Source organism: Mauremys reevesii, linkage group 8 (assembly GCF_016161935.1).
Source record: "Mauremys reevesii isolate NIE-2019 linkage group 8, ASM1616193v1, whole genome shotgun sequence".
Lineage (NCBI taxonomy): Eukaryota > Metazoa > Chordata > Testudines > Geoemydidae > Mauremys > Mauremys reevesii.
The window spans coordinates 5,923,268-5,986,568 of NC_052630.1; the positions used below are offsets into that span (position 1 = coordinate 5,923,268).

General features: G+C 50.4%; 1 protein-coding gene across 2 annotated transcripts; it reads left to right on the forward strand.

The window, feature by feature from the left end:
• The first annotated feature begins 12,804 nt into the window (after positions 1–12,804).
• On the forward strand, positions 12,805–38,969 carry SPARC (secreted protein acidic and cysteine rich). Of its 2 annotated transcripts, none has more exons than XM_039485729.1 (10): positions 12,805–12,959; positions 26,110–26,179; positions 28,227–28,274; positions 30,333–30,417; positions 30,551–30,672; positions 30,967–31,087; positions 34,154–34,287; positions 34,700–34,848; positions 35,913–36,061; positions 38,192–38,969. In XM_039485729.1, exons 2-10 carry the CDS (start codon positions 26,123–26,125, stop codon positions 38,218–38,220), a joined length of 894 nt encoding a protein of 297 aa, XP_039341663.1. In that variant the 5' UTR covers positions 12,805–12,959; positions 26,110–26,122; the 3' UTR covers positions 38,221–38,969. The 2 variants fall into 2 exon arrangements, with proteins under 2 accessions (XP_039341663.1, XP_039341662.1); XM_039485728.1 differs by having other exon boundaries at positions 12,806–12,959; positions 28,224–28,274.
• Positions 38,970–63,301: the final 24,332 nt, after the last annotated feature.

Genomic DNA, 63,301 nt, shown 5'->3' on the forward strand with positions numbered 1-63,301 from the left:
AGAGCTCGGAGAGTCAGCACTTGTATTCAAAGCATTAAGAGCTGCCAGACTGAATTGCACTGTGAGGGCAGCCTTCCCTGCAGGGCCAGGAAGAGAGCTCACAATGGGGAGTCTTTGTCCTGTGACTTGTGATCTGGACCCAGGCCACAACAGTTTGGATTTAGTTCCAAACTTCCCCAAAGCTCTAGGCTCTTTGGATGCAGGTGGGTTTTCTGATCCACTCTAATCTGAGCTCTTTCCACACTGGACTGGCAAATGGTGATGGGTAAAGATATGGTGACAGTCACTCCTGGTGAGGAAAGGGAAGCCACTGCTGGTAATTCACCAGGCTCCTGGGACCTGTACTAATCACTCACTCCAGCTTCACCTCATATGCTGCTTTCCCAGCTGATCAATGGATGCAAAATGTTTGCCGAGCTCATACTGGATTTTCTCCCCCACACACTTTATTTAAACAGCTGCATTTGTCCAGCTGTGATCAGTTCAGGGAGGGTCTAGGCAGGGGGCATAAGTCATGGGTTATAGTAGGGTGATCAGACAGTAAATGTGAAAAATCGAGACGGGGTGGGGGTAATAGGAGCCTAAATAAGAAAAAGACCCAAAAATCAGAACTGTCCTTATAAAATCGGGACATCTGGTCACCCTAGTTATAGTGATGCTTCAAGAAGAGACAACGCCAGTGGCAAAGGCCTAATTTCAGCATATAATTTGGTTAATTTTAGCAATCTTAAAAGTGAAGGATCACAGAGTTAGTTAAAGCCAGGCACGGGATGGACAGTCCTGGTGCAAACTTCCACTCACACAGCTTTGCTAGTGCCTCTCAGTCTGAATCCTGCAGCACCCCTGCTATTTCAGTTCTGGCCACACAAACACATTCAGCTTTGCTGATGCACCTCTGTCCTGAGGCATGTGACATCCCCTCTTCTGTCTGTCCCAAGCATCTCATGAACAGAGCACCAGTCTTGCCAAATCGTGCCACACTCTGGTGGTTACCAATATGAGCAAACAACTGTTGTTGGAGGGGATAGTCTGAGACCAGCCCAAACTCATTCCACTGCAGTAGCGAAGCACTGGTGCATTAACCCAGCACTCAATTGGGATGGGGATAGCTCAGATGGGTTGAGCACTGGCTTGCTAAACCCAGCATTGTGAGTTCAATCCTCAAGGGGGCCATTTAGGGATTGGGGCAAAAATCTATCTGGGGATTGGTCCTGCTTTGAGCAGGGGGTTGGGCTAGATGACCTCCTGAGGTCCCTTCCAACTCTGATACTCTATGATTCAACAGGTTCCTTTCTGCATCATCAAGGACTTAAAAAACAATGTCACTGTCTCCATGGTAAAGGATCTGAAGTATTTTATGTTTGTTAATATATTCTGTTGGGTTATTAATTTTTAACCAGGCTAAGTTTCCATGCTTCCTGATTTCTTTAGCCTTCCTATCAAAAAAAATCCTATCAAATTAAATCCACTCAGATTAAGCAAGTAATCTCTTGGTTGATTATTCCATGCATGGAATGAAATATTTATGCATAGTCATAAATATCTGGGTGGCCGAAGACAAGGCAGGTGAGGTAATGTCAAGCTTGTCGCTCTCACCGACAGAAATTGGTCCAGTAAAAGATATTATATCTCACCTTGTCTTTCTAATATTCTGGGCCGACACCACTGCAACCACACTGCATACAACAATGGATTGCCAAAGGCATAAGAACTCTTATGTACATCAAATTCTTCGCCCTTTTCTCTCTCCACTATAAAATCAACGTTAATCACCAGCCTAGGCAGAGGATTTTATAATGGCTCATACAGTATTGAGAAGAGTCTGAGAGAGCTTGGAGATACGTGCGACAGGGACGCTGGGGCTTTCCTGCTTGCTCTATCCTGAGAGATACTGAGCCGTCGCAATTGGATAGCAGCAATGAAGAAGCAACAGCTCTCTGCATCAACCTTATTGCTTTATGCCTGAGAGAAAACACTCAGCCAGGGGCTGATGGCTTTCCAAAGATGCCTGGCTCCTTTTTAACCATTCCCCGGGATCAGCTTGTGCTGTGTTTACACATACAGTCTCTTTCTTCTAAACAGGGATGTGGGGCCCCACCACATATGCTGAGCTCGTTTAACCAAAATCAATCGCTATCCACTTGTGGAGCCCTTTGAGTTTGGAAGCAGGATGTTTTGCTCTGTACATCTCAGGTTGAAGGCATTTTTCAGCACTTTTAAGTGTCCAGAGATGTTGGTGTGACAGCCCTAAAGATGGAAATTCTGCTTAGCCACAGAGAGGGTTAAGCACAGACTTATTAACACAAGCAACACAAATGCCACTCACATAATGCACAAATATAAACACACGCTCTGCCAACGTGCCTGTGGTATGTCTGTTGTAAAAACACACACACACGTCCGAATCTGCAGAGCCAGTGTCTGGGGACAAGCCAACATTACTGCTCATGTACAGTTACCCTTACACGCACACTAATAGCAGCTTGACTGTGAGTGATGCCAGTGGGGACGTGGCCTCCAGAGAGCCCTTAAACTGTATCTCCCAACTTACACAACCACATCTGCAGAACCACGCCCCTTGGGCAGGAGATGGACATGTCCTGTCCCCAGCTGCAGGGCAGCCATTTTGTACAGCTGGCAATAACACAGGAAGGAGGGAGGGTGGGGAAGAATTCACACAGGAGACACCCAGTGCAGTCCAGTCACTAAACTACTTACAGGCTGAGGCAAGAGGGGGGAGCATTTAACAAGCGTTCACTGAAGCTGAGTGTTATTAAAAGGACAATAAAATCCCATCTACCAGCCGCCACAAGGGAATTACTACATTTTCCAGGCTTCTGTTTCATTTTCATGTAAAATCACTTGCCCAACACCCCCCAAACAGCCTCCCCTAGTCTCATTTGTCATCGGCAATGTGCAGGCCTGAACACAGTTTTTGTCACTGTTCTGGTTCAAAGCAGCAAACTTCTCCATTAGCACCTCAAGAAACCAGAACTTCCAAGCCTAGGCCAAGATTTCCAAAAGTCTTGAGTGATTTGGGGTTGCCTCTGGTTTTTTGGGAGGTGGGTGGGTGGGGTTTTGTTTGATTTTTTGGGGGGGAGGGGGACATACTGAGAGGCCTTAAATGGAGCCTGATCTTCAATAAGTGCAGAGCACCTGCCCTCTGCGAATCAGGCGCCTTTAAGGGCTCTCAAGTTGGCAGGCCCCAAAATGGAGGCACCCAAGCGCAACAGAAACTTTGGAAAATCTTGGCCTTTGGCTGTAAAGGTCACAGTGGAATCTTCAACATGGAGAGCTGAGTGAATCCAACGGAGGTCGGCATCATGGGCCCAACCAACATCCTTCGGCTGGAGGCCTCTGCTCTTTCACCAGCTCCATCCTAAGCAGCTACAGCCCTCCCTGCGGGACACTGCCCTCCACGCAGGAGAGCTCACACAGGCACTTTTGGCCCCATTCTTGTGACTAGCTGGACTCCTAAGGGGAAGCAACAAGAGGCCACAACACATGTGCGGTGGCTTCCATAGGGACCAGTCCTGCAAGGTGCTGATCAACCTCAACTTCCATTGACTTCAGTGGGAACTGAGAGCTCAGCACCTCCTGGGAGTAGCATCTTTCAGGAGCGGGTGCAGACTGTGCCTTCTTTCCTGGGCTCAGAGACCTGCCCTTCCCGATATAAAAATTGCAAGGCCCCAGAGCAGTTGACTTGATTGTTTCTCGGACACCTCGCCTCACCTCAACATTGCCTGCCTTTTTCCTCATCCGGCAGGACATCTCCTCTCATTGCAGGCGGCACCTGCCATTTCTCCCCAGTGAGGTTTGTTCACAGCATGCACCCGCTGTCCCTAGGACAAGCAGTTGCCTGTCAGGCACACGCCAGCCCAGCACAAGAACAAGGGACCCCATCACTCTGTAGCTTAAACTGTTCCTACTTGTTATTCCTGGTGCTTTGCCCTGCAGAGGCCGGGTGGCCAATGTTTGGATGTTATGACAAGGCACGGCCCCCGCCCAGGGGTGTACATCACCCCTCCCTTTTAGAAAGGCCAGGTCCTATTGATCCAGGCACAGCAGCTGTCATCATCCCTCTCTCCATCCAGACACCTCTCCTAGTCCAATACACGTCAAGGGCGTTCGACGGTGTTTCCTGTTTATCTCCTAGTCATAGCTTTCAAATGCTGGCCATACAGTACGTGCATCCACAGAGGAGCCTGGACGGGTTCTCAGGCCAGTCTGGGCCAGGTGACGGGGCTGCCCAGACATTGCCCTGTTTGTTGGGTCCCTCACGCTCAGCCTTCATCACCTCTTTTAAAGGCCAGCGGCTTGGAGGGGAGCGAGCGGTGCTAGCACAGCGTCTGATCAGGTTTTGCTCTGAGCAAGGGGTAGCGGCTGGTTGCACTGCCCTGGGAGCGTGCCAGGAAGCAGACGGTGATGCCCAGTTCCTGTCTCTGCTGGGATATGCCCTCCCCCAGCCCTATGCCTGGCCCAGCATATATCTGTTGGTTGGCACATCAGCGCAGCTGCACCAGACAGTACATGGGGAGGGGGGGAGGGTGAAAACAGAATCAAGACTTCACCCATTCCCTGCCTGAAACATAGTTGGGTGGGGGGCTGTAAAAATCCTCCCAGAGATTCGCCTCCCCCCACCCCACACAAGTGTCTGCAGTATGGCTAGGAGTCAGGGGGCAGCTCACAGCCCTGGTTGGGGCGCTCAGGGGGCAGCACCGTCTGGTCCATAGGCTGCACAGAAGAGTTTGGGGGTCTGAACTTCAGTTTATAGCACATTTGCCTACCAGGAACAGGACCTGCGCAAGGCCTACAGGCCTGACTGCCCGCTGGGTGACTCCAGTGAAATCAATGGAGTCATATCAGCAGACAGCGAGGTCTGTAACTGCCTGAAAAGGAAGGCTGATACCTCAGCCTCTACCCAATGGCCAGGAGGGGTTTATGGCTGGACGCTGGCTATATTTGAGACCCAGCTCTGGATGAAGCTGAGAGGAAGTTAGAGCTGAACACGTGGGCGCTGAGGGGGTCTTATACCAGCGTCGCTCTGAGATCTGCTGTTTTCCAGAGGACGTGGGTCCAACTTCCCCCCAAACCGCTGCTCCACCAAACTCCTGGCTGGGAGAGGAGGTGCAGTTGAAGGAGATGGTGGAGAAGGTGTGTGTGTGTTTGAGAGAGAGAGAGAAGAGACAGCCTTCTCCTTATTCAAACATGTCCACGTTTCATGTCTGTGACGAGAGGACAGGGGAAGTGAGAGATCTGCCCTGCTATGGGGTAGAATGCATAGCGAGGAATGTGGGCTGTGACTTTCCCCCCATGGAAAAAGTGAACTATCCCGCAGTAATGAGGAGCTGGGTCTGAGCAGCAGAAACAAGTCTCTCCAAAGATCATGATTCACCACACAGTCATGCACCGCTGGATTGATTCCTCCCTCCCATCTCCCAGGTCCCTGGCATGCTGCTGGAAATCTTTGGTGTTGCAGTAACATCTGCTCATCTTGCTGCATTGCTCTCTAACTAATCAGCAGCCCCACTCACTAGCCATGTTCTGATTAGAATTTAAAACCTAATGCAAGGGCAAGCCACCCCAAGGCTATTTGCAGAGCGGTGGGTTCCCTCAGGCTCTCACTGGACTGGGCTGAGCACTTGAAAATATCTTGCAGTGGTAGATGGATGGGCTAAATGGATTAATAGCTCTGTTCCACCTCTTAATTTAATTGCTGTGATTATGCTGCAGTGCCTAGAGTGGCAGTTCCCCTTGTACCTGCCATACTAGGATCCAGCTGACTGGCTAGTGGGTTCATCTGTTCCCATGATGACAGCACAGGCAATCCCGTGATGTGAGCATTGGGCAGTCGTGTGCTTTAATGCAAGTCCAGCCATTCTCCTTGCCCAGCCCACTAAGTTTCTTATAAATGAGGTGAAGGGGGAAACAACCCTGAGCCAGGAGCTAATGACACACTCTTGGTGTGCAAACATTCCCTGGGATAAGCAAGAGTCCTGTCTGTTCTGCATTTACTGTTTCTAGTCTCTTTCTTATAAACAGGGCTATGGGTCCTCACCAGACAAGCATAAACTATTCTGAGCAGTGATCATAGAATAGAATCTCAGGGTTGGAAGGGACCTCAGGAGGTCATCTAGTCCAACCCCCTGCTCAAAGGGGGACCAATCCCCAGTTAGATTTTTGCCCCACCTCCCTAAATGGACCCCTCAAAAATTAATCTCACAACCCCAGGGTTAGCAGACCAATGCTCAAACCACTGAGCTATCCTTCCCCCCTTGATTTACTCTGGGATGGTTGCATGGTGTATGCAAGACATTTAGTGTTCAGACTCTCATCAAGCAGAGGCTGATATAGCCAATGACATTCCTAAAGTGGCCCCTAAGTGTTGTATTTATTTATATATGCCCTGCTTTATATACCACCCACTCATGCGCTGCCGATTGAGACCGTCACTCCCTTTGCTCTGGAACTAAGTCGCTAGGGAAATTCTTCCAAAGCTGAAAGAAGGAGGCGCTCCTTGTACTGCAGGATTTGTGAATGGGAGAGTCCGTCCTTTTTATTCTCTGTCCCCTGGCCCTTCCCACAATTGCCTCATGCACAGGACTGCGAAGTATCACTGCTGCTCTGAAGAACTGCAATGGGGCTGTGATGGAGAGCCACACAGCTCCGAAGCACTGGGTCTTCTAATGGATAAGTGTGTCCCTTCTAGAGAGCAGCACATTTCTTTGGGAGGGGAGGCAGCCCCATAGGTGCTGGAACAATTTGTGCTGAAAGCCATTGAACAAAACTGTAAATCCTGTATATGATGGAAACCACTTCAAACCAGGGGGTGCTGCCACACTCCCAGCACCCCTAGTTCCAGCACTTGTGGGCAGCCCTCTAAGGGTACATGGTAAGGATCCGATTGTCAGCTGGGTGAATCGGCATAGCTTCATTGACCTTTATGGAGATAAACCAGTTTGCACTGGCAAACAATTTGCTCATGGGTTCCTCTGCATACAGGGGATCAATGGAAATTGTCTGGTAACAAGGCAAAAACATTTGTGGTCAAACCACAGACTGTTTTGCATGTTACATATGGTGATTTATTGTCATGGAGGGCTCCGAGCCAGTCCCTCAGACTGGAAGGATCACAGCCTGACGGAGATCTTTCGGAATAACATGAGCCTTGAAAAATCAAGGGCTGGCTGTATATTTCAGTCTGGTATCTGGATAGAAGAGGGATGGTAGGGAAAGTGAAGTCAGTAGCCAAGCCCTCTTTGATTGGATTGCTGGTGAAGCAGTAGTGAGTGGTGTTATCACACAGTCAGGACATAACCTCATCATCCATGTAAAGACAGAATTATGTTATGCCGTAGAGCTGGAGGTGTAATCGTGTGGTGGGTTACTGTCATGTCTGGAGGCCCGAGTTCAAATCCTGACTCATGTTAAGAGTGAAAATGAGTTTAAATGAGTCTTTCATCTTAGCCCTAGTGGCTATTTGGCCCAATCATGAATCTCTCACAATGATTGAGAGTCTCTGATCAGGAGACGCTGGGGCTTTGAGAGCAAGGAGTGATGCAAGGCAGGACCGAGGTGCATTCAGATAGCTGTGTAGGAACCCAGGAGAGGAATAGCAGGGGGTGCTGCAGGTTAAAAGTGAAATGCATTGACAGTGCTGTTTGCAGGGGCTCAAGTCTGGAGCAGCAGAGGGTATTACACAGCAGAATGAGTTGCGCTGTAGGAGGTCCAAAGATTGATATAATCCCTTCCTTTCTTCCTATACCATTGAAGAATGTGTCTCAGCTTTATCCATTTCTTCCATCTTGCTCTCCGAGCGTTTGATCACCTTCTCTTGAGATGCAACTTCTACCACATATAAGATCTAATCTTTCTTCAGTGAGCCCAGACACATCCTGCCAGCATCTAAAATATTATTTGGTGGCCTCAGGAAGCCTTACAATACCCACGAGAAGTTTCCGTAAGAACGTTTTGCTAGTTCTGAGTTGTCCACAAGTCTTCATAAAGCTGGTGAGGTTGGAGGGTTTAACCAGTTCTGCCAGCTTCTCACTTCCTGGGCAATGCAATCCCCCCCACCCAAGACAATAAAATAAATCCAGGGCTAGCAATGTGCCTATCAAGCATTATATCTGCCGGATATCCTGAACTCTGTTCCTGCAATTTACACAGACGATGGAGCTTCTTTCTTGCCTTAGACAACCCCGACCAGATGGAAAGGGGCATGTGTGCTACAACTCCGACTGCAAACATTGTGACATTATAACCATGAGCCCATGTCATGTTTTCTGATGTAATGCACAGTCAGGGCAAGTTGATTTTTGCTTTTGTGCATGATCAGCACTTAGCTGCCACGTATATGAAGAAATCCCTATTATAATTATCTCCCTGCCTCTGTCATTTGGTTCTCCTTAGAGGAGGTTTTAGCTTTAGGCCAGAGTAGAGAGCACTGAGCAGTTGCCACGTTGTCAGAACGAAGAGAGGGGTGGTTCCTTTCTTTCTTTTCTTTGGTAAATTTTTTTCCAGATGTTTTTTATCTTAACAGGACAAGTATGAACAGCTGCATGATTTCAGCGCTGGGCTCATTGAGAGGCATGACCAATCCACTGCAGAGAAGATTCAACTCTGCAGGGACAAAGATAATGAAGTGCAGGCTCAGAAAAAATTACTCCAAGTGCCAGCGTGAAATCTCCTCGTGGTATCTCACTCCCAGCTCCCCTTGCGAGTTGTCCACGTTAATAGCTGAGGCAAAAGACATTCAACACTCTGGGGGTAGGGGCAGCTCCAGGCACCAGCACGAAGCCGCGGGACCAGCGGACCCTCCGCAGGCAAGCCGCCGAAGGCAACCTGCCTGCCGTGCTTGGGGCAGCAAAATGCCTAGAGCCACCCCTGCTGGGGGGTGGGGTGGTTGGCCATGCTAGGTTGGCTCTCCTGGATTGTAGTAAATATCTGGACAATCCCCTCCTCAGAAACCCTAAAATGGTGGTCTGGTTTGCCCGGCCAGTGGTGCTGGCTGATGCTAACATCTTCATGTCAGCACAAAGGGCCAGATTTTGAAAGGTACTTAGGTGTCTAAAGATGCAGAGAGGTGCCTTGTAGGGATTTCAATGAGAATTAGCCTCCTTGGAGCTTTGAAAATCCCACTAGGCCTTTCTCTGCATCTTTAGGCACCTAAATACTTTTCAAAATCTGGCCCTACACTCCTAATATCCACCTCTTAAAGGGGAGCCCCTAGCTGAATCTCATCCCCATCTGATTGTCCCATTGTTTCAGATGAAGTCCTTTGGGGCCAGGGATCCCATTCTCAGGGATGAGTTCCAATATTAAACCTTCTGCCACACTGGAGTTCTAGCCTTTCTGATCACAGTTCTTGCCTTTCTGATTCTAGGATGCTATTGAAGCTTTGTTTTGACGCCATCCCCCGCCCTCCCCCGGCACGGTTAATGCTTATTCACCCGTCTGCGCCTTTCATTTGTTGCAAAGTGCTGCGAGACAGGATGTCTGAATCAAGCTAATGAAAGATCACAGAATCATGGGCACCATAGATAGAAAAGAACTATTAGAGTCCATGGAGTCATGGTGTCTATTCCATCCAAGTGTGGTCTATAGTCCTCTATTAGGTACTAAATTGATACTACGATTGACCAGGAAGATACATACCATCGTATGGTATTGTCCAAATCAGGTTTCTGGTACCCATTGTCTACTGTAAGCCTCTTAGTACCCATAGACCTGATGGGCTACCTCTACCAAGTCCAACCCTAGCTACTAGAGTGGATGATATGAGCCATAATGATTCTCAAAGGTCCCTTGAAGAGTAATTGTATCTTTCTCTGGCTGTGTGTGTTATCCATGAGCGAGGGAGAGCCATTCAGAGTCACGGCATGGAGGCTTGGTGTTACAAACATATAGAGCTTCACATTCCAGTTGGTATTATTGAGGGGTGTTAAATGAGCTGTACTATGTTGAAATGGGGCTCACTTGCTGCTGTGGCACTCCCAAAGAAATGTCCTCGTGGCTGGGGATCAGCTCTCATCTGGTCTAGTGGCCCCTTCTGTTGCTTGCTTGCCCTGCAGCCAGGGCCGGCTCTAGGTTTTTTGCTTACCCAAGCTCCGAGAGCGCAACTGCCCAAGCAAAGAAAAAAAAATAGCCAGAATGCTGCCCCTGAAATTGTGCCGCCACAAGCATGTGCTTGCTTTGCTGGTGCCTAGAGCCAGTCCTGCCTGCAGCCCCTCTGACCTCCAGGCCTCGGGGTGCTCTCGCCTCATGACCCAGCCCTCCCACCAGGTCACTACAGTTTTCCCCTTCTGGGGCATTGACATCTCGCTGGTCCATCTGTCTAGTTGCTGCTTTCACCAATCCTGTGCCACTTCCCCAATGGCTGGAAGCAGAACCTGGGCCCACTTGCTACTCTGGGTTCCAGCCTGGGGACTCTATAATCATCAGCCAAGGCCTGCACAGCCTCAACCCTCACTGTGGCTTCCCTGGGCTTCTTTCTACTCTGCCTTCACAGGCTTTCTTCCCCACAGCTCCTCTGGTTAAACCCTTCCTGCAGGGCTAGGATCCCAGGGCTTTTGTTCCTTCTGGATTTCCTCCTCTCTGTGCCCAGACAGTGACTGCAGCCTCTCCCCCGGCAGCATCTTTCTGCTGCAGACTTCCTCACTTCATAATCTCTTCCCAGCTTCTCTCCCAGCTGGGCTTCATCAGCCATTAATATAAATCCCTGGGCCTCCAGTCAGGTGCAACCATGAAGGTTAATCGGCCCCTTCTGAGCCCCAGGGCTCATGTAGAGTAAACACACCATCACATAGGACTCACCATCACAGGGAATGGATCTCTGTTCTGTTCATTCCCTCTGGGGCACATGGCATTGTCCACTGTTAGAAAACAGGATACTGGGCTATATGGACCTTTGGTCTGACCCAGTATGGCCGTTCTTATGTTCTTATGTACATATGTTCAGCCTGGACTTCTGGTCTAAAGCTCTCTGGAAGGCCTTTATAAGGTTATAGTTCTGTTAGAGACCAGTCCAATGCCACTCAGCTCAATTACCCTAATCAATGCAGACAGTGCCCCTTGCCCCTCACCTTCTCCCTATGATGTGACATAGCTGGCCAATAAGGCTGTGTTGTCCTGGGCTGTCATAAGCAATGCTGGATCAACGCATGGGGAAAGAGGAGTTGAACTAAGGAGTCTGTCCACACTGAGGAAAGTGCCAGTGGTCTGACATTGAGAGGGAGAAGCCCCTCTTTATACTGGACATGTCAATTTGCCCTTGCTTGTGAGTTACTGCTGGTCCTGAGTTATAAGCTGAAGGGTCAAAATACAGAATGGAGCCTGGAGATGCCATAGAATTTAACTGCCTGGTAATTTACAGGATACAAACCTGTGTGGTTTGTCCAGTAAACATGGGTTGAGCTGATCCAATGGGAGGTGTCCAAGGAAGATGTAGATGAAGTCAACATTGACATGTTAGGGGCTGCGGTTACATATTAAGTATTTATCTAGTGGTACAAAGTATATGAGATGTCCAGGGATTACCCTGCAGGAGCTCTGGGATTAAAGGTCTCACTCCTCCTTCCCCCCCATAGACTCTCGGTAGTAACGATAACAGCAGAGTTAATAAGAACGGCCACGCTGTGTCAGACCAATGGTCCACCTAGCCCAGTGCCCTGTCTCCCAACAGTGGCCGGTGCCAGATGCTTCAGGCAGAGTGAACAGAATGGGGCATTTATCAAGTGATCCATCCCCTGTTGTCCAGTCCCATCTTCTAGTAGTCAGAGATTTAGGGACACCCACACCCACCCTGGCCAACAGTCATTGATGGACCGATCCTCCATGAACTTATCTTATTCTTTTTTTGAACCCAGTTATACTTTTGGCCTTTGCAACATCCCCAGGCAACAAGTTCCACAGGTTCGCTGAGCTGTGTGAAGTAGTACTTCCTTCTGTTTGTTTTAAACCCGCTGCCTATTCATTTCATTGGGTGACCCCTGGTTCTTGTGTTATGTGAAGGGGTAAATAACACTCCCTTATTCACTTTCGCCACACCATTCATGTATAGACTTCTATCATTGCCCCTCTTAGTTGCCTCTTTTCCCAGTCTTTTTAATCTCTCCTCATATAGAAGCTATTCCATCTCCCTAATTGTTTTTGTCGTCCTTCTCTGTACTTTCCCAATTCGAATATATCATTTTTTGAGATGGGGTGACCAGCACTGCATGCAGCATTCAAGGTGTGGACGTACCATGGATTTATATAGTAGCATTATGATATTTTCTTATTACCTATCCCTTTCCTAGTGGTTCCTAACGTTCACTTTTCTGACTGCCACTGCATGTTGAGCAGCTGTTTTCAGAGAACTGGCCACAAGAACAGACAACATCGTCCAAGCACTCAGAAAGCCTCATGTTCTATCCCGTTAGGTATCCCAAAGGATGGACTAAGCCATCAAACTGATCCAAACTGGAATGTTTTTACTAACAGTTTTTAATATTTGTTTGGTGGCAGAACATAGGCGCTGCAAGGGGCATGAGGGCCCCACTGTCCTGTGCACTACACAAACCTAGGCATAGACACAGTGCCTGCCCCCAGAGAACTGGCAAACTCATTGCAACACTGCAGGCGATGGCTCAGCTGAAAATGGGCATCCCTGGGAATCCTCTAACAGCCCCATTTTCCTCTGATTGCTCTGGTCTTATGGTTTGAATTTAGGCTGTGGACTCAGAATACATTTTGGGAGGAAGCAGGGGAGAGGGAGAGTTAGGACAGCCCACCCGAGAGAAAGTGAAGCAGAGCAAGAGACAGAATTGGAAAACATAGAGGAGGAGGAGGAGAGAGGGAGACAGAAACCCTGCCCAGTGCACTGAACGGTTTCCTCTTGCCTGGTTCTAAACCGTTCAGATTCCTTCAGACCTTCAGAGAGCCTGAAGTTTTCTCATCTCTACTGCCCTGTCTGCGAGGTATGGCACAAAACCCTTCTCCCTGTCCTTTCTCTATTGCAATTATTTCTCATCACTTCATTATTGCTAATCTGATCAATTCCTGCAAAGCATCTAATACAGGAATCTGAACTGTTAGCGGTACAGAAAGTTCTGCCCCTTATTCCTAGATAGAGGGGGCATACTTGGTTCTGTTGATAAACCAATGCTTTATCTATCTATCTATCTATCTATCTATCTATCTAAAACTCACTGAATTCTTTCTCCTCCAGAGCTGAAAACCTTTTTACCTTTCAGTTGCAGATTAACAGTGTTAACTGTTATGTGATCAGAAATACTGTATATGAGTTTGCAGTCTTTTCTGAGCTGGTTCAGTTTATCCTTGTTCCTTTCTTTTGTTTTTCAGTTGCTATAAATAGATATCTGTTTGTTTATTTATTTCTTTAGAGAGAGGTGAATTACCAGCTTGCAGGCATGTCACATTTATTGCACTGAGAATCAGATTTAGTTATAAATCAGCGCCAATTAATTAAGTCCTGGGGCGGCATACTGTCATTTGATACCTTGGTGTCCCGTGCGTTTGGAAAAACAACGTTTTGCAGATTTTGTTCCCCTGAACTCTTTTTACCACATTCACTTCTTTTTTCTTTTTCCTTCAAAGAAAGATATTCTATTCATTCTTTTTCTTCCAAGCAGCTTTTGAAATTATGTCAGGTTCTTCCTATCCCTCTAATAGTTTTGTTTAATTCTAGCTAAATTGTAAAGGAGAGGGATCGCAGGAAAGAAAACAGAATTTGGGTGTTTTTTTTTTTTTTAAAAAGCACAGTTGAGAGGCATTAAAAATAAGGATCAGACACTCCCGTTATTTATGTTTGTTCAAAAGAACAAACCACTTGTTTCCTTTAAAGGCAGCAGCTGCCTCAGCAGTCCAACTGCCTCCCCCACAACCCAGAAGAAAAACTTTGTTTCAGAAGCATGGACACATTATTACCGCAAAGAAAAGAAAATTCAGCTGGATGGTGACTAAATTCCCATTCAGACTGAAGGGCAGGATCTTCTAGTGAATTTGAATTTGAGTATTTTGGCTTTATTATCAAGTTAAAACACCCGGAAAAAAAACCAAACAAACCTAAAGGAACAGACTGAAAACTGCAACAGATTGTTCTCCTGGAAGGGTGGAAGAGATGGGGGGCTGGGTGGGAATAGCTTTAAATGGAAGTAAATGGCTGCAGTGTTCTGTGAAACAGTTAAAACAAAGCATTGTCTGCCACATAGGCAGAGGCAGGAGATGGGGCGGGGGGGAGGAAGGAGAGAAAGAGGAGGACCAACTTTTCAAACTTTTTTGCAAGCCCCACCTCCTGCAGAACCTCTCCTCTGGCATGACTCACCCCCACTGGAATGCTGGCTCCCATGGAAACCCTTGCAGGGTCCTCTGCTGGAGCCAGGATGTAGAGCCTTTATCGCTCAGACAAGCTGCTGAAGGCAGGGAGGGGATGTTCAGAGGGACCTTGGAGGAATGTTCTTCTGAGCCTTTGCAACCTGTAGAAGTGGGGTGACCAAAATCGGAACAGTCCCAATTTTGGGGTCTTTTTCTTATATAGGCTCCTATTACCCCCCACTCCAATGCCCCATCCCGATTTTTCACATTTGCTTTCTGGTCACCCTATCTGGAAGCAGCAAAGTCCAAGGGTGTCTCTGTGCAGCATCCAAAAGGCTTTAATAGGCCATCTCTTCATCTCTCCCCTTCCTCCTTTCTAGTCTTCGCCTGCAAGCGTGTGCGAGCTGGTTCATTCTAACGCCTAAGGAGGCAACAGGACCTGGGTATTTTTGGAATAGGCACTGAAATCTCCTTATTCTGAAGTGAATGACACCGCCAGCCTAGTAATGCTGCATTTGGTCTGAATGAGGACAGGAGTCTGGGCCAAGCGGATGAGAGTATTTTCTGCCTCATCGGGGGACTGTGTCCCAGGCAGAGGGCAGTAATTCAATGGGAAGGATTCAACATTACTTTGTTTCCTTATATCGGGTAGCTTAGTCCAAGAAATGGATCAGAAAATAGAGCCCAATTCTGCCCCCTTACTCACGCTGGGTAGTGCCCGGCTCCACAGGGAGTCCTGCTGAAATGAACAGTGGAGGAAAGTACTGCTCATGGTGAGTAGGGGGTGGAGGAACCCAGCCCATAAAAATGTGTTAGCGCTAAATATTTGCAATTCAACAGGACGACTCTCTTCTCCCTTTGAAGTCGGCTCCGCCTCTCCCAAGCTAAACCCATCTATCTGGCCCTAGAGGTGTCAGAGCTTGAGAGACGGATCGCATCTACCTCCTGAAGCAACCGAGTCAGAGAGGTTGCTCACAGAGGGCTCGATCCTGCATGATGTTGTGAGCCTCCTGAGAGCACTCTACAGTCCAACTGCCAAGGTCCATGGAAAGTCCTCTCTGACCCGGGCTGCTTTCAAACCCTCTCTTCAATCCTGCTTCAAGAGAAATTAACAAGTCACGTTATGTGTGGCAGTGACACAGCTGGCTCAATTACCAGAGCCATGGCTAAACTGAGTGGCTATTAATTCCACCTGACTGATAGCCTAGGCCTGGTCTACACCGTTTTGGGATCAATTTAACTATTCCCACAAGGGGGTGCGATTTTCTACTGAACTGGTTAAATCAGCACAACCTCTCATGTGGACAAAGTTACATCAGGATAAAGGTGCTTATACGGTTCCACCTTATTCCTGTAAGGAAAGAGGAATAAGCGATGCCTTTTAAAGCACCATTATCCCAGTATTCCAGCATCCACACTCGAGGGTTTGTACTGCTTTAACTATTCTGGAATCCCTATAGCAGAACAATCTTTTTGTTTATGGACAAGCCGTTCGTCAGCCTTAATCTGAGGACGTAGCTGCCGCCTTTCCCCCTAGCTCTAAGTGTAGCGCAGGGGTGAGTGTGTTGGTAAGTTGAAGTGAGTTTCTGCAGGTGTTGGGAACCATCCCGGCTTCCATCCAACCCAATTTCCTGCTTCTTCTCTCTTGAGATTTGGTGCTGAGCGCTGACAGCCCCAAGTGGAACAGCTGGGCTGGCTGGTGTAGGTGGCATGGGATCTGAACAGGGACCTGATCAAAACTACTGGCAAACCAGCGACAGTCTAACCCTGGTTTTATCCCAGAACCGATCTGTTAAGTCAAATTGAAAAGAGCCTTGTTTGCATGGCTCGGGCTCTGCTACCACAGTGGGTTCACAGTGCTCCCATTATGTTTATGTAATGGTTGTTTTCCTCCTGTATCTTGACGTGCTTGGGATATGGCTATACTTCAATAGACTGGCCTTTTTTCACTGGTCTCTTCATCCCCTTTTATTTGATCTGAGGAGCTGCAATTTATTATAGACGCTGCAGAGCCTTTGATCACTAACAAATACTAATGCAATATTAGTAACACACAATCAGTGATATCTTGCACCTTTCATATGCTGACCCTAAAGAGCTTGAGAAAGGGAGGTGAGTATTATTATCACCATTTTACAGAGAGGAAACTGAGGCAGGGAGCGGCTAACGTGATTTTGCCCAAAATCACAAAGCTAATCTGGCTCAGAGTCAGAAAGGAAACCCATATCACCTGACTAACCTAGCCTGCTCTAACCACTAGACCACACTCTCTCCTCCCAGCCACAACAGCAGTATATGCTATAATAGCGATAGGTTTGCCTAGACTCCTGAAGGACATCACTAGCAGAGAATGGAGATATATATCTTTACATTCATCTGTTTCTTAGCTGTTTCAGCAGATGGAATTGAACTGCAGTTACTTCTAAAATGTATTGATCATCCAGTTTGCAAAAAATGGTACCATCAAACCATACATTAACCAACAACCTCCCTAGTCCCTAGCAGCTCACCTGGGATCCTGAGCTATGAGCTGGAGACCTGCTCACAGATGGCAATGCTGTTCTTGTAACCCCAGCCTGCACTCAGACTGTTCTGTGAGTGGAGTGTGTGTGTGTGTGGGGGGGGGGGTTGCCCCAGGTCAAGGAACCCAGCCAGATGATCAATTCCAGACTCACCAAATGCCAGCTCCAGCTCCCACTGAGCTCTATGCCAAAACTCCCATGGACTGTCCATGGAGCAGGGGCAGGCACTGAGAGATGTTATTCAAAGCACTAAACTGGTGCATCACATAGAGGAACTGATTCAGGCTGGAGGAAGGTTGGGATTTTCTGTCCTGTCTGCATATCTTGAACTGGACTCCAGGGGGAGTCGTCTTATAGGCTGAGCAGCACCGTTCTCCTCCCCCCACCCAGAACTAAACGTGGCATCCTATGGGACTTATGTAACCTTGGCCTAGGCAGGGCGTCTGCCGCATGGACTACGTCATAGCTTCCAAATGGCTCCCCTCTGGAAAAGCTGTCCAGCTGTCCCGCCCCCAGATGTTCCTTCTCGTCCTCCAGGGGAACATCCACAGAGAGGGCAAGAGATACTTGGGTTCTGTCTCCTCAGGGTCACTTGCTTCTGAAGAGAACTCAGTGCAAAATGAGTTTGTCCGACAACAATGAAACAATATAAAATAAATGCAGTGTAGAATCTACCCCGTATTTCAGGATGTAATGGGGGAGGGAGAGGGGGAAGCTTTTTGATTATTTTAAAATCAACAAACCAAAGGAACTAAAACATAACATAGAACTGAAAAACTGAGCAGCTTCAAAGCAGTAAAGGAGTTGCCGGTTTGAGCCTAATTTGAAGTGATATGTGGATTTATTTTTGTTCCTCACCATGAGACTCTACCCTTCCATCACCAAACCGCTTTTGCTGGCCCAGTGCCTGCAGATGTCCGAGGCCTCCAGTTTGAGGGTCTGTTAGACAGAACAGATGATAAAGAGCCTGGCAACTTCTTTGCTAGCCTCTGTTATGAGCTAACAAAAACACACCAACGAGGTAGAGGCCAGCCTCCGAAGAGTTCCCACATCTGGTGGTGAATTCTGTGACCTCACACCAAGACAACGTTGCCCTTAGTGGAAGCCTTGTCCCTCTAAACTCTTGTGCTCTTCCAACTTTATTTGCAGTATGCATAGATTTCAAACAGGGGCGAAAGAAAGGTGATTGGTTCAGGAGAGAGCTAAGCTAATGATGATCGTATCTTTACATGGTGACTCCTATCCAAATGGCTTTCTCAAAGGGTTTAAGTGGGACCCAGGTGTTGTTTAGGCCTTGTGTTAGAGAGGGGTAAATTTGACCCAAAGTGCTTTATATGTTTAACAACCTGATTTTATGCATTGTATCTATTGGAATCACTCTGCCAACCAGCAAAGTGCAGCCACCTCAGGAGTGAAACGTGGCAGCTGTGATTCAAGTTAGGAAAGATGAGGACACAGGCTCATGGCTAGTCCTGATGAGTTATGTTAAAGGTTTGGTTGAGCGGATACAGAGCAGTCAGCATTGCCTGAGTTTAGCAGAGCAAGTCCTGATCCCCTTAGGTTCCTAAAGTAACATTCCCAGGGAGGAATATAGGACTGTCTTTTTAGATGAACAAGTGGGATCTATGCCTAGTTCCTCATTAGTGTAAGGTATCCGAGGGTAGGAGCTAGGGCTCATACTCAGAGTTTAACAGTGATGATATTTCACTAGCAAAATCCTGGTTTATGCACAGCTCTTGCTGGTAAAATAAAACCCTCACAATAAAAAAAAAATCCGGCATCAATAGCACAAGTGTATTATTCTTTATATTATGATAACTGAGATCAAGGACCCCATTTCACTAGGCATTGTGTAGACACAGAATAAAACAGTCTGCCCCACAGCGGGTAGGGGTGGGAGGGGAAACTGAGGCACAGAGTGGTGAATTGACTTGCCCAAGGTCACACAGTAGGTTAATGGCAGGGCTAGGAATAGCAGGCAGGTCTCTTGGATCCCTAGACCACACTGCCTTTCTGTAAATAAAGGGAAGTATCTGGAATGTGCAGCCCTGTGGGGCCAGGACTGTGGCAGATGGATGGCGAAATTCAAGCATGCAGGAGAATGAAGTCTAGGGAGCAGTGGCAGCAGCAAAGAGGGGTGGTGAGGGTCAGGAGACCGGCAGGATCTGTTAGACATGAGGATGAGGGGAGGTGCTAGTCCTGGGGAGGCCAAATGGGCCCAGCTGAGCAGAGAAAGAGTGAAACCAGGCCAAGGGGGGAGACAATACGGGGCTGCCGCAAGATGATAATGCAGAGCGCCTAGACATTGTAGTAATAGCCACTTGAGAAAGGCAGACAGGCAGACGACAGACATTTCTGATCCCCAACACGAAGGCAGCAGTAAATTTGTGGACAAATTGAAAGACAATGGGACAGATTCTGCCTCTTCCCCGGTTCCCCCAAACCTTTATGCCACCTTGTGGAGTAGAGGGGATTTGAACTGCAGGGGAGTTCCCCCCCCCAGCACAGGGGCAGCATAAGGCCAACAGAGGTGGCCCTGCTGTGCAGCTCCCATCGGGGCATGGCCAGGGACGAGAGGAAGTGTGCCATGGAAAGTGGGGGGAGCATGTCCAGAGCTTGGCTATTCTCAGCTGCAGAGCAGATTATAGGCCGCCATGCACGGCAGAGCTGCTGTGAATTAGAATAGCCCTGGCTGATCCAGGAGCAGCCCAGCCCGAGGGAGGTGCAAACGTAGCCATTGGCCATCATTGCCCCTCTCTTCTCCCTCTGCCACTCCTGGACTGCACCTCCTGAGAGTCAGAGCACGGACTCAGGCTCCTGGAATCTCAGCTGTGCTGGGTTTGAACCCAGCGCAACGTGGCCCCATTCTCGGTTCACCACCGTAATAAACACCATAAACAGTAACAACAAAATGCAGGTTTGTGACAAGATTCAGGGGATAAATTCATCCAGGGGCTGCTGCCATTTTTAGCTTTGGCTGCCCCAACACCTTGTCAATTAGCCAGTCGGGCTTGTTTAGACCCAGACTTCAGCAACATTAGGGGCATCACCAGTAGATCAAGGGACGTGATCATTCCCCTCTATTCGGCATTGGTGAGGCCTCATCTGGATACTGTGTCCAGTTTTGGGCCCCACACTACAAGAAGGATGTAGAAAAATTGGAAAGAGTCCAGCGGAGGGCAACAAAAATGATTAGGGGGCTGGAGCACGTGACTTATGAGGAGAGGCTGAGGGAACCTGGATTGTTTAGTCTGCAGAAGAGAAGAATGAGGGGGGATTTGATAGCTGCTTTCAACTACCTGAAAGGGGGTTCCAAAGAGGATGGATCTAGACTGTTCTCAGTGGTACCAGATGACAGAACAAGGAGTAATGGTCTCAAGTTGCAGTGGGGGAGGTTTAGGTTGGATATTAGGAAAAACTTTTTCCCTAGGAGGGTGGTAAAGCACTGGAATGGGTTACCTGTGGGGGGGTGAGGTGGAATCTCCTTCCTTAAAGCCTCGCTTGACAAAGCCCTGGCTGGGATGATTTAGCTGGGGATTGGTCCTGCTTTGAGCAGAGGGTTGGACTAGATGACATCCTGAGGTCCCTTCCAATCCTGGTAGTCTATGATTCTATGATGACATTCAAATGTAGCCTAGCTGGTTCAGTAGGAATGGTGCCAGCTGTTCTGGATGAGCAACTCAGCAAGTCATGACCATGGCTGCCAGGAAGCCGGCCTTGTTCATGAGCAACAGAGGCCTGGTGATTCTGGGTAAGTGCTGTGTGTGGCTCAGCCACTGAAATTCACAGGAGGTGATACCATCTTCTTCCCAGACCCACCTGGAGGTCAGCAGCAATGCTGGGAAGAGAGGAGGGGTCCTGGTTGTCGGTGTTTTCCCCTGAAACACTGTCAGAGAGAGAATACTGGGCTAGACAGACCATTGGTCTGACCCAGGCTGTTCCTATGTGTGATGCTGTTTGATCAGCTTCATTTTCTTCATTCGTTCCTTGTGGGTTGGGCGGGAACGGAGCCTTCAAAACGCTAGATCTCCACAGCAGCCCTGTTTTATCCCCTCCAAAGTATCCCTGTGCTACATCCCTTCACCTCTGCCTCTAATGCCCGGTCCTAAGGGCTGAGGAGAGCGAAGTGCAAGTGCAGAGCTCAGAAATGCCAATTCCAAATACTGCAGAGAGGTGAATGCAGAGCACCGTGAGGCTCTCTCTCCCTCTGCTGCTTCAAGGCACTTCCAACCAGGGCTGGCTCAGAGCAAGGGATTCCTGTCAGGTCTCCCATGGTAGCCCAGGTCACTGAGCTCCTGGGATGCCCCACAGGCTTTTTCAGAAGATCCTTTCTCATCTCATGAGGGCTTTCAAGTCATCCTCACCTTGACCTGTCCTCAGAGTCTGGTCACAGTCTCAGCATCCCCATCCGCTGAAACCCAGTGCGGAATTTACTGGAGACAGGAACATGCATTGGACGTGGCGGGATGAATAGTTACCCTGAGAGCCTGCAAAGAAGATTGTGCTGCTCCTTTCCTCTCCATGGTAGGTAGAGAAACTGGGAAAGTATCCTCCATGACTCACACCGTGGTGGAAAACCTTGGAGTGCAGAGCCACTGAACTGCTGCCGAGGGGCTATATTACCACATAAGAATGGCAATATTCAGACCAAAGGTCCATCTAGCCCAGTATCCTGTCTTCTGACAGTGATCAATGCCAGGTGCTTCAGAGGGAATGAACAGAACAGGGAATCATCAAGTGATCCATCCCACTCATCATTTAGGAAGGGCCATTCATCACATTGCACAGGAGCTCGGGTCTTCCAGACCCTGAAAAGTCCTCAGGGCAAAGTCTCAGTGCAGCTCCTCTTGAAGGCTGGGGGTTTATGCGAGTTTATTTTAATTTTGTTTTTTAAATAAACTTGTTTTCCTGCCTCTGGTGCGAGACATCTATGCCGTGCTTGTTTGCCTGGAGAATTTATTCAAGTTCCCCCTTCCTCCAAACACAACAGTGGGACCTCAGAGCGTCTCCTGGCTTCTAGTGAGCATCTGATTCAGAAACCTCAGCTCAGCACAATCCCCTGTTGTTGTCCGGGTTTAGAGAGGGGGACATGATCTACATGCGATCCAGGTTGGTTTGGGGGGCTGCACTTTTTTAACACAAGCTCATTCTCCCCATTCAACTCCCCCTTCCTCTTTGCTGAGCACGGTGAAGTTTCCATGCCTGAGACAGAAATGAAGCAAAAGGCAACTTCCAAGCCAAACAGCCCCTGTTAGGAGACACACAAGAAAAGCCCTCACAAGCCAGGGGACGGCGGCGATGGAGGAAACAGCCAGAATCGGCTGTACTTTTCCACCCAAAATGCCCATCAAAAGGGGAAGAACTAGTGACCTCAGCTTCAGGTCTTGGCAGCGACGGGGAGAGCTTTCAGCAGCCTCCAGAGCAAATAAAGGAGAGAGGAAGGGACTTGGTGTACAGAACAGGAGGATGGGGGTGGAGGGAGGACCCTGTATGCACTAAGCAGCAGCCAAGCTACAGGAAATAGATTCCCCCCACCGCTTGCTTCTCAGCACAAGAGCCTCGGATACCGAAATGTCAGCTGCTGTGCTATATCCATTGGCTACTGTGCAGTATACCTTCCAGACCCACCGAAATCCACGTTACCACTGCGCTCTTGTATCCCAGGTGGGGAGTATACACATACCTCTGTCACATCTGTGTAAAATATGTAACGGTCTGTAAATTGTGAAATATTACACGGTCAGCCAGTCTTCCCACTTACGCTACAGGCCTGCATGCTATTTTAAATAGATTTCAATATACCTGTGGCTAAAACGTCCTGCATTTTAAAGAGCATGAAAACAGGCCGGTCTGTGGATAGGTGAGATATAATTTTGTGCATTGCAAATTTATAGGACATTCTTCTTCGGCCAATGGAATAGTGAAGTGATCCCGGCTGGAGTAACGCATTGGTGAATTAAATAGTCGTGCAGCTACATTTAGCTAAGCAGTGAGCCATAGCAGAGAGTGCCTTTCTGGGCAACGAAGGCACAGCTCAGTGTAATTCTGTGAGCTCCCATCTCCTCTTTTTTAGGAAAGGCAGATGCTCCAACTTTGTTTTAGGCAAGAAAAGAGCAATAGACTCTATCTGAGTTAAGCCAGCCTTGCTTAGAGGGGTCTTCGGCCGTTAGCTTTTTGGCAGGGCAGGGCTACGCAGGAGCCATCATCCCCGAGCTGCTAGAAGACAGACAGACATTGAGAAGGACTCTTGATTGTCCCCTCCTAAAACACAGGACTTGTTCGCCTCTCACTTACCATGGGGATTAGCTCCAGTTACAGCCACTGATGGCCACTGGTTCAGACACACCATTCCAATCCCCACATGTAAACGAGTTCCCCTTAGCCGGGGTTTGCATTGGTGCAGTGTATCCCTGTTGCAGGCAGGGTTAGGTTGCAGCAGTGCAAATGGGGGTTTCTAGCGGATTTGCCGAAGTGATGGTGGGCACCAATGTAGACAAGGGCTGAGAACCAGCTTGGGAACTTTTATTCTGGGTAATTCTCTGCCCGTTACTGGAGGGGAGCTCTCTTTCAGAGCGTCACAGCCTCGACATGTGCCAGCAGAGACAGGTGGATGGGGAGCCAGGAGGAAAGCGATTTGGAGGGCGCGGGACAAACGCTGGGTTTTTTGCTTTCACGAGCGGGAGGTGGCGACAGGAACTTCCGCTCGCACTGTTGCTCCGTCCCACCACCAAACGCGAGGACTCTGCCTGCATATTAAGCACCCAGCCTCTCCTTTCCACTCTCTCCTTTCAGCACTCAGAGGGGTTTGATCCCTCCACACAGGAAGCAGAGGGGTGAAACAAGGATCGATTGATTTCACCAGCTGCCACTCCTGCTTTGGATGGATTTAAAACAAGACTCACTGCAGCAGGCACTAACTGGCCTCCTATTGGCAGGCCCTGCGGAGAAGCCAAGCACTGAACAGGCCTGAGACCCTGCTCTCCCCTCTCAGCCCTAGGGAGGAGGGTCAGGATTCTGCCTCCTACTCCTGCCCCTGTGCTCTGTCCGTTCCAGCTGTGGATAGGGGCAGCAAAGCGCCTGCAAGCAGCCTGGGGAGACGTCCCCCAGAGCAAGCATTGCGTAGGGTCGCCATGGGCAGCCCCGCATTGTCCCCAGTGCAAGCCCCAGTGAAGAAATGGGCTGGGAGCGGCAGGGTGAGCGGAGGAGGGGGCACGGCCATAGCATGGAGCACTGTGGACATTCTGGGTGGCATGAAGGCCCATTGGCAGTCCAGGCTGCTCCAACTTACACCACTCTGGTCCCTGGAGCAGCCCAGCATCTGCAGGGTGCAAAGCTGGTGTCAAGCCCCCCCGGCGCGGGACACAACACAGAGTCCTCTCGAAGTCTCACTGAGTCAGTTTTGAGGCCCATGGGCAGGGCAGCGTGGGGGGAGGGGGTAGCCTGCCCTGCTGCAGTCCCTGCTCTAACAGTCTGAGGATCAGTCTCCTGGTTTCCCTCGGTTTGTTTGTCTAAGGCCTGGGACAGGTACTCAGCAGGGTGAGGCCAGGCGGGTTGCAGGCCTCAATGTAACAGCAGAAGATAAAGAGTTGAGAGCGGTCACAAAGATCTCAGCCCTCTGGGAATGCAGGGCCTGGGTGAGCTGCCTCCGCTCACACCCCGGCAGCCATGCTCGGCAAACACCAAGGCTCTGTGTACAACAAGAAAATGATCTGGGTGATGCCCCAGCCCAGGGTCTTTTCAAACAGGGTGGCGATGGTTTGGCTGCTAATGCAGACAGGGCCAGAGCAGAGAATGCCCTGCCATTGTCCTCAGCTGCTGAATTCCAGCCCTGCTCTGGGCTCAGCTTCTCCTGTCGATAGTGCAGGGGACTTTCACAGCCAGGATATTGGAGTCCCTGCATTTTTGGCAGTCACTTCATTCTGGGAGTCAGCTTGTGCTGGTGCATGGAGCGCAGAAAGTGCCTCGGGAGCCCACCGAGGGGGCTAAGGGCTTGGCTATACGGGGGGAAAAGCCTGCAGTAGCTGGTGCGTGCTCGCTAATCCAGACTGACTCCTTGTGGGACACTCCTCCGGTGCACTACGAGCTCCTTTGTGCGCATTAGCTTAGTGCGCTTTGGAAGTGTAGTAAGCTAACCCACCTGAGGGGGCTCTAGTGTGCAGGGAGAGCGCCTATCCTGGGAGTACAGAGCAACTAGCGCGCTTCAAATTCACCCTCCCTGTGTAGACAAGCCCTGGGAGTGAGCAATGGTGGGTCCCTGGAAAATAACGGGGAGCCTTCATGAACTTATCTGAGATACACGCACAAAGACTGAGTCCCAGGCTGATGTCCCCTGAGCCCTCTTGGAAGAGAGACGCAGATACGGTAAGTCCTCCAATATCTTTTATAGGAGAAAGGGTGGACATCAGTTTGCCTACATTGAAACATGCAGGCAGTCAAGATTGATTCGTTTGTCTTTTAAGATAAAGGGCACTACTGCAATCTTGAAGGTAGACATCTTCGGGGTAGGTTTGAGGCCTAATGACTTGTAGAGAGAGAAGAACTTAGAGAATTCTGGGACTTCCTGAAACTTCTAAAACTTCTGGAAAAGTTTTATAGGGTTCACAACAGGCTAGAGCTTCATTCTGGAGTGTTCTCTTTCTCCCTCTCTCATTCTGTCGCACTCTGACTTATTCTTCCTCCTTTGTTCCCCAATTTCTCTTCTCTGAATGGAACAATATATGATGCTGTGTGAAGTTTTATATGCTATACCTAGAGCTGGTCTAATCTTTTTCAATGAAAAACAACTTTTTGCCCAAAATAAATATTTGCTGAAGATTTTCATTCTGATTGCAATTTTCTGATGTTTCAAGGAAAAAAATAGAAACCAAAAACCCAACCACATTTTTTCCATAAAAATTTCAATGTTCAAAAACCATTTTTTTTACCCACTGAAGACAGTTTTCGATTTCAATTTTTCAGCCAAAAGCCAACATTTTTTTTGCAGGAATATTTAAAAAAAAAATTGTTTCCCCATGAATGTAATTGGCCATTGTATAATTGTAAAGTGCTTTGAGATCCTTGGATGAAAAACACTGCAGACATGAAATCATGGTTATTAGGAGGACTCCTAGTTCACGAAGGCCTTTTCCACCTTCCATCCAAGCTCTCTCCAGACCCAGCCTGGGGAATCAGTGACCCAGATGCCCTCATGCAGTGAATTCTGCAGGTGATAAAGCTTCACTCTGTAATACTAACGTCCAACCCTTGTTCTTTTTCTTTCCCATTTGTCCAGGCTTCATTGAAAGATGCGGGCCTGGATCTTCTTCCTTATCTGCCTAGCTGGCAAGGCGCTGGCAGCACCTGTAAGTATTGTGCCTGATCCTCATCCTACCAGCTTCCCTTCCCAGAATGGGCCGTTCCTGCACAGGGGCTCTCACTGGGGGCACTGCCACCGGTAGAAGGTTGTTAACTTACACCTCCCCATTAAATGTCAAGGCACATCCTGTATTGGGTGGGTTTTTTTATAGAGCTCCCTCTTCTGTCTCCTGCATCGTGGCACTGAATGGACCCTCACTGCAATTGCCCCACTGTGACTCCCTTTTCCACAGTTGGTGGAGCTAATGTAAACCTCACGGCCCATTTTTCCATAGGTTTGAGATCCTAACTGATCTTCAACCATCACCCACATCCTTGCAGTGCGATGGTCACCGCCCGATCTTTATCTACTGCTTCCTGTGAAATGCTTTCCTGGCTCCCTCTATACCCTTGCACAGGGGAGGAAGCCATGGAGCCATTTTGCTGGAGGTTTAGAATGAAGTCATGAACCAAAGCCAATGAGAGGACAGACCAGAATCCCTCGGGAATGGTGCACTTACTGATTATGTGCCTTCTAAGCCCCTGCACAAACTCATGCCCCAGAGCCAGAAGATTTCACAGGGGGTGCAGCCCAAATCAGGGCCTAGGCCAAAAAGTAGGAATGCACGGACATTAACCCCTTTGATTCTGGATGAAATAACCAGGTATAGCTGGGAAGGGAGAGAAAATGCTCCTCCTGGATAACCAGAAATGGCTATGGGCCATCTGACAACTGGTGAAGGGGTTAAGGGAACAGAAGACCGACGCGCGTTCCATCAGGATCTGCTCCGAACAGTACCACTTTGGATCCCAGGAGCCACACGGGAGGGAGGGCACCTGAAATTCCAGCACAGTCGGACTGTGAGTCAAAGGAGCTGGAACGTCCTCAGCCAGGCATAACTCCTAAGACATTAGTTCAGATTCAGTAACCCAGTCCACTGGGGCATCTAGCCCCAGCTGTGCTCCAAGAGTGGCCCTTGGAGAAACCTGTTGCCCCTTGTGAAGTCAGAGGTAGGGCAGATTTTAAGAAGGTCTCCACTAGTAAAGCAAAGATCCAAGAGAAGCTGCCCAGGGAGGTGCCCCTCTCTCCTCCCCACGCTGGGAGGCACGAATGTTATTAGCCCATTGGCCTGCAAGCGCAGGCTCTCCACAAACTGGCACTCTGCCACTGGGTGGGGGGAGTGCATGTGGTGAGGCATTGCCAGCAGGGAGCTGCTGCCAGAGCGTTGAGTGAGAAGAAGTGAATAGTTAGCTGAGATTGCAAGCTCTGTGGGGCAGGGACCCTCTTTCTGGTCATCTGTGCAGTGCCTAGCACAATGGGATCCTGCTCTGTGACCAGGGCTCTTATTGCAATGCAAGGAATTAATACATAATAACAGTAATTAATAATTGTGTGGGAGGGGACTCGGCCTCACTGACGCCGCCAAATGCCTCTTCCAGGCAGGGACCCTTTGGGATGAGTATCCTTGTTCTGCGTTGGAGAGTGGGGCTGGAGCTGCGTGGAGGGCAGCAGAGTGGGGAGGCTTTTCTTCAAGCCAAACTCTTATCTGGCACAGCTCTGACACAGACCCCCACTCATCCTCTGCCGACTGGGCACGACGTGCCCCTGCCAGACTACACACGACATTTGTATTACACTAACCCAGAGCTCAAGAATTCCTGCAGCTCAGCAAGGAGTGAGAAACGGCTGCCCCCCATGTCAACGATGCGGGAATGGCTGCCTCTCTCCATCAGGAGAGGTGCCACTTGGCTCTGGTGAGGCTGTGCATTGACAACGCAAACAAGGGCCGGGCACAGCTCTGAGTACCAAACATCTGCCCTCTCTGCATACAGGCAGAGCGTGTAGAAGTGCAAAAGTGCAGGGAACAGAGACAAAAGGTATCACCGTTTCATAGCTTCCCCAGCTGGCAGGGCTCCCCTTCCTGAGGATGCTGACCGGTCTGCACGAGGATCTGGGTTTGGCTGTGCAAAGGGGGCCGTGGGGCAGGAGATGTGAGATGTAGGGGAGGTCACGTTTCTGACAGCACTTTCCCCCTTCTTCCTCCTTTCCAGCAGGAAGCCCTGCCGGACGAGATTGAAGTAGTGGAGGATCCTACAACCATGGTATGAAATGACACAGCATTGCCTCTCTCTTGTACACCTCTCCGCCCACTTTCCTCCTGTCCCAGCACCACTGCTCCCACTCCCACAGGGTCTTCACTGGACATACATACACTTGACCCAGAAGGTCACGTCTTCTCAGGGCCCATTTTGGATTGGCTGGGCTGCAAGGGCAAAGCCGTCCAACCCCCTGAAGGCAGGAAATGGGTCCTTTCCACGCTGACCTCTGCTGAGAGCTATCGACTACCCTGGCTTATAAATTCCAGACCTGGCACAGGACATGAGGTCACCCACCTTTCAGCTCTCTTTTGCTTTGCTTGTGCAGGGCACTGGCTCCGCCTCTCTTGTGCTGTGATATGCCATGAGAGGAAACCACCCTGAGAGTCTATTGTTGGGTTTGTGGCGTATGAGCAGCACATGAAGAGTTCCCCCAGTTGCTCCTGGACTCAGAGACTTTAAGGCCAGAATTGACTATCATGATCATCTAGTCTGACCTCCTGCATATTGCAGACCACAGAACCCCACCCACCCGCTCCTCTCACAGACCCCTAACCTCTGGCTGAGTTACTGACGTGCTCAAAGCATGGTTTAAAGCAGGGGTGGGCTCCGGGGTGGGGCCAGAAATGAGGAGTTCAGGGTGCAGAAGGGGCTCTGGGCTGCGGCAGAGGGGTGGGGTGCAGGGGGGTGCAGGCTCCGGCTGGGGATGAAGGGTTTGGGGTGTAGGAGGGTACTTTGGGCTGGGACCAAGGGGTTCAGAGGGCGGGAGGGGGATCAGGGCTGGGGCAGGGGGTTGAGGCATGGGGAGAGGCTCAGGGGGTGCCGGCTCTGAGCAGTGCTTACCTCAAGCAGCTCCCAGAAGCAGCAGCATGTCCCTTCTCTGGCTTCTGTGTGGAGGTGCGGCCAGGCAGCTCTGCTCGCTGCCCCGTCCCCAGGCACCACCCCTGCAGCTCCCATTGGCCAGGAACCAATGGCCAATGGGAGCTTTGGGGGCGGCACTTGGGGAGAGGGCAGCATGCAGAGTGCAGCCCCTTGGCTGCCCCTATGTGTAGGAGCCGGAGGGGAGCAATGTTGCTGCTTCCAGGAGCCACATGGAGCGGCCCCCGACCCTGCTCCCCAGCTGGAGTGCCAGAGCAGGGCAAGCCCCAGACCCAGCTCCCCAGCGGGAGCTCGAAGACTAGATTAAAATGGCTGGTGGGCTGGATCCAGCCCACGGGCCGTAGTTTGCCCACTGGCAATCATAAGCACATAAGAACGGCCGTACTGGGTAAGACCAAAGGTCCATCTAGCCCAGTATCCTGTCTGCCGACAGCGGCCAATGCCAGGTGCCCCAGAGGGAGTGAACCTAACAGGCAATGATCAAGTGATCTCTCTCCTGCCATCCATCTCCACCCTCTGACAAACAGAGGCTAGGGACACCATTCCTTACCCATCCTGGCTAATAGCCATTAATGGACTTAACCTCCATGAATTTATCCAGTTCTCTTTTAAACCCTGTTATAGTCCTGGCCTTCACAACCTCCTCAGGCAAGGAGTTCCACAAGTTGACTGTGCGCTGTGTGAAGAAGAACTTCCTTTTATTTGTTTTAAACCTGCTGCCTATTAATTTCATTTGGTGGCCCCTAGTTTTTGTATTATGGGACCAAATAAATAACTTTTCCTTATTCACTTTCTCCACATCGCTCATGATTTTATAGACCTCTATCATATCCCCCCGTAGTCTCCTCTTTCAGATAGACCCTGAGCATGTGGGCAAGACCCAGCCGCCAGACACCTGGGAAAGAATTCTCTGTAGTCACTCAGAGCCCTCCCCATCTAGTGTCCCATCCCCAGCCGTAAATCATCTGTCCAGGCTTCGGCCTTGGTGTGGAACCCCTCCCGCCCTCTGTCAGTGGGACCTGCTAAATGGCACATGGTCAGATTTCCCAGTGAGCTCAGCACCCAGAACTGCAAATCTGGTCACTCCCTGAGTTTTCGTGCTAATTCTGGCCATAGTGACCATGCGCTGTATCCCATTGGCCAATCAGAATACAGCTACGGCTGAGCTGATCTCCTGTCTTCCAGGAGCCTGTCGGAGTCAATCCCGTCCAGGTGGAGGTGGGGGAGTTCGAGGAGCCCACCGAGGATGTGGAGGAGATCGTCGCTGAGAGTAAGTGACTCCCCGCCTGCCCACTCCCCACCCTGCTCTGCAGCATCCCAGCCCAGGGACCAGAGACATCTGCCCCTTCCTCCTGATGGGGGATTGGGCTCAGATCCAGCTTTGCTTTCCCGCCCTCTTTCAGATCCCTGCCAGAACCATCACTGCAAGCACGGCAAAATCTGTGAGGTGGACGACAACAACACCCCTATGTGTGTGTGCCAAGACCCCTCCACCTGCCCACCCAGCGTTGGCCTGTTCGAGAAGGTGAGCAGAGAAATGAAGCGCTATTAAGGAGGACAAGGGTGGGGGAAGCCGAGCTGCTGCCATGGTGACCAGTCCGCGGCCCTGAATGGCTTAGGAGACTGAGCATAGGAAATGGAGTTGTCCCCCTGGGTCCCAGGTTTGGATCTGGCCCTGGTCAGTAATCCCCAGTCTGGTGGCCCATCTGAAATAAGTTCGTTGCCTCGCTCTCGTTCCTGTAGGGAAGTCGTCAGAGCAAGAGTTTGCCAGGCTGACTCGCCGGGAGCCTCTCTGATGTTCTGTTCCCCTTCCCCACAGGTGTGTGGCACTGACAACAAGACCTATGACTCCTCCTGCCACTTCTTTGCCACCAAGTGCACCCTGGAGGGCACCAAGAAGGGACACAAGCTCCACCTGGACTACATCGGGCCCTGCAAATGTGAGTTTGCACCGGCAAGGAGGCAGACCGGCCCCCGCATAGCTCCTAACAGGTGTCTACGACACATCTACCCGCTGCTCAGCAACCAGTTATCTCCACTGTCTGGCTTGCAACCCTGCAGCTCATCCATGGTGCTGGAGTATAGGCTCCCGGTGTCAGGCACACGCAGGCCAGGGATCAGCTGCCGCCTTCTAATCAAATCCTGAAAGGGCAAAGGGGCTGCAGGAAAGACCCTTCCCTGTCCCACCACTAGAACCCATGAGCTGGGAGAGGAGGTAACCATTTAAGGGGAGTGGTCCCGCAGTCAGGGCTGATGGGGGCCAATCATCTGTTCATGCCAGGGGTTCCTGATCCTGCCTTTTAATGAGATAGCACATGCCCTGTCCCCTAGGGCCCTGATGGGGCTTGCCCCACTGAATGGGCTGCGGTCAGGAAGTTCTCCCCAGTTCTCAGTGTAAAAGCAGACAGGGACTGCCAGGAGAACGTACGTTCCTGCAGCGCTTCCTGAGGCTAAATGGGTACCCGCGTCCAGCTCCACCACCGTGACAGCCTAGCCATCAGCACCTTCCCTGCCCAGTACTGTCTGGCTGCTCCTGCAGGAGAGTTAAGGAGAGCGTGCTGGGACCCTCAGCCCCCCCGGGCACCCGCCCTGGACCCAGGTAGGATTCCGCCAGCCTGTGGCACTCCCTGGCCCCAAAGCGGAGCACCAGCCAGGCTGGGGATGTGACCAGGACTCTGCTACTCATTTCTGAAGCAGCAATAAGTGTCATTGGACTGGGCCCCCTGCCTCTGCCCAGCACAGGTACAAGAGCTTGAGGTACCTTTGTGTGGCCACTACAGCCTGGCGCCAGTGTTCCTCCCAGGGAAACGGCCAGAATTTGGCCTTAAGGGTGGTGCTTTTTCCTACGGCTGATCTATCCTTGGAAAGGCCACTGGGATCAATCACGGGCAGCACCGTGTCTCCCCAGCCTCTGATCTCAGAAGCCCGTGCAACAGGCGCTGACAACAGTGCGACGTACCCTGCAGGCTGGTGCTCTCCATTTGGTCCCACCCGCCGTCCAAGCCTGGCCCGTGACCGGCCCACGTACCCAGACCCCACCACCAGTGCAGCCAGCCCTAGGGACTATGTAATGCAAAGGGAAGGCGGCCTGCAGACTCACTGGAGCTGCCAGGGCAGAGGGAATTGCAATCACTAGACAAGCCCCACTGCTAAGCGTTTTGCTGGCTCAGCACTTCTGGAACACGGGCGGCCTGACAGGAGCAGATTGTTTCATCCTGGAATGCCCACTTCAGATGCAAAGCCAGGATCTGTCCAGACCTGCCCTGCCCACCTCTCCCGAGCAATCCCTTGCATAATGGCCTTATTGTGGTCAGGGTGTCTCAGCGCTAGACAGCAAATAGCAGAGCACAGGAGGCCGCTCAGGAGTATGATTCAGCAGAGAACTCCAGGTGACAATGAGGCCTCTGTATTTTATCCAGTGCTTCTCTCTTAAGCCGTGTGCTGCTGGATTTCTTGCAGCTGGTGTTATTCAGGGGGCGGGGTGGGAAGGCTTGTAGACAGCTGCTCATCACACACTGCTCCATACAGAGACCCTTCACGTACAGGCCTGTATCGGAAAGCACCTTGATTTGCATTTGCTGGGGTTTCTAGGAGCAGCACCAGCCACCTGCTGATAGTGGGAGTTTCAAAGTGAGGATCTGGTGCCCAGAGAACCAGCAGCCCACATGGGCTGCATGTAGGGACCTGCCGTTTTGCACAGGAGCCAGGTGCTAAACTCACGGGCATTTAAGGACACTGGAAACCACCTAGGGCCATTGACACCTGATGGAGGGATGCTGAATCTCTTTAGCAACAAACCCAGATGTCAGATGATCAATTCTCTACATTTATCTGCATGTTCTTTAGCCATAAGGGACCACTGCAGGAGAATGGAATCTGTACGCCGTCAGCTTTTCATCTGCTCCTGCTGCTCATTCCCTACTCGATCATCCTTAATCCTCTGTGGGCGACAGAATAAATTCCACAGCAATCAGTTGGCAGGGAACAGACCGAGGGTTTGGACTGTGGGTGCGAAATAAGTGGCAGGAGCTGGCAGACCCCTCAAGCAGGAGAAGACATTCAGGAAGACATCCCTGGTAGCAGGGGGCTGATCAAGAAGAACTGTAGAATTGTTTTTAAATATAAAGAGTTTTCCTACCGCCTCTCCCATTCCTCCCCGGCCCAGGTGTCTGCAGCTTGCCAATAAATCGGTGGTTTGCTCTTTCCAAAACAAGCTTGGTCAACACAGCGGCTGGCCTGTTTTGCTTCCCTCGGTGTCTTTGTCCCCTGCAGGCAGCAGACTCCCTCACAGCATCTCATAGTAGCGGCAGTAGAAAGCTCCAGTGAATAAACCAAAGCCCCAGGCAACTTTTCTAATGGCAGGATGGGAAGCAAGGCGGGAAGGGATGGGGTTTAGCTGCAAACAGAATGCAGGCTCATGCTAGCTTGACCGTGGGAGGCACAGAGCCACCAGGTTTATGGATTCCTAAGTTAAGGCCAGAGGGGACTGCTATGGTCATCTAGTCTGAACTCCTGCAATAGGATTTTCCCCTGGTGGTTTTTGCACAGAGCCCAGAGATTCGTGGTGGAATTAGAGGAGACTTCCCCTTCTGCCCCCACGGCTGGATCATTCATGGGCTGCCGGCAGTGGGGCTCCATGGAAGGTTTGGTCCCAGCAGCCCTGAGGGAGGTGGGGTGTGCCCAAGACAGAGGTGCTGCTGCAGGGGGAAGAAATTCAACCACGAACCCAGCAGCAAAACACCCGGGTACATAAACTGTAACAGGCCGCAGCAAACAGCAGAGCCGAGGTGAAGCCCCTCCCAGCGGCTCACGGGCAGAGGAGGCGACGTTTTGTCTTGAATGGGCGTCCTGCTCCAAGAGGCAGGGTGGGAGCAGCTCTGCTCCGAGCACCGATGCCGACCGCAGCTGAGGGAAGGTTCCGGTCCCACTCGGGAAGCTGGGCAGGGCTCCACAGGGGAGAGGCCCGGGCCGGGCACCGCGCTGATGGCTCTGTGCTTGGGTTCCAGACATTCCTCCTTGCCTGGACACAGAGCTGACCGAGTTCCCCCTGCGCATGCGCGACTGGCTCAAGAACGTGCTGGTCACCCTGTACGAGCGGGACGAGGACAACAACCTGCTGACGGAGAAGCAGAAGCTCAAGGTGAGTGGCCATGTGGGGAGCCCGCCCCGGTGCCCACGGTGACCCAATCCCGTGTGCCCTGGTGCCTGCAGGGAGCCCCGCTCTGCGCACACACAGCCCAGTTCTGCACACGCTAGTGTCAAGGTGGATTCCAGCCAGCACACGCTGGTGCACCCCTGAATCCCAGCTTCATTGCAGGCTGGTGGATGCACACAAAGTCCACCCTAGTGAGCAATTCAAACCCCTCCCCCCCATTCACACACGCACTAGTAATTCTCTTGCTCGTCAGCACTCCGTCTTCCTAGAGCAACCCCCTGCCCGGCCAGCCTCTTTGTCCTCCTCTGACAGTGACCACCCCCCCAGCAGCTCTGTCCAGGAGGCAGGCTCCCAGCCGCAGCCACCAGGCAGCTTCACAAGGTCTCTGCTTTAACAGGTGAAGAAGATCCATGAGAACGAGAAGCGCCTGGAAGCCGGCGAGCACACGGTGGAGCTGCTGGCCCGGGACTTTGAGAAGAACTACAACATGTACATCTTCCCCGTGCACTGGCAATTCGGCCAGCTGGACCAGCATCCCATTGATGGGTACGGAACTCCCCTCCCAGCCGGGGCCAGGGGTCGATTCCCTGGCCTTTTTCTGCCGGCTTGCTGGGCTCACACTCAGATCAGGTCACAAGTGCAATGAGTTTCTCAGTTTTATCCCAGCCCCTGAGCGTCTGTGCACATCCCAGACCCACGGCACACGAGTGCAGGTGTTTTGTGCTCCAGAGGAGCCCAGGAGCGGGAAGGACAGGGGTAGGTTAGGGTTGCAGTGAAGTAGCCAAGCCGGGCTATGGGGCTCAGGACTGGCCTGGTTGAGGTATTCAAGGCTCAATTAGCAGAGCTTTGCCGGGGAGAGGCCTGGCTCAGATCCAGATGGCGATGGATCACAGCTCGGGCAGGCTAGCAGGAAGGAACGGGCTGTGCAAGGAAAAGGATGCCAAGCCCTGCCGTGAAGATGAGGATGACAAGGCTCTATAAATACATGGAGCAGAGGGGGAGCTTTGTTAGCCAGCATTAACCCTCTGAACTCCTTGCTCCATGTCTGCCTTTACTGTGCCCCGGCATGCTGGGCTGTGACAGGAGAAACACCCGTGTCTCTGAGTTGCTGTCGGGACAGCGCTGGACGGCTCAGGTGGCCAGCGAGTGCTCGAGGGAATCAGGTCCCCGAACACCGGCTGGGCGGGTTCCAAGGGGAGGCGTTGCTCTTAGCCAGACCCCAAGGAGGAGACGGGGAGTGAGCCGCATGAGCCACTGCCCAGCGCAGACTGACGCCAATGGAAGGACTCTCGTGAACTCCATTGGGCCCTGGAGCGGGTCCAGAGGGCGTTCTCGGGTGGGAGGACGTGGCGAGGAGCCCAGGGGAGGACAGGGGATGTGGGAAGAGGGAGAAGCAGTCTGAGCAGAGACAGCAGCCCCGTGGGATGCCCCTGTGAAGACTGCTCGCCCCCCTCCACTCACCCCTCCCCAGCAGTCCCACTGTGCCAGCAGCCACACACAGGGACGGGCGGGGGCAGCGACGCTCCCCACCCCATCAGCAGAGAGAGGCCGTGGTGCATTGTTGGGGGGGACTCTGGCCTGGGCTCAGACCATCTCGGCTCTCCTGGCAGGTACCTGTCCCACACCGAGCTGGCCCCACTCCGAGCGCCTCTCATCCCCATGGAGCACTGCACCACCCGCTTCTTCGAAGAGTGCGACCTGGACAACGACAAGTACATCGCCCTGGAGGAATGGGGCAGCTGCTTCGGCATCAAGGAGAGTAAGTCGCTGCTAGCTGGGGACAGCAGAGGCAGGGGCGGGCAGGACGCAGGGAAGGGTGGGACCGGTCCTAAGACAGCTCGCAGGGATCCCAGCTGGCCAAGGGCTAAAGAGGAAGCAGCAGCAAAGGCAGGGGGAGATTTGTGCACCATTAACTAAGTCTGGTGAGGGGCGTCCTTTCCCTGGAAAGCGGCGGGCACCCTTTGGGCACTAAATAAATAACAGCACGCATAGAATGAATGCCTCTGCTTGTCAAAAAACACTCTCTACACAGGGTGACCTCTGCCCCGGCCGCAAACAGGGCTGGGTATCCTAGGAGCTTAGGCAATGGGGACAGGAAAAAAAAAATCTATTGGTTCCTCCGCGGTGGGATTTTCAAAAGGGCTCAGCGTTGGCCCAGCTCTGCCTCTTCTGGAGTCAGCGTTAGGGCTTTTGTCTAGACACGGCCCTGCCGTTCGGACGACAGGGGAGGGAACTGCAGCCCACGGTAATGCGCTGCATCGTAACTGCCCCGTGTGAACGCTGCAGATGTGAACCGAGGGATCTAGTTCGTATTACCGCTCGTCCTATTTAATAAGGACGGCGCGTCTCTCCTGAACCGCGCAGGATTCATTAGGCTGATGATGCCCGGCACAACGAACTCCCATGGCTTCAATGTAAGCGTTAAAGGGAGTGGGGTCATTCATTCCTAACCCAGGCCTTGTTTATTATGATTTAACATTTCTACTGTGGTAGCACCTCAAGGCCGAGCCCAGTTGTGCAAGGTGCTGTACAAATACATAGCAAATAACAGGCCCCAAAGAATGCGTGTGCGAGTGAAGACTATCAGATTAGGTGGCAGTGCTTCGGAGGCAACAAACACGACCATTGCTATTTCAGAGAGCGCCTGAGTGACCACCCCTTAACCTTGCCTAGAGGTCATTATTGCTGAGTGACTATCTGCCTGTGGGAGTCATTGCTTAGCTTAGCCCACACCCAACAGATCACTGCCTCCCCCACAAAAACAAACTGGTGTGGAATGACTCTCCCGATTGGGTCATCTGCAGTGGAGTCAGAACCTGGGAATCCCTGGGAACCTGGGGTCTCAAAGGAGGGGCTTCTACCACAGGAGCTAAAGGACCCATCCTGGGAACTCACAGCACAGGACTCACAGCTCCAGAGGAGAAGGGTGCTAAAGTGGCTTTACATTAAGCATGGGCTATATCAGAGGTGGGCAAACTACGGCCCACGGGCCACATCCAGCCCACGGGGCCCTTCTGCTCAGCCCCTGAGCTCCTGACCTGGGAGGCTAGCCCTCAGCCGCCCCTCTCCCCCCGCTATCCCCCCCCCTCCTCAGCCTCAGCTCGCCCCGCTGCCGGTGCAATGCTCTGGGCGGCGGGGCTGCGAGCTCCTGGTGCTCTGGGTGGCGCAGCTGTAGTAGGGTGACCAGACAGCAAGTGTGAAAAATCGGGCCGGGGGTAGGGGGTAATAGGAGCCTATATAAGAAAAAGACCCAGAAATTGGGACTGTCCCTATAAAATCAGGACATCTGGTCACTCTAGGCTGTAGCATCGCCAGCCACCGGTGCTCCAGGCAGCGCAGTAAGGGGGCAGGGGGCAGAGAGCTTGGATGGGGCAGGAGTCCCGGGGGGGCCATCAGGGGGTGAGAAGCAGAAGGCGTTGGATAGGGAGCGGGGGCCGGGCCACACCTGGCTGTTTGGGGAGGCACAGCCTCCCCTAACCGGCCCTCCATACAATTTTGGAAACTGGATGCAGCCCTCAGGCAAACTCAGGCCAAAAAGTTTGCCCACCCCTGTGCTATCTGCTGTGATCCCTCCCCCAACACGCCCCTTCCATGACCAGCTCTGCCCCCCGGCACACCTGTGCCAGAGCTTGTAAAGGGGATCTGGCACAATGCCTGTGCTGGGGGACTCTTCCTCCTCCTGCCTTCCCAGCCGCTTTATCCAACATGCCAGGAGTCAGAAGCGGGGTGAGTCTGACAGCTTGAAGGCAGTAGCAGTCATTAACGTCTCTGTGCGATGTAACCACTAGAGGGGGACAAAGACCCACACGGCATTAGCCTGGGTTACATATAGCACAGTCTGAATGTTAGTGAAGACTTGCGTTAACTTCTTCTCTCTTTCCTTTTGCAGAGGACATTGACAAGGACCTCGTGATCTAAGCCAGCAGCTTCCTTCTTTGTTGCCTCCTCTTTTTTTTACCTCCTGTTTCCTTTTATTTTAAAACCTTTTTTGTTTTGTTTTTTCCCCTGGGGACAAGGTGCTAATATAGATTTAAACGTTTATTAACGGTGCTAAAAGAGACAACAACTTATTGTTAGTAGCCTAATGAATACCACTAGAATACTCTGCTCACTCATCCATTTCGGTGTATTCCTCTCTGCTCTCTGATTCGACAACAACATTACAATAACCAGCCCTGTTCCTGTGCTAAATAGCTACTCCCTCTTCTTATCCGCTCTTGATTTTTTTTCCAAACTCCTTACTAACATGTTCTTCAGATCTTTCAATGTAGAGCAAAGCCATCCCAGAGGATTAACTCCCTGATTTTCAGACAGCAAGTGAGGGAAGATGTATCCAGAGGACGTTAGAAGATTGGGCTTTCCAAAGTTTAGCGGAGCAATTGGTGGTGAAAGTTTGGGGTGCTGGATTTTAGTTCCTGTTAGGGAGGATGGAGAAGGGAGTGGGATAGACACTGAAGATCCAGAATGGCAAAATTTAAATTCCCAGGGCTTGAATTTATGAATAATTGGGCATAAATAGTTTTTAAAAAACGCACAAATTAAAAACAACCCATCATGTAAAATCCCCTCTAAAAATAAAGGTTTGAAAATGCTACATGCTTTATTATTACTCAGTGATTGTATTGTTCTTGTGTTTTCCATGCTTTAAAGTTAGCTTTTGGTGCTGACGTGTTTGGTGGTGGTATTTTTATTTGATCTTGCTGTTGTGATTCCGCTGGAGCCAAGACATTACACGTCCCCCTATGTCACTTCCCATCACTGCCTCTGGCACTCTTAAATTCCAGCCCTGCTCCACCAGGGAAGCTCTGTTCGATGTGGAGGTGACGCTCCTGCTCAGAAAGAGGCATGTGACATAGACAAGCGCCTGGTTGCTTTTTTTTTTGAAGCTGTTGTGGTGTTTTGATTTTGTTTTGTTTTAGTTGGGTTTTTTTATGGAGCAGGTCCCAGACAGATTCACAGGAGATGGTTAGATCTCGCAGGCTGAGAACTCTTTTTACCTCTGAATGTTCCCCAGTGCCTTTTATTATTAAATTCTTGCCACAGTGTGAGCAATCTGACGAGTCTCTCATAATAAAAGATAATTATTTGAAACCGTGACACTAAACGACCTGCCACTGTTTCCGGTCTCCCTGTCTGTTTCTTGTCATCCTCATTTGGAGGTCAAAGCTGAGCGCCCAGGTCAACGTGCCAGGTGCCATTTGAAAGCTAATTCCCCCATGAAATGCAGTCACAAACCTTGGACCTTAACATTCCCGCTGCACTATGAATCTCATTGAATAACACTATGTTCCTGGAACAAAGAAACCATTTCCCTACAGAATAGGTAGAATTTTAAAGAGCCCAGACTGTGGGTCACACCATTGGCTGGGCTCTAATCGCAGTGCAATGAGTCAATGGGTCTCCTCACCTGCTTAAAGCATTTTGCTGAATCAGAGCCCGAGTGCTCGGCACGTGCCAGGATCAGTCCCCTTCCCTGTGTGATTTGGGCATTCTGAACGCATGAACGTCTAAGGTGGGCTTCCCTGACCTCTTGTCGTTGGAAAGTTGTGCCGCTCTTTGTTATTCAAAGGTTATTTGCCATAGATTTGGAATCAGGTCTCGGTTTAGACATCTGTGACCCGATGTCACACAGTATTAATGATCTCCATTAGTACTACTGCTCCCCAGGGGTTCGCAATGACTGAGCTCTATTCGAGTACCGCGATCACCAGAGTGTTATCTCCAGAGAGAGATTAATGTTGACATTTGTTAGGATTCTATGAAGGAACATGGATCAACCCAGTTAATAGAATTAATTACCGATAGTTTCTCAATTGTAAGCAATTTATTCCAAAACCCCTCCTCCACCCACCCATTCTTCCTCCTTGGGAGTCAGGATCTTCTGCATTTCTTTCTTTTGCAAAGCCCTCTTGCCCGTGCTAATCTGAGACAACTCTGCCACATCCTTTATCTAGAGCAGGGACCAGCTGACACTGTGGGATTAAACTAGTTCTCTCTCACCCCACAAAAAACACACCTGGGTTTCACGAACCCCGCCACCACCACACACACACACACACACCAGAGTTGAATTGAAGAGTCCCTGTGAATTCTATTTTCTTGTGGACAAGTTGTTGGCCTTGTGCTGGTTTGTCATTGGAGGGCGTATTTTGAGGGGCGGGCTGGATGGCTGGCAATACATCTTGTTGGTTTTAGTGGTTGGGTTCCCCCTCCCCCTGCCCTTTATAAATTATTTTTTAGAACAAGAGACCAATGAAGACTTTGATTTGAAATGTTTTAACTGAGAGTGACCTAAGCCAAGTTCTTCTCACGAGATCAGTGATTCTGGGTGTCTTTCTATTTTGGATGCCTGGCTCAAGACTGTCAAGGGACCTGATTTTCAGGGGAAAGGTACGCGGGAGTCAAAGCCACTCACCTGTCTTGAAAATCTTGGCTGTGGACTTTGCCAATCAACGCAAGAAAACAAAACAAAACACAGACGGTCAAATTCTGGCCCCTACCAAACACAATGGTTGAATTGGTTGATGGAAGTAAGACAAAAGTGATGCTATTGCTTTGTCTAGTGCTGTGTGTATTGTCCACAGAGAGGACGCGTGTGCAGAGAACTGGTAGGAACTAGGAAATCCCTGACACTATTTACCAGTAAGGGCCCATTCAATTAGTACTTAGATTATCTATGCAAGATTGACAGAAGTAAAGGAAATTTACAACATAATCACTTCTGTGCTACCTGGACAGCTGCAGAGTGGACCAGCAATAGATGTCCCATGGGAATACAGCTAGGCAGTAGCTGTATTAAAGATCATGCTTACATTTTTAGGGCTGATACATACTGTACTGTATCTAGTGGCATAATAAGATCTAGGTAAACCTAAAGTAAATACATCGCACCGCCCCACCATAGGCACACACATAGTATCCTTGCTATCATTTTCCTGATAACATGGACAGATGCACATGTGAGCAGATCTGAACTTAAATGTGAGCACGTGTTTGCTAAATAAATACAAGCAAACCTTCCTTCCAGACCGGGGTCCCGATCTAGTTTCAGTCACAAATTAAAATAGTCCGACTCTCAGCCTAATCCAAAGCACAGCAGAGAGCAAGATGATGGACACGCACTGCCCGGGAAGGCAAGAGACATGCAGGTCAGGACAGAGGTGCCCTGGTAAAGCTGCATATGTGTGTGTGAAACTTGCACAGAACCTACCTGGTCGCAGCTCTAAGCCCCTCACCTTTATGAGCCCTCAAATTCACAGAGCGCGGTTATAAAAATAAACACGGACGCGTGTGTCAGCCAAAAATATCTGAGTTGTTGAGTGGTAGCTGGGGACTCCGTTGGCCTGGGTAAACCATTACATCACTCACAGTTAGTCAGGAGAGAAAGCTGCCGGAGCTCCCTGAAAGCTGCCCTGAAATGTTCTGCACACACGCTGGCTGCACCAGCCGGTGTCTCTCAGGACGGGCAGCGTTTTTTAGGGCTATGCCATCCAAGCAGGGTGGTTCGCTGAGACTGGAGCACCCATAGCTGCAAATGGCCAAGGATTTTTTTAAAAAGGAACCAACCCTCCAGGCTTTCAGCTCAAAGCTTTGAGAGATCTTCTCCATACCCAGCCACGTGCCTGGGGTACCATGCAAGGTAGGGACGGGGGAAAAGAGCCATAATCCCGGGCTAATGTTTTCCCCACTGGGGAAAACATTAGCCTTCTAGAGTTGTAGCCTTCTAGAGCAGACGTGCCTGCAGGCAGCAGTCACACATTGTGGGGTGTGACTGGGAACGTTTGCATGAGTTGAGTGGCTCCAAGGGACAGGGACACCGTCGACGCAGTTAAGCCAAAAATGTTACTTTCTTCAGAAAGCCCCGACAGCATCCCTGGATAACACTAGCACTGTGCATTTCTGCAGCGCCTTCCCTCGGAGGATCTCAAAGCACCTTGAAAAGATGATTGAATTTAGGTCCACAATGTGCCGGTAGGGTCCTTTCCACCATGGAGCAAATGAGACCCAGTGAGGTTCCATGACGTACAGAGGCAGGACTAGAAAACGTGCAGTGCTCCATTTGCAGGTAAGTTCCATAACCATCGGACCATCTGCCCTCCCTCTCCGGCAATTCTGGGAGCTAAATAAGTCAACAGCCAGAATCCATCTGAGCAGGATATGGAAAATCAGCCCTAGGAGGGAAAGAACAAGAATCAGATGGGAACAGAGCCACGATGGGAGAATTCAGGTGGGAACAGCCACAGTCAATCCCACATCAGGGGAGCAACCCTCAAAACCTGCCCTGAATAAAACAGTGCAGGGTTCGCTAGAACCCACCTGCCCCTTGCCTGGGGTGATATACCCAGCTGGCTTTGCATGCAGCGAGCTCCTGGTTCTCATGCTTAGAACTCCCAACAGCATTTCCATCTTTGGCAATGACCCACAAGGAGATGTGTGAAGTGGGGAGGAGGTGTGTTCGTTTCTTGGGGACTGATGGCTTGGAGACCCATTGGTTCATCTAGTTTGTCCCCAGGTACTTTACAGGCTGTCAAAGGACATCAGTGGCAGGCTCCTGGATGGCTGCCAATCCTGAATTAAGAAAGAAAATTCCCAAATGTCCTTTGGCAGGCTGCATCTACGATGCCATAGAAAGCTCCCAAGGCAACTGGCAACATCTGTCATTTGAAGGGGCAAGAATACCCGAGCTATGAGTGTAATAAATAAAATAATAATAATAATCTCTCCCTTTTATAGAGCGTGTCTCATCGGTAGATCTCACAGCAAGGAGTGCGGTATTATCCCTCTTACACAGATGGGAAACTGAGGCACAGAGAAACCCAGCCAGCCCATGGCAAGCTGCGAATAGAGCACAGGTCTCCTGCATGCCAGTCCAGTGCTCTCGCCGCTTAGCAGCTACGTGTCGCTGGTTTCCACATAGTTAAGAGCCCCTACCCTCCCTACAGCTTGCCGTTTTCATTTGCCACGTCTGGATGAGGCACCTCCTGTGTCCCGGCATACTGAGATGGTACGACTGGTCCAAGATTCCTTTGGGGGAGCAGCCTCCACCCCGTTCCCCACAGGGCTCGGCCAGCAGATCAAGTTCCAGCCAACTCCAACACCACGCAAAGATGTACAAAATCAGTAGGGATAACAAAGCTCCAGGCCCCCCCCAGCGGCTGGGAACCAGGCCGCCCTCTCACTCACTATCCTGGAGCAATATTTGCCAGGGCTCTGGGTACAGGACAAACAGAGAGATGGACGGATGACAGCACAGAGTGATTGCACTGAGAACCTGCTTTCCAGTCGCTCCCTCGCAGCCAGAAAAGCCAGGCCTGGAGCAGCAGCCAGAACAAGGGGAGAATTCCTTCCAAGGGTGCGCTGTTTGCTTGATCCAGCTCAGCCAATAACAAGAGCCCACACACTAGCCATTCAAGGGAAAGCTTTCAAGCGCTGAGATGGATGTGAGGCCACCCCGCTTGCTTTGACCCAAGGCACCGGATGGGCTGGGAAGCTAGAGAGCTCCACCTCGTGGGATTTCCATGAGAACTGTCGAGTTTTCCACTGCCAGGGGCAGGGGCGGCCTGCCTAGGCCTGTATGCCGTGGTGGTGTAGCTGTGTGGGCAAGGGCTGTGCATTTCGGTCTGCACATCAGTCACTGGAATCAGCCCTTCTCTGACAGTAGCAATGTCTGCACGACATTGGCCTAATATGACACAAAGGGATCAAATTCAGACGTGGTGTAAGCAGGTACAGCTGCACTGGTTTCAACAGCCTTGTAATCGCTTTACATCAGATCTGAATTTGGTCTGAACACTAACGCAAGAATCCCAGCAGGCTATATCAGGGCAAAAGACCTGTGAACTTAATTACCATTATGGCATTATAGTCAATGCCATAGTCCAAGTAACATTGGGACTTTCATTATAACCCCCTAGTTTTCAATTGCTTACAACTTTCAGAAAAAAGTCGCCTTTATGGTTGGCCTTGCTCCAAAGATGATGATTGATTTTTTTTTCCAGACAGGCGAGGGTTTACAAGAATATTATTTTTCTTATTATAATGAAAGCAAAGCCTTTTGTAGCTGCACAAAAAGAAAACAATGGCTGAACTTTATAAGCTGGAAAAAAAATACAAAAACAACTGATATTCACATCTGGGAAAAGTCAGTTTGGCACATATGCAGCATGAAATTTTCTCTGACATCAAAGTTATGTTACTAGTTACAGGAAAATATATTAACACACACAGGTTGTCCATAGTTGCACTGGGGCAGTTTTGAGTTGCTATTTCATTGGAAATGACCATAACTGCATAAGATTTTTACTAGGTACCTTTGGAATTAGGACGAACTAAATACAAAGATTAAAACACTAATCTCCTCTTTTTCTTTTTCCTTTATAAAACAGGGAAATTAAGGACAAATCTGATGTGAATGCAACACTAAGTTTACATTTTAAACCATCAAAATTCAGGCAATGCAAAAGTTAAGGAGCCTTAACCACCACTGTTACTGCAATTTTATGCTAACACAACTCCATTGACTTCAAGATCCAAGATTCTCTGGTGTGATTTAAAAATCAGTTGAGTTAAACCAATGCAAAGGATATTGTGGACACCCTTAAGCTGATATAAACCTGGCTTACATCGATTTATCTTAAAACAAGTCTACATAGGAAAGTCACACCAGTTTAACGTAATGTGTCCTTTTAAATGCATTTAAATAAGCCTGGTGCAAAAGGCTGTGTGGACACTTATTTTGGTTTAAACCAGGCTGATTTTGGTTAGGAACAAATTTAAACAACCGAAACAAGCCACACCTTGAACAGAAATAAGTGTCCATATTGGGTTTTGCATCAGTGAAAAAAATGATTTGCGTTTACCCGGGACAACTTCTGTGTGTCGAGAAGACTTCAGAGTAACCTTAACTGATACACAAGTGGAGGAGCTGGCCATAATGTGTAAGTCATCGTAGCTCAATTGAAGTCAATGGAGCTGTGACAATTTAGATCAGCTGAGGATCTGGTCCTTCATGTATGGGGCCAAATTCTGCTGTAAGCAACACTGACGTAAATCTGGAGTAAACCTCACTGCTATCATGCGCCAAGCCCTTCAGATCTCTGAGGGAGGGGGAAAGGCAGATGGTCCTTAAGGGAACAACGAATAAGAATAAAATCTATGGTGGGTTTTGATCAAGGTCCATGTGCAGTCCCATGATGAAGCTAGGGCCTCTGCTGATAGAACAGAGATGCAGGAGCATTGCCCATACACAATCTGTCAAATAACTAAAACATTAAGCAAAGCGGCCACTTTGTTAGGATCCCAGGAGATCCAGGAGAGCAACAAGGGAACAGCGGAAACGTCACAGGTTCAGGTTTCAGAGTAGCAGCCGTGTTAGTCTGTACACACTTAAAGACTAACAAAATTATTGTAGCATGAGCTTTTCGTGAGCTAAAGCTCAGGAGCATAGAATGGAACACAGACAGGAGATATTTATACATAGAGAACATGAAAGGTGGAGCCAACAGGCAGAGTCGAGATGAGCTATGTGTGTCTGGCACTGCGGTTAGAGAAAGCCACTGACCCAGTGGCAGGCCCATCCTCCGACTGGCACCAGACTATGATACCTGCTATCAGGCCGGGTCCTGAAAACTGGGTCAGGACATGATCAATAAGCCTCGGGAGACAGACCTAAAGCAGGGCAAAGAGCTGCACCCAGAATGCACTGCAGGACATTCCCCGGGCTGTAACTATGGGGTCTTGAGAAGCATGGTGCTTAATATCACATCTGATAGCGAGGAGAAGGGCAGGAAGTGTGGCAGTGGATTTCTCCTACCTCCGGCCCAAAGGAAGGCAAACCATGTCACCTTGTAGGTTCCCAGAAGCCCATCTGCTTGGTCTGTGCCTGTGACCCAGTGCATTGTGGGCCCGAACAGAGATCCAGTTCAGGTTCTTTTAGTCCCAGGAACCGTACCGAGACTGTGCAGAAACCCAGCCAGCTCTAGTTTCTCCTCTTCAGTTTACATGAATGCACAGACCAGGGGAGTTCCAGCCTTGTCTGGCCCCAGCACGGGCTCTGTCATACAAACAGGGACCTTAGACAAGGAAAGGACTTGGGGGGGGGGCAGAGTGGACAAGTGACCGATACTGATCGATTTTGCCCAAGGTGAGGGATTGTCCCTCCTAAACAGGGACATTTGCCATGTGTGCAGTTCTCTCCCTTGAGACTCTCTACAGCTAATTCCTGACTAGATTCTTTTCCCCACCTGGATCCCAAGGATCAAAATCTCCAGGTTAACACAGTAGAGTCCAGCCCAGGACTTTGGTGCCAGCTGGGTCGTTAGCAGATTTGGCTGACGATTCGTGCCCTGTTGCTCCTCTAGGGGTGCGTTGGGCCCTTTGGCATAAGGAGCAGCCTCCTTTCTGTCCTTTTTTTCCATAAAAATTTCCTTACCACGTGCTGCTTCATGGCCAGAACCGCAGAGAGCTGGGGAAGACACTGTTTTCACAAAGAAAATACATCACCGGTAAAAACAAAACATGAAAAAAAAGAAAAAGGAAGGAAGGAAGGAAGGAAAAAGATACAATATAAGCAAAATAAACCTCAAAAACTATGCAGATAAGGAATCAAACCTGGGCTGTAGAAGGAAAACGTATCAAGCAGCAATGAGGTGTCCCAGGGCTTAACTGATTGAAAGGGGCAGAGAAAAGCAGCAGTGGAGAGGAAGAGCTGAGAGGCTGGAAGAAGCAGCTGGGACCCAGCTCCTGGGGAAGGCTTCAGAAAGGAGCAGCCTGAGCCCCCAGAGAGCACAGGCCAGTGAAGAGGGGCCAGTGTGACCCCCCGACTCTAAGGGGGGGTGATTAAGGAGTAGTCAGGGAGGACTGAAATCCTGTGCTTTGCTGGGGACATTTGAAGCCAGAGCTCAGAGAAGAAAGACTGTGACTGAAGCCGCGAAAGAGCCAGAGCGGGAGACGGGGGGAAGGAGACTGTGTTTGAAGCTCCTGTATGTTACTAAACTAGTCCCCAGGAAGGGGTGTGATTCAGGCCTCAGCAGATTTACTGAGGAGCTCCTGGGGGAAGGGAAACTGAGGTGGGTGCAGCAGAAACACTCCAGGCCAGAAGGGGGCACTGCAGAATAGTGGCCCCTGTGTTTGCGGGAGATGCTGAGGGGACTCGCTGTAGGGACCTGGTCCAGTAGTTAGTTTTAAATAGATATAATTAATTTTTATTAATTATCCCCTGCCACACCTGGACCCCATTGTGCTAGGCTCCGTATGGACACAGAACAACAGGCTAATTTTTGCCCCTACAAGTGTATACGTCTTCCTGTGGGTTGTATGCATCTAACCGTGCTTTGCACTTGTTGTAGCACCTTAGGATCTAAGGAGCTGGAAGAGCTTTACATGCAGTCCTTCCCGTGCTACGTGTGACATAGCGGTACTGGTAAAGGGAACGGTAACATATCTTGAATTACCCCTGGGTCCCTCTCACAGACACCTAGCTCTATTGTAGCACACCAAATGCAAGGCAGGTGAATTTTAGAATGAAATGCTGTATTTATAGACCATCGCGCCTTTCATCCTAGGGCCGCAATCTTTCCCAAGCCTTCATTAACCCACACAGCTCCCCTGTGAGGTAGGTAATTATTTAGCTCCATGTCATAGATAGGGAAATGGAGGTACAAAGAGGTAAAATAACTTCTCCCTTGCAAGGGCTGCTACAAAGCCAGTGGAGGTTCCCCAGGTTAGAACCAGTGTGACAGAGCATCGGGTTTGGCCGAGACTTTCCATGATGCTTGGGAAGGTTACTAGCCTCAGATGACATTATTTATGTGCATTCTCCACATGTTTTCTTAATTGCATAGTCTCTCTAATTGATGTTTCAGTTGGACTCTGGAGAGTTCATGGGTCTCTTGTTATTTCTTGTCCAGATTTTCCCAACAGCTGATCGATCACTTTTTCTAATGCCTGGATTTTAGATTCTGTTCTGCTGATGCCTACAGGAATGGAATTCTCCTTCCGAGAGCTAAATGCAACATCTCGAGACAAACAACGGCGGCTGCGTGTGACCTACACGAATAGAGTGGGGGTTTTGTCCCCCTCTAGTGGTTGGTATGCATAAGGGCCTTATGTGGCCACTATTGCTCCTGGCTAATGGACTTATATCCAGATTCTCAAGTGGTAGAGACTCGTGCTTTTAGTATTGAAGGGTGAGGTTCAAACCTGGCTGACAGTCCGAGGGAGGTCAATTACAGTGACTCTTTGTTCTGCTCTGAAAGGGGCAACTTCCTTTCTCTTTCCACCTGCTCAGAGCATGGGCTGGGCAGGGTCTTTTAAATTAGCAATGTTCTTCTGCACCCCTTCCCAGCCCTGTCTGTTGACTGATGCTTGACTGCTTGGTATCTGTGGCAGGAGGACCCCCAATCACAGGATAATCCGGAGCCTTTCAGCTCTGCACCTCCCTGGGGGTAAGGGGCCTGTTTCAGCGCATTGACCATAGTGCAGGCCCTGGAATTCAAAGATTTACTCTTGCCTCAAAGCTGGCCTCCCAAAACATCATGGTACAAACAGAGTATAAAGAGCATACAGTAATACGGCCTCCCGAAAAGCGAACAGCACAGTTGAGGGAGGAGAAACCTGTGTTCTGCCCCTCCGCTGCTTTTCTGCCTGACCACAAACAGGTCCTGTATCTGACATTCCACAACTGTCTCAGGGGCAAGATTAAAACGGCTGGACCCACACCATGCCCCAGCACAGCTCGGCCCAGCCCTTGCATGTTGCCCAGATGAGCGGTCATGGGAGCAGCTACCCATTTTCCACAGAATAAAACGTTTGCAGGTGCAAACCCCGACTCTGATGCCTGCAGCAGGAGCGGGTGCACCCAATACATCCTCTCTTGGGTATCGGAGTCAGAGCAGCTCCTCCCACTCAGCCTTTTCCTCAGCTTTTCAGGCCGACCTGCAAGCCCGTGAACTGCAAGGGCTCCATTCCTTCGTTTTAGCACCGAGCACATTAAAAGCCCCTTTGCAATTGCTGCATTTGGCAAAATGAAACACATACCCTTGGTTGCACACTCGGCCTGAGCAACATCTGCTCCAGTCTGAAAAGTTATGTGTTCTGGGCACTGGAATAGCAAAGCAAAGCGGACCCCATGGTGCACACATCTCAGGACCCAGAATACCTAGTACTGCTAGAATCTGAGCGCTAAGCTTGGGTTGTGCTCAGGGTTGCACTGGGTCCTTTTCTGTGCAATCGGCAAGCAAGAACTATGGCTGGCTCTCCTGCTTTTAGCCGCTGGCCGTACCTCCAACATGTGTGGGCAAAAGCAGGCTGTTCGGTTGCAGGCAAAGGAGATGGTGCAGGTTCCATGTGGGAGGGAAGGAGCAGATGAACTGCAGGATAAGGCCGTTGGGAGGAGCTGGGCAGGGCACAGTTTTCTGGCCTAGCCCCCTTCTAATAAATATTCATAAAAGAAAATCTGGGAGGAGCCAACAGTCCAGTAAGAAATCAATTCTAACAGGTGGGTAAGGGAACAACAGACATTGGGAGTCGGGGGAGCGGCTTGAGTAATTTCTGCTTCTAAAAGCTCATTCACAGGGAGCATCAGGTACGGCCGGCAACTGAGAGCCTGCAGAAGGTGACTGCAAGATGGAAGAAAACACCCTGGGTGTCCTTTGTAGTGGGTCTCTTCTAAAACCACTTCCTCTTGTTCTCTGTGAGATGTAACAGCAAACATTCTTTTCTCCTAAGGCTTGTGCCCTGCCGCTGTCAATCCATCACACACACCGAGCGCGCCAGGTTCCCCAACAAGTCTCCTCTTGTTTATTTACTTACACTGTGGCACAGTCTCTCCCTCGCTCTCTCTGGTATTTCTCATGAACTCGTTTCACTCATTCGGTTTAATTGTGGCCTGGTGCAGCTCCCTTCACTCCCGTGGAGTTACCCCCCTGGCTGCTGTAACCCAGCACGAGATGCCTTCAGCTCTGTGCGCTGGACTCTCCTGCTGGCCGATGTGCAACGAAAACCGCCCTGCGCCTGCTCCACGGAGGCCGTGAGGCTGCCATAGCGCCTGGCTCATTAGCGTCAGGTGTAGTGACTTCGGTTTTTAGTGCAGGAGGGCCCCGGCTTACGCCCTGATAGTAACCATCACCTGTAATTCTTGCTCCACAAGTGCTGCTTCTGCTCACCCATCCGTTTTCCCTCCTTTAACTCTCTCGCTCGCCCTCTTTCCTGCTCTTTTTTCCCCTTCTTTCTTAGTCTCTTCAACCTTCTTTCTCAGCCGCGGGCGAACCCTTTGCATTGCATTGGGCTGATATTAAAATCAAAGGCAGCCATGCTGGCGGGGGAAAGAGGAGATAGTCAGAGCCATGCAGAAGCAGGGGCGGCTCTAGAAATTAGGCTGCCCCAGGCAGCGCGGTGTGCTGCGCCGCCCTTCCTCGGTCCCGCGGCGGGTCCCCTCTTCCCGCGGCTCCGGTTGAGCTCCCGCGGCAGGTCCACCGGAGCCCCGGGACGAGCGGACCTGCCGCAGGCATGACTGCGGGAGCTCCACCGGAGCCGCGGGAACAGCGAACCTCCCGCGGGCACGGCAGCGGACGGTTGGCGGCTCTGCTTGAGCTGCCGCAGTCATGCCTGCGGGAGGTCCAGCGGAGCCGTGGGACGAGCCCCCCTCCGCAGTCATGCCTGCGGCAGGTCCGGTCGTCCGCGGCTCCGGTGGACCTCCCGCAGGCATGACTGCGGCAGGTCCACCAGCCCAGCCTGCCGCCCCCTAGATTTGGCCGCCCTAGGCAACAGCTTGGTTTGCTGGTGCCTAGAGCCGCCCCTGTGCAGAAGGGTACCCAGCCACCCCTGCAGGCTCCAGCCCCACTCACTTAAGGTGGGGGATCTTTTTTTCCCCTCACAGATCCTCGGATCTGCAGGTTTGGGAGGCCCTGCCCCCTGCCAGATCCACAGTGTGCTCCCCCCTCACACCCACCCACAAGTCTTGGGGGGATATTTCCCAGGATGCCCAGCAAGGGGAACCTGATGGCATTTTCCATTTCTTGGCGTGGGTGTATGTGGCGGGGGGTGATCAGGCCTCTGTCTCTGTCTCTCAATCCCAGTAACCAGAGCCCTGCATAGTGGGCCATGAGGGAGCACATGACTAAACCAAACTGGAAACCCTTTATGCAACCTCAGCAATATGTTCCCTCTCACGCCTGCTGACCATTGCTCCTCGCACACTGCTACCCCGTAGGCAACCAGGGCACTGTACTTTCACCGCTAGGCTGGTCCTGAATTCACCTGCGTGTTCATTACAGTGCTGAGTCTCACTTCCCCTCCAGTCCCCCTGACCCCCTTGTAGTTCAGCCATCGGCACTGTCTGGCCAGGCTCCCTGCACTATGGCTTTACCAACGGCGGCTTTTCTGTGTCCCCTCTCAGCCTCCGGCTGGCAGGCTGTCTAATGTCTGGGTGGGAAGTGTGTGTCTGAGACAGTGAATGCAGCTTTAAAGGATCTCAGCTGCTCAAATCCGTGCACATCAGGTTTGGGATTAGCTGTGGGATTAGAGCTTTCATCCAGGTAGCTTTAGCTTGATCCTGATGTGCTAGGTTGGGATTTGAGGGAAAAAAGTGGCTGGATTTCTTGCAGGGAACTTACAGGGATCGGAGACGGGCTGACACCAGAACCATTTAGTCACAGTGGAACCTGGATTCAAACCACACTCCGGTTTGGATTTGGCAAAATACTAATCTGACCGACGGGGACTTGCAGAAATCAAAATCTCCCTCTGGTTTTGGCTGATTTCCAATTTCTTGACATTCTCCTGACCTCGGGGAAGAAAGCTGCCCAGGCATCCTCATGCCTCCGTTTGCCTTCCCTGCCATCCACGGAGATGAGCAGCCATACTTACCACTGATAAGGGGCAAATTCGACTCTCTAAAATATCAGCCTTTCAGCATTCTTGGGAAATCATCCATCACAGTAACCAGCACAGATGTCCTCAGCGGGGCGGAACTGAATGTCGGAGGGAGCGCTGTGGGATTGGGGGAGCACCAATAAATGACCTCATGACAGTACAGAAGCCAGAAAGCAGCATGTTTCCTTGTCCAAGCATGGAATTCACAGGGCTGCCAGGTACCATGACAGCTCCATATCCACTCCAGGGGACCACCCTCGTAGCTGTCCATCTCAGGTACATTTATGTCTCCCATTACCACAATATCTGAGTGCCTCATGATCTTTAATATACTTATCCTCACACATCCGTGCCAAGCAGGGCAGTGCTATTATCCCCACTGTACAGATGGGAAACTGAGGCACAGAGCCACTATGTGACTTGCCCAAGGTAACACAGGACATTTGTAACTGAGCATAGGACTGAACCAGGTCTCCCAAATCCGATGCTGGTTCCCTAATCACCCCTGACCAGCCTTCCCCAACTGCAATTCCTCTACAGGTCTGGCCCAGCAACTCCTCTGCCTTTGCATTCTCAAGGTTTGATTTCTTGCTAGGTGGGTTCAGGAACTTTCTTTTTTATTTTCATTTTTTTTAAGTCCCTGCCACTGACATCCCCATGCTTCTGCCAGGTTCATGAAGCAGCTGGCTTCACTGCAAGGATGCATCTTGAAAACATGGGTTTAGCACAAAAGCAACTGTTTTACAGACCCCTGACCTGATTCAATACAGGCCTGAGAAGCGAAGAAATCAAGGCCGGCACCGTTCTTTTCATACCTTGTATTCCTTTGCCAGCAGCTCGGGTGAGGTTCTCTGGCCTGTACCTTGCAGAAGATCAGGCTGGATGATCGCGACCATCCCTTCTGACCTTCGAAATCTACAAAGAAGCGTTGCTGCTTATTGCCCAGCCAACAGCACCACAAAGACGCAGGCTTGGCGGGTGCTAATTTCTTAAATCTCCTAGTGGCTCCACTTTGGAGAGAGCCAGCCATGCAACAGCCGGCTTTCGCGTCAATACACACTCACGTCCCCCTTTTAAATCTTTGCCCTATAAAAAGCCAGCCTGCGACCACACCAGGCCTTGCCGTCTCCTGGGCCTGGCCCACCAAACGCCCTGTTTCAGCATGGTATGATATTTAGGAACCACCGAGGCAAGAGTTTGACGTGGCTTCTCAGCCTCCATCTCATTGCAGCCACGTCTTCCGCAGGTTGGGGTAGTTTCTCAGCCATCTGCTTGCTGCTGCTTGGTCACCTGTCCTGCCCTGCCAAGCCCTGAGCACACGTTAGCCAAAGGATCCTGCTGGAGGGATGGCGTCAGAGCACACTGGCAGGGTCATGTGCAGGCTAGAGAATATAGGTGTCTCCCGCATTTCCGCGTAGGCCCCTTTGCTGCCAGGAGGAGCTTAGCAGGCGGGGGCTGTGTGGGGGCAATTCATTCCTCAAACTCGCTCCCAGATCTGTGGTCAGGACTGGTGCCCTTGACAGCACCACAGAGCAGAACGTTCTTGGCTGCGGCAGATAACGGTGGCTACGGATGCACTGGTTTTGGCTTGTTCTCATAGTTAGACAATGGGTCCATTCCCGCTCCTTCCTCCCATTTCCTTGTTTATCCTCCTGAATAGATTTCTTCCTCTATCCTCTGCTTCCTTGCTGCCTTCTCTTCTTCATTCCACCCTTGCTCTTCCTTCTCCCTGTCCCTAGATCTCCAGTCTGGACTCGGATCTGCTTTCTCCATCTTTATTCCTCCTCCCTTTGCTTTTTTACCCCCTTTTCCCCACACTCCAACTTTTACCTCCATTCTGCTACCTCTTTCTGCTTCTCTTCTCTGCCCCCTTCCCACAGCTTCCACCTCTGATCCCATTTCTCTCCCCCTCCATCTTCGTTTCTTTGCAGCTGTGCAGAGGGTTGGACCTGCCTGTGTTTCTCCATCTGCAGAATGGGGTAATACCACCTACTTCAAAGGGGTGGGGCTTAATTCATTTCTAGTTATCAAGTGCTTTGAGATCCTTGCATGAAAAGCACTTTATAAGTGGAAATTAACATATTATTCTCTCTCCCTACCAGCCTTTCTTTAGCTGGGGGCCTAAGACAACCTGCATCTAGAGCTGTGTGGCATCATCTCTTTGTTCCTATGCAGATTTGTTCACTCATTTTTGACACCCACATTAGCCACAAATTGCCAACTGCTTAAAGATTTTTCAGGCTAGTGTAAAACCGAGACCAATACCATCCAAACAGAGTTCTAATTATTACCCCAAAGACATTAAATATCCATCGAAAGCTTCAACAAACCAGACCGTGCGGTGTCTTTATGCACATATAGATAACTGCAAAAAACTATATTTATTGCCGAATGAGCATTATATGAAGCCAGCTTGACACATACCTATTATATATATGTACACAAAAACACACACACACTTGCCCTTTCTTCCAGTGTCATCCCTCCGCTGAGTGGTAGCAAATGTCAGTGTCCTAGTGGAGGAGAAATCATGATGCAGAGGCTAAGTGTGATTGGCTTTATTACACACACTCCCCAATCCTGAAATGAGATGGTCAAACAGCACGCAGGGCAATGCCTTTTTCCAGGAATCTCAGCCCAATTCTAGTGCCCAGTTCCCAGGGATTCACTCTGCCTCACAAATTGACTCCAATCAGAGCCCATGGCAGAGAGGAAACTCTCCTGCTGCTCCCTCTTTCCTGAAGCTACCGTTGCATCAAAACCTTACATAACCCTGAACTAACCGCAACACTCCCTGTCTTCCCAAGAGTCAAAACTTGCTCCCATGAGAAGCAAAAGAATGTAGACATTTGTGTGTAATAGCATCACCTGGTGGTGCTTTGCTGTTACAATATTTTTATGTAACAGTCATTGCATAAACATGCATGACTAACAAGCCATTTCATGTATGAACATTTGGGTAAAGATGTTTGACAAAAATCCCACGAGCACTGACGTGCATGTTCACACTCAGTCACACCGACATGCTTGCATGCCCACAGTCTATACATGTTCTGAATGACATGAGTATGCCTAGGCCTGTTACTGTCCCTGTGAGAGGGAGCTGTGTTGTTCTCAGGGCCACCCAGAGGGGGAGGCAAGTGGGGCAATTTGCCCCAGGCCCCACAGGGGCCCCCATGAGAGTTTTTCGGGGCCCCTGGAGCGGGGTCCTTCACTCGCTTCAGGGGCCCTGGAAAACTCTCGCGGGGCCCGGGCCCCCGGACCATCTTCTGCGGCAATTTGGCGGCGGGGGGTCCTTCCGCTCCGCGACCCGCCGCCGAAGTGCCCCGAAGACCCGCGGTGGGGGGGGCCCCCCCGCCGCCGAAGACCCCAGGCCTCCTGAATCCTCTGGGCAGCCCTGGTTGTTCTCGGTACATTTGGTTGTTCATGTGTTCTCCACGAGACTTTTGTGGTTTCTGTGGTAAACGAGAAGCAAAATACCTTGGAATTTACAAACACAAAGGTAATATAGAGGGTCCTTTCACTGCGGCTGGCAATCAGATAAGAATCAGACGGGGAGCCGTTTTAGTCTGGATCTGTAAAAAGCGACAAAGAGTCCTGGGGCACCTTATAGACTAACATGTATTGGAGCATCTGACGAAGTGGATGTTCACCCACGAATGCTTATGCTCCAATACGTCTATAAGGTGCCACAAGACTCTTTGCCACCTTTAATCAGATAAGAGGCTTTTTTTCTCTCCTGAATGATCTCAGGCATTTGGAGGATGGAGATCAATTAGATCTAGCGGAACTTGCCAGAATATCCGTATTCTCCCATTCTGCTAAAAAATAAAAAGGAACCAGAATTCCAAAACCCTGGAGCTGCGGCTGCATAGCAAATATTTCTGCTCTGTGCTTTGGGAACTGTGTGTGTGTGTGTGTGTGTGTGTCTGTGTCTGTGTGTGTGTGTGTGTGTGGTTTGCATGTGCATGTACATGCGTCCAACAGAAAATTAACAAGTTCAGCCAAAATCTGAGCATTTACCCCCATTGTGTGCAATTTACCTCACTAGCATGGTAACTGCTACAAAGGACCTTGCTGTGCGTTGGCTGTGGCCCACTTGGGCTGGCCACTCCATTAACAACGCAGGCCCTGTCACTGTTGGGCATTTATTTAGATGCTGGGGCCTGATGCTCACTTCGTCCTGTCCTTACAGCAGTGGTGGTGGGAGGAAAGGGGCTTTAAGTCATCTTTGTGCTCCCTGTATTCAGGACTGACACCACTAATATAAATTATAGCAGCCTCAAGGCTGCTCTAATTATGCTTCCCATAATTCCCTGTGGTGTCTTGGGAAGAAGATAGTAGCCATATCTCAGTGCATTCTGGCCAGGCCCCTTATTCATCCCTTATACTGAGAATTGGGCCCTTACACCAATTCTATATTGAAAACAGAGGCCCCCTGTGCAGTGGATAATCTCAGGAGGCAATTTCCATTCACTTTAAGGCCCTTTGATGTTGCCACAGTGGTTCAAAGGGCCCTTAGCATAACTGAGATACAGGCCCCTGATATCTAATTGCATTCCAAAATATATTCCACGTTTGTAGCTCCTCCTGTGCTGCGGGATTTCTTTCCCAGTCAGGGGTGTCACACAGCCCCCAGTTCTCCCTAGGTTCAAGAAGCCATGAAGGTCCGTGTCTGAGTGATGCTTTGATTTAAAGCACAAGGATCATTTGGAGAGAAACTTTTGAGGTTTTTATAGCTTCATAATAGGTCTTATTTGGTGCTACGGTTTATCCTGTACCTACATGTTACTGTGTATAAAGTGCACGAGAAAAAAAGTCTAACTCCTATTATATTTAGGCCTACCTGTCAGATGGCATTTCTACAACAAAACTTCACTTGTTCCTAATCCCTTTATAATTTGTCCCGTTAACATGTAGCTTTGTTGTTGCCGAAGAAAATCCTTAGAACTGCCGATGGTCTGCAAAGTTATGCCTCATACTTCCCTGCTTGGTGTACATTGTGAATATTGTGACTTTATTTATTGTACACCATGGGACTGGTTGGATGATCATACAGCAGCTTCTAAAATAGCTTCTATTACTTATTTATCGAGTAATAAGCTCAATATTAGCAAGGTGCATATAGGCCTGGTTAAGGACCAGTCATCACTTGACCCATACGGGAAGCCAGACGAAAATGATATATTAAGTAGAAAGTTCCAAATCACAGGGCTGACTATTAAAGTTCTAGCTAAGAAGTTAATGAAAGACAGGTACCCAGATCCAGCCAAGCTGTGCTCATTGCAGAATCCCAAGGTTGGGAAGTGAGGGGGGAAAGTGGTTCTTAGACATATCTGAGTTCCCCCAAGCCTGGAGCCAGCAAGGGGACAAACTGGCCTTCAGCATATCATAGAGAAGCCTATAGGTGGCTCTAAATTATGCTGACAAGACTGATCCCCTAGGGACCATTTGACCAGCTGGAGATTGCACGAGTGCAGCATGCCACACACATGCCCCCGCCTGCCTCATGTCCAGCCCAAGTCCTCCCTACATTGGAGTCAGGAGGAAGAGGGAGCAGGTGGTGTAGAGTCCACCCAGGACTTCCCCTGCATTAAGGGAATCTCCAGTTGCCCCGTGAGGGCAGCTCTCTGTCCCCTTTTTGCCAACAGAGCAGTACAAAGGGGACAGGGCCCAGAGTCGGTCCCCTGACGTCTAGAAGCTAAGAATCTGAACTGGAAATGAAAGCTTCTGGTCAAAGCAGCGCACGCTCCGTGGTGTGTCATGCCGAATTGGGCTGGAGTGGGATCCTCTCAGCCAATCACAGGAGGCGCTGTCGTAGAGTGACTGATGCAGATATGTACAGTTACTTTGCTCTGTTGCACAATTCTCTGCACACTGCTTGTGTCTGATTTGCATGATGGCTGTTTGATTATTTCACAACAATATCTGTACTGTAGGTAAATCTCTGCGTCTACTTTCGCTGACACCTGTTGTCAGATAACAGACATCTAGCTAGGTACCCACATGGCCCCCATCAAAGGCCAATCAGAACTCAGGGCTTCCTATAATCACTCAATGATTATTTCTCAGTCACTCTATTATGAATATTCAGATTCCTTTACTCTGATTGGCTCTGGGACTCAGAATATCCAGTCTGTTTGCCAGCAAGACCATCTCCTCTGCTGAAGCAGAAACCACTCCCCCAGGTAGGTGAAAGAAAGAAGGGTTCAAAAGGGATGTGAGTGGTACCTAGATCTTGTGCTGTCTCTCTGCATGGGGCAATCTCACCCCAAGGGGCGCCATCTGCAGAGCGAAGCACAGACCCTGCCCTGTCTTAACTGCTCACACGGACGGTCCCAAATTTTAGTCTCTTTGCAGAACCAATTTGCTTTGTATTTTTTAAAAATTATAGGTTTGCGAGGGAATGGCCCCCGAGGCATCATGGGATATTCCATCAGAAGGCACGCTAACCTCCTCAACCAGCCAATCACGGCTGCTTAGCAGTGACACGGTTATCAATATACCCCTACCCAGAACCTCTTGGAATCCTCCACATTAGCTTCTTGTGAAGAAGTCACCTGATTTATTATAGCCTGAATTAAATCTGTTATTAATAAATCCACATGCTGAGTCTGACTAGGACAGTTAGTACATGTTATTATTACTGTGGCTATTCTTACTGATTTTCACTGAGGTAGTGCTTCGGGGTAGGTCTATCTGCACAGCATTTTGGACCGAGCCCCCCATCCCTGGTTGACCAACTTAGCCTACCGAGGAGCTCTAAAAATAACTGTGTAGACAGTGCTTTCAAACCACAGCTTGGACTGGAGCTCAGGCTCTGAAGCCTGGGGAGGGGATGGGCATCATGCCAACCAGAGACAGGGAGCTGAAGTAATTTGACCAGGGGCGGGCATGCATGAGGACTGTCTCATTGCTGAACAAGAAGGCGTATATACACCTCAACGTACAGGAATCGCCCTTTGCAGCTTAGGCTCTGCCCTGGAATACCCAGAGGGCTAGCAAAATCCTTCCTGGCTCCCTCCCCCGCTCCCTCTCAGGCCAGAGGTTTCCTGGCACGTGCCTAGGAGCAAGCCCCAGCTGGAATGGGACCCCGAAAATGTTAAAACCCAGAGAAGGGGAAACAGGGGACCTCGTGGTTGGACAGCATTCCTCAGACAAGTCTTTAGATGTCTGAGAAACAAGATGCTGCAGTCTGGGTGGCAACCCCAGGAGCAACCTCCTTCGGAGGAATTCCTGAGGAGGACTGAATATATCAGCATCCAGGGACACGTCCCTTAGGTCTCCCATGGACCCCCTCCCCCAACTTGCACTGGTATTAAATTAAAAATAACCTTGCAAGCGATTCCTGTGGTCCTGATCACCATTAGAGGGAGATGGGACAGGAGGGGAAAAGCAAGGGGCCAGCGACAGGCCCTGCCTGCCCACGCCAGGTGGACCAGTCACCCGCTCATGTTTCCTGCCCTTTCCCACTTCCCCGGACGAGTCCCGGTTTGTCCTGAGGTTTGCTCTGCCTGTCTCATTTTGCAAGTGTTAATTTTGTATGTGGTGAGGGCAGAACTGTAGTAACATGCCCGGGCTCCCCCACCAGCAAGAAACATGAAGCCGGGCTGTGCAGCGGGGCAGCAGCCGCCACACCGAACGCTGGGACTTTCACTGCACTCAGCCATTTTAGGTCCGATTAGTGAATCTGGAGCACTGGCGAAGAGGAGGGACGGAGAGCAGTGCTCTATTGGCTCCTCGAACACAGCTCCAGTGGTGCCCCCCCACTCTAATGGGCAGCCCCTTGTTACCCGAAATTGGGCCAGCTAGGAAGTTTAGGGAGGACTAATGACCCTCCAGAGTTTGGCAGAAAGCAGCACGTGTATTATACTGATAACTAAGCTCAAAAGAAGGTGGGGGAGTCACACTCGCATACTCATACTCCCAGGACAGGCCCGGCACTGGAGATGTTAGGATCCTTCAAGGTAAGTGCAGGGCCGCCCGGGGGGTGGGCAAGTGGGACAATTTGCCCCAGGCCTTGCAGGGGCCCCACGAGCCCTGGCCCGGCAGTGGTCCGGGTCTTTGCCAGCATTTCAGCAGCGGGGGGCCCTTCAGTGCTGCCGAAGATGTGGAGCGACTGAAGGGCCCCTCGCCGCCGAACTGCCACGGAAGACCCGGACCACCGCCAGGTGAGTGCAGGCGCCGCAGCTCCCCCGCTTAGCCCCATGCTCCCTGAATCCTCTGGGCGGCCCTGGGTAAGTATCCCACGGCGCAGCAATGGATGGTGCGATGAAGGTAAGTCTTCCTGAGGCACGATGGAATGCAACGCAGCGAGCCACTGGCCAGGCGGTCCGGGCGAAGGGCCCTCGTGGGAGGTACAAGCTTGTGAGTGCACTGCTGAGCACATGGCCCCTTCCCCTTTTAAGGACCTGCTCCTCGTGGCTTGCGACTAGAGATGACTTGGCCAGTCTGGTTGGTCACATTCCACCTCGGGCAGCGTCCATGCACTGGGTGTGTGATCGCTGCCTAATTAGAGTCCCAGACACCTTGTCTACCTGGGAGCTCTTCTGATCTTCCAGCAGTTCAACCATCCCGTTCATCCCACAAGCATTCCAGGAGGGAAGGGGAGGGGGAAAGCCACTTCACAGGTATTCAGAGAGGGAGAGGAAACAAAAAGGGGGAGGGGGAGAGTATAACAGATCTTTTGAGCACACAGGTTATACGTAGCATACAGATCACTGCTGCTCCTACAACAGGGGCCACCTCCGACTTGGCTTTATACTGCAACATGGCATCTAAGGATGTCACTGAAGACCAGGATGCTCACGTTGCTCATACCCGAGGCCGCACATTTTGAGCCCAGCGCTCCAGAAACACAAGAGCATTGCATGAAACCATCCGATTGCTTCTTCTCACCCTCCAGCAAGACTTTTCTTTCCACGGCCTCATAATTAATGAGCAAGATCCTGCTCAAAATATAAGAAGCTATTAGATGTACTGTTTGTAAATCAACCCTTTTCATGAAATTACCCTCTTAGATCTGTTGGTTTCTGTGCCACGGGGGGTTGAATTTTACATCAGCTGCATCTTTTTGTGAGGAATCCTGAATCCCTTGTGCCAAAAATACCCTCCCAAGATGAACTGCACATCTCTGCCTTAACCCCAGAGATAATGATCTTAGACCCAGTCCTGCATCGCCACTTCTTGAGCTATCCCTTGAACACCAAGGGGCCCAATTATCAGATGTAGATGACCACACAGCTTGGCCTCAGAGCTGGTTTTGGTGTCCAGCTGGAAGACCTGGGGATCATAGATTATTAGGGTTAGAAGGGACCTCAAGAGATCATCTAGTCCAACCCCCTGCTCAAAGCAGGACCAATCCCCAAATGGCCCTCTCAAGGATTGAACTCACAACCCTGGGTTTAACAGGCCAATGCTCAAACCACAGAGCTATCCCTCCCCCAGTGATGTTCACATTAGAGTCTCTGAGCCAATTTCAAACATGTTTTCAGTGGCTGCAACTCAAAGGCGTTTGGAACTGCCGGGTTTAGAGCAGTCGCTACTGCAGACAGTGTTGTAGCTGGGATGTAGATAAAAGCTTGTTACCAGGAGGAAGGAGAAGAATTTGTTTTCTTTAACCTCTGCGGATAGACAAGAAGCAATGGGCTTAAACTGCAGTAAGGGCAGTTTAGGTTGGACATTAGGAAAAACTTCCTAACTGTCAGGGTGGTTAAGCATTGGAATAAAGTGCCTAGGGAGGTTTGGAATCTCTGTCACTGGAGATTTTTAAGAACAGGTTAGACAAACACCTGTCAGGGATGGTCTAGATCATACCTAGTCCTGCCATGAGTTCAGGGGACTGGACTAGATGACCTCTCGAGGTCCCTTCCAGTCCTATGATTCTATGCTAGTTTTTTGCATTTTATAACATCTGGATATGTGCACCTGGCCTCTCTCGGTTGATTGCTATTGCATTCCGACTTCCAGGGCTGCTAATCCTGCCCTGAGTCTCAGCTGCACTGTTCACGTGAGAATACCAATCCAAAATGGAAAGCAAGACATGCAGTGCGTATGGCAAGAAGTCACTGAGAACGCCTCACCTCCCATGACAGTGGGAAACAAAAGGTGCCAACAGCTTGTGCTTCACAGGAACTGCTAAACCAAACTTTTATTAACACATTGCAGAAAAATGAAAAAATGCCAAATGTAGGTTCCATGTTGTTGTAGCCGTGTTGGTCCCAGGATATTAGAGAGACAAGGTGGGTGAGGTCATATCTTTTAGAAGTCGGTCCAATAAAAGATATTACCTCACCCACCTTGTCTCTCTAATGCAGGCTCCTGCAGCTGCCTTTCCCTGCCTCCAGCTCCAGCCTAAATTATCCTCCAGACTTAATGGCACCCTATCAAGGTTGCTACGCATACGCACTGGCCCCCTTGACATTTGCCCGGTAAGTAAGAATGCAGCAGCATTCAGTCTTACCTTAAAAGTTCCAACAGGGTCTTCCTCACTTTAGTAGGAATATAACAGCCACCACATGATGTTATTACGGAGGTTCAAAAAAAGAGGCACCCATCTCCATTTCAGGGCCTGTTTACAGCAAATTACAACCATCCCATACTAGAGAACACAACCAATGAAAGCTGGCTTAGATTGGAACCTCCTACCCCGAGGATACATGCAAGGCCACCTCCCCACCCACTTTACAAGAAGCAGCCTGAGGAGGTAGATGAGACCAGGCTGCAAGGCCTGAGATCAACAAACTCCAGTTTTGTCGGACAGGCAAAGGAGCTGAATTCTAAAGCTGAGCTCCTCCAAAAATGTCATGCCTCTAGCTGTGGAGTTCTGTGTTCCATACACAGGTTGCTACCGGAAAAGGGGGCTGCAGGAGGTAGCCTCCTGGAGTTCTTTACTGCTTGTTTTAAATAAAGCAGCAAATGCCTGGATGGCTGCGTATTCCATTGTAAAGTGAGCCAGTGCCTTAGCACCATGGGAAGGGGCTCTTCCCCCACTCTCACGCCCCCTGTCATTGTGGATGGGGCTTTCCACCCCAGCCTAGATTCTCATCCAGCATCCAAATTCCTCTTCTTCTCACCACCTGCACCCATCCCACTTGCATCAGGCAGGAACAGTCGAGCCACTCCTGAG

Excerpts from the sequence above, each read along its gene's own strand:
- SPARC (XM_039485728.1), top strand. The coding sequence starts at position 26,123 with ATGCGGGCCTGGATCTTCTTCCTTATCTGCCTAGCTGGCAAGGCGCTG. Across the intron at positions 28,275-30,332 it reads TGGAGGATCCTACAACCATG|GAGCCTGTCGGAGTCAATCC; the intron begins GTATGAAATGAC and ends CCTGTCTTCCAG. Across the intron at positions 30,418-30,550 it reads GGAGGAGATCGTCGCTGAGA|ATCCCTGCCAGAACCATCAC; the intron begins GTAAGTGACTCC and ends GCCCTCTTTCAG.